This window comes from Cryptotermes secundus, unplaced genomic scaffold (genome assembly GCF_002891405.2).
Source record: "Cryptotermes secundus unplaced genomic scaffold, Csec_1.0 scaffold2, whole genome shotgun sequence".
NCBI lineage: Eukaryota > Metazoa > Arthropoda > Insecta > Blattodea > Kalotermitidae > Cryptotermes > Cryptotermes secundus.
In genome coordinates, this window is record NW_019728496.1 from 433181 (window position 1) to 505269 (window position 72089).

The following is a 72089-nucleotide window of genomic DNA, read 5'->3' on the forward strand; positions in this document are numbered from 1 at the left end:
GCCGAGGTGCGAAACTAACGGCTCATCTCTAACCAGTACCAAAATTACGAAAGCGGGACACCATACATTCACTCCCCCATACGTCTTCAAAGCGTGGTACTTAGCTAAGCACGCGGAGAGCTTTTGTTTTCCTTGGCACTACAGCCCCAGTGGGCCTAGGCCTACCTCCATGAACTTCTCCGTTCACTTCGGTTTTTCTAGATCTTACACATTCGGTAGGACTCCTTGGGCGGGTGATCAGCTCGCCGCAAGGCCTCTACCTGTACACAAACACAGAAAAACGCATACACACAAAGTAAACATCCATGCCCTGAGTGGGATTCGAAGCGAGCGAAGACAGTACATGCCTTAGACCGCTCGGCTACCTTGACCGGCTATGCGGAGAGCTTTACTTTAACAATTTTTTATATGATTCGTTCTTGAGAAAATCTTCAAATACTGATTAGAGCTTCGTGTAAAGTATATGTTATGTGGGTTAGATCTGCACAAAACTTAAATTCGCTGGACAACTCCGGCCTAATTTATACACCGAAACCCAAAGTTCTATGCGGTAGCGTAGTTGGTTGAGGCACTATGCTACAAGCCGGAAGGTCGATGGTTCAAGGCCCGATGAGGTCATCGGATATTTTTCAACTGACCTAATCCTTCCGGCCAACTATGGCCCTGGGGTCGACTCAGCCTCTAACAGAAATGAGTACCAGGAATTAATTACAATAATCTTCCTGGGGAGTAAAGCGCGGCTGGCGCGTAAGGCTGACAACCTTAACGCCATCTATGAGCCGATTGTCTAGATAATGTGGGACCCTCAACGTCTCAAAACCCTATGGGCCTCCACGGCCTGTTACAGGGATACCTTTACTTTTTACTTTACCCCAAAGTTCAGAGATACCTGCCAAGCAGTTTTGATGTCGAAACATACCTCATCATTATACGTTCATGTTACGTACCGTCTAAGGAACGCTTGTGAGAGCCCAAAAATCTGGTTCATAGAATGACAACGTAATGATGGTCAACAGATGTAACTAAAGGAAAAGTCTCCTCCCATAAACAAAGTGTTTAAAAATAGATAGTATTTCCTTATACGCTTACTGTTACAGAGTGGTATTCCAGAGAGCAGGTAACCTTTTTAAGCAGATTTCGCACAAAACTACCTAACCAACTAAAAAGATTCATCGGATCCGCCATTTTATCTTGTTCCTTACGAATACATGGGAATGAGCGGATTTACGTGAATTCCATAAAAATTCTTTACGTACGTTAATGTTTCCATTTTTTTTTTCCTTGGCACTACAGCCCCAGTGGGCCTAGGCCTACCTCCATGAACTCCGTTCACTTCGGTTTTTCTAGATCTTACACATACGGTAGGACTCCTTGGCCGAGTGATCAGATCGTCGCAAGGCCTCTACCTGTAGACGAACACAGAAAAACGCACACAAACATCTATGCCCTGAGTGGGATTCGAACCCACGATCCCGGCTTCCTAGCGAGCGAAGACAGTGCATGCCTTAGACCGCTCCGCTACCGTGACCGGCAGGATTTCCGTTATAGTATTGATTTACTGGACAGGAAAAAGAAGCAGTTAAAATGTTGGGTTTCTGGTTTATGACACCGTGTAGTCTTGTAGATAGATTATGGATGAACCTGGCGACACCTTCTTCAGAGTAAAACTTCTACCGTGACGCTGTAAGCACCACATTCCTCCAAACTGCTCGTAACGACCTACTAGAACATACGGTATCACAACCCAGACGAAGACAATCTTAAGTTTCATTGTCACAAAGAGCTTACACCTTCAAAGTGAGTTCTTAAACCGTGTATATGTATACACGACGTACTGCTTTTGGCCGTCTAATACGAAAACTATGGGAAAAATCCGTTTTCTGATGTAAAACTCTATTTAGTGTACACTCTTAGCACATCTTCATTCTTACGGGCATATGTATTGGCCTACAAAAGGTAAAGTTGTCTCTGTGCTTACTACGTCATTAAGGCGTATGGGGGCGTGGATGTATAGATCCACGTTTTCTTGATTTCTGAACTATATGGATGTCTGTGATCAGCTTCACACCCCTGCCGCTTTACTCCCGGTACCCACTGGATAGGAGGCTGGGTGGGCGCCGGGCTGGACGACGTGGAGAAGAGAAAAATCCCGCCCCTACCGGGATTCGAACTCCGACCCCTCTGTCGTCCAGCCCGTAGCCAGTCGCTATACCGACTGCGATATCCCGGCTCAGTATGAAGGGGCCCTTAGTAATAAAAATTAATTGTACAATAGGCCAGAAGTGGCCGCAGTATAAGGGACTTAGTCCCACCCCACTAGCGTTAAAAGAAATTAATAAGAAGATATCTGATGGGGTTTACTCCGCCTGTGCTACACTTCGGCCCTGAAGTATGTTCCTCTGAACAGCTGGTAAACTTCTATCATACGGCACGGCGTCATATCCCGTAAGAGAGTGCGGGAAACTGCTAATACCGGGCAGTACCGACAACACCGCCGCGCGTTTACATCAGTGAGAATCAGTAATCTGACGCAATGGTTTTAAACGCCGATACTTCCTGAACATGCAAAAAAAACAAAAACAAAAGTCGTTACTTGGGCACACCGAACTGGAATTCGCTGACTTACAGCATACTTGTAGCCCATACTGCTTTCCTTAGACGGTGTTAACACTGTATGGCAGAGGCGTTTCTATCAAAACAGGTAAAGTTGTCCCTGTGCTTAATTAATTAAGCACTACGCCACGAAGGCGTATGGGGAAGTGGATGTATAGATACATATTTTCTTGACCTCGGCATTATTTGCAGTTGAGTGGTTAGCTTCACGCCCCGGCCGCTTTACCCCCAAGGAAAAAGCCCCCGTTATGCATTGGCTAGGAGGCTGGGTAGGCCCCAGAACTGGTCTGGAAGACGTCGAGAGGAGAAAATTCTTGACTCTACCGGGACTCAAACTCCGACCCTTCAGTCGTCCAGCCCGCAGTCGCTATGCCGACTACGCTATTGCGGCTCCCAAATGCGTTTCTATACGTGCAGTTACTGGAGCCGGGATAGCGGAATCGGTATAGCGAGTTCGAGTCCTGGTGGGGGCAAGGATTTTCTCTTCTCCAGACTGGCTCTGGGGTCCACCCAACCTCCTACACAATGGGTACCGGGTCTCTTCCCCCGGGGGTAGAGCGGTAGGGGTGTGAAGCTGGCCACTCACCTCCAACTAGCGCCGAGGTCAAGAAAATGTGGACCTATACATCCATACCCTCATACGTCTTCATGGCGTAGTGCTTCATTAGTTAAGCACAGGGACAGCTTTGCCCTTCACATGCAGTTATTACTATGGAGTTTCAGTTCTGAAGATTCTCAGGTTTTCAAGTTGAATGTTAATTTCAAAAATTACAAAATAACTGCAAACAAGCGTCGCTGCCAGGTGCTGACATATATTCGTCATGCTGTACGATTCGTTGGTAATATGTCTTTGCATGTTACGCCGTTTTCCATCATATCAGGGACAGAAAGAAATTATTTTGAGAATGACGCTAAAGCTGTATCTGGGTGAAATTTAGAGGAAGGGAGGGCAGTGTACAAGGTCTCGAAGGAGCATAAAGGCCCGTCCACATTACTCGTGCTCGTGCGTTAGAAGCTTACTGTTGCCAGAAAATCAGGATCTGGAGCTGACGAAGGGGACGCCCAAATTGGTTTGCATACAAAGCCTTCGCATTTCTTCACAACAGATATCAGGTCCAGATCCTGATTTTCCGGCAGCAATAAGTTTCTGACGCACGAGCACGAGTAATGTGGACGGGCCTTAATATTCCACCCCGAACATTCTTTAAGGGGATGCCATTTTGACTTGATCCCAGATGAGGAAATACTAAAAAAGTTAATTCACTTTAATGTGAGACATCTGAAGGTAACATTAAAACTGTTAGATATGTGACTAAGATGCAGTGCATTGGTTTAGGACCGAGCACAACCGGCGGTGGGGCGACTTGCACTTCCCCTTGCAAACAAAATTATGAGAGAAAAATCCCTTCATAATGTATCTCATTTTGTGGGTTTTAGCTGTGACGCAGAATTCGAACGCACAGTTCAGGAGGTTCCAAACAATTAACTTGAAAGATCTGCCAACTGTGACAAAAAAAAAAAGTCACTTAAATATACGTATTCTGGCATAAGTCAACTTATCGCGGAACTGCCCTAATAGCAGTACAGAACTGTCATTACTTTTTCGGAACCAACTTTAATACACAATAAATGCTATTCCCCATGCACACTGTATCTTGTTTCTTTGATACAGTAAGTAAAGTAAAGTAAAGGTATCCCTGTAACAGGCCGTGGAGGCCCATAGGGTTGTGAGATGTTGAGGCTCCCACATTTTCTAGACAATCGGCCCTTTACTCCCAAGAAGATTCCTGGTACTCATTTCTGTTAGAGGCTGAGTCGACCCCAGGGCCATAGTGCGGCTGGAAGTATTAGGTAAATTGAAAAAATCCACCTCGTCGGGATTCGACCACGCGACCTTCCAGTTTGTAGCATAGTGCCTCAACCAACTACGTACAGTACTAATATTAATAAAGCTCCACCGTTTGAAGCTGAGCTCATTTATCCTTATCACTGCAGAATTATCTGGGTCTCCCTTATTCTTCATAACGAAAGGATACACTTCGAGCACTCGCCATGTTATGTAATTCTTTTCATGTAAGGCCTATTACCTGAACAAATTCTGCGCATCTTTTAAGGCATAATGTATGTGCTACTTCTCTTCTTGTCTTAGAAGTCTGCATCATCGTCATTTTTACACTTCTTGAGAGTATGGGATGAGGTAGACTTGGCCTCCGATGGCACAGCCATAATACCAAAAAAAAAAAAATAATAGTAGGAAACATGAACCCCACGTATGCCCCAACAGCCTGATTTCTCTATCGGAAACCGCAATAAAAATTTCGGTATGAAGTCCTATTGAAGCACATTCGGCTAAAGGAACAGAAGGAAACCATGGTAACCGTCCTCTTGAAGCAGACTCTAACGCGGACCTCGCAAGTCCGAAGCAAGAATGATAATCACGACGTTCCAGAACAATCCAGACGGAGACGTACATTTTCTCTTAATAATTCAGAGTTAGCCCAGTTTATCCGTGTTTTCTAAAACTGCTTTCCATGATTCGAGACCGTGTAGTCTGACGTTCTCGTGCAACGTGCTGGCTCCATCTTCGCGGTCACTGTTCTACGACGAAGATGGGAGCAGCAGGTTCCTCCGACATGTCACTAACTACCCCAGTACACGGCGTCAGATCATGGAAGACAGTAATCTTCACAGCCATCGCCGTCAGAACCTTAAATCTAGCAAGTTCTTACTTACCAGCCGCTGCATCTAACTAAACAACGGAAGGATTACCTCGGAATAACGGCACTTTGTAGGGCAAGGGGCCGGTCGGTCGGCTCGGCGACTTCTCAAGAGCTACCAGCGCTGCTGCGTTGTTTCATGGCTTGTGCATTAACGAAGCCTATGCAGCAGAACCCTTCGTGATACGGTACAAGCCGAAGTACTACCTTCTCGGTGTGAAGTCGTGTAGCCTGATACACGTACCAACGTTTGAGGTGTCTATCTTACCATGAAAACGGAGGATAAACGTTCTCCGAAACGTCGGCACCTATCTGCCAAACTAAACAACGATAAATACTAGAAGATCGTGTTATTCACTGCTGTGAGAACTCCCTATCTCCCAGAGTTCAAGCCCTCTCGCTCTATTTCCTTAAGATCAATTTTAATATTACCACCAAAACTAGGTCAACCACGTAGTGTCTACTCTTCAGGTGTTCCGAACTTATTTATGCATTCCTCATAGCTCCAGTGCGTGCTACCTGCCCTACCCAATAGATCTAATTATTAATACTGTTCTTTTGCACACATTGGATAAAATGAACATATAATGGGGATGGCGTGACCGTCCATTCATCCGTATATTACAGCCTTCGAAACTACTGAATGCATATTGTCTTAGCCCCAGTCCTGTCCTCTAGTCCCTAAGTCTTGGCCGTTTTGATGTACGGATCAGCATGGTCCAAGGTAAATATTCGGAGTCCGAGCCATGCAGATGGTTCATCAACCCTGAAGATGGCAGCAGGAGGCGTCTTTTAAACGTTAATGAACATTTACAAAACTACAAGTCGTCATATACCAGAAACCAGACACCTCTGACACTCGATTCGATGATAACTAATGAACCACTGGAGCCAGGCATGTCAAATTTGGGGTGAAGATATACAAATATCTATCAATTCCATATTAAACATTGTTTTTAAGTCAAATATTTAAAGGATGGCAACGTTGCGAAACTCTGTGGTTATATCTGACAAACTGTAATCCAAAGCTTCACTACTACAAATTACGTGCAAAAAATGATTACCTAAATTGTACAATAAGTTTACACATTTCACTAGCCTCAATATATAAGAATGAAAGATTTGAAGTAAAATGTTACAGGAGGTGCACGCTGTAGCGTAGCTGGTTGAGGCACTATGCTACAAGCTGGAAGTTCGCGGGTTCGAGTCCCGATTAGATGGATGTTTTCATTTTACCTAATCCTTCCAGCCGCACTATGGCCCTGGAGTCAACTCAGCCTCTAACAGAAATGAGTACCAGGAATATTCTTGGGAGTAAACAGCGGCCGGCGCTTAAGGCTGACAACCTTACCGGCATCTCTGTGCCGATTTTCTACAGAAAATGTGGAAGCCTCGACGTCTCACAACCCTATGGGCCTTCACGGCTTATTATACGGATAGCTTCACCTTTACTTCTTGTTATACGATGTTACGTTGCATTACCTACAAATTACTCTTTTGCCCTCACATCAGAAAACAGCATAAAGGAAGGCCACACTGACGGTTGTTTGCTCAGATAAAATATGACCATATCTAACGCCTGCCAAGGCACACATTATACAACATACACAACAGACATAATTACAGACTTTACTCAATACCAGTAACTTTCAAATCGTCTGGATTGATCGAATGCTTCCCCTGGACTCCGCAGATACCTGCTTCTAATCTTGGCTAGGCGACCGTCTATTCTCAGAGGTACTACTTTTTATAAGCTTCGCCTTACCTTCTAGTGTACGCTGAAATATCTGTCGACCGCGTACACTGACATTCCTCCAAGTTCACTATTAGGCATAGGACCAGTCTCCCGTTTTTCGTCCCACACTATAGAAGAAAATTCTGTATGAGGGAGGGTATGTAAACTAAGAATTTGATGAGGCGATTCATTACAGTAATCCACTACAAAACAAACTCATTGCTCGAAACATAAAACTTACAAAAGGAATAACTCCGATATTCTGCGCTAAAAGCATATATAACAAATTAAACGACATAAAAACACTGAAACAACCGACAGAAAAGATACAATGGACGTATTCTACGAAAGAAACCAACAACAAGAGCAATGATGTACCTAAGGGCACAGAAGACAAAGTGTACAGTGCAGTGGCCTCCCCAATAACAAAAAACGTTGCCTGATGATGGTCCACGTGTGGCCGAAACGAGTTGCAACAAGGAATGAATGTATACGTTTAATGACATCTTAAAGCATTTAACAGGCATTTTTAGTGTGTTATATATATTTTAGTGTCTTTTATATAATGTTATTGTTGCATTATAGACGGTATATTAAAAATAGTCAAAAGTGAGTTCTTTGTCGTAACGATGTTATTCAATGAACGCCTAACGGATAAAGGCGGAATAATAATAATATGTTAATTCAAACGAACAGGAAAAATGAATCTCTACGGCTAGACACTAAATAGCCATCTGGTTTCTCATCGCAAGGGCCCGGGTTCGATCCCAGGTGACTTCATGTGGACGAAGTGGCACTGAAGCAGGTTTTCCATCCGGGTTATTCGGGTTTTCCGTGCTAATCATCACTCCACTACCGCTAAACACTCACCTATCACCGTCCCTTGAGTTGTGTGAAAGATGAGACATGGCAGCAAATAATCACATCCTCGGACTTTGTCTCCAGCTCAGTCTCTTCTTACCTTGCATTTATCTGGTTAAAGAGTAAGGAAGTTTATTCAGTTACGATCCTCTTTATTCAAATCGAAAGTGTTACTGCGTAAAGAAGCTGTTTGGGCCGCATGGTCATTCTGAACATTTTTTTTTTGACATCCCATGTTCTATTGTGCAATCTGTAAAGATACATTTAGCAGAATGGCTTGAAAAGTATCTACGATGTCATGGGGAGACACACAGTAGTGCCTCTCCGTGGAGTATGGATAGTCCTGTTGGGGCTGTAGGGAGTGTACCTAAAGCTAACTCATTTACTACACTACAAGCTACTTTAATCTGAGAATCTGGAGGGCAGGTCACTGGGCAGATTCTTCTTCAGTCTACGAGAGGTAGGTAGCTTCATGAGTTGTGTTGCTAAGCGGTTGGGATGGGTACTGAGTCCTTCTCTGTACCGGGAATTCTGAACATGGAACTGAAAAGAAAACCCCCTTAAATCCTATCGTGAACCGTTCTGCCCATAACCTGTCACCATATCGACTGCAAACGCACATTGTTTGCGATGCAGGAAGCTGAATAAGTAACGCATTGATGAGAACACAAACTCTGGGACAAGCACTTTCTGTGAAACTATCTATTCGCGTGTCTCTTGCATACGGTGCGAAGCCGTTCCTGAGGTTAAGAATCGCTCGGTTACTCAAGAACCACAGGAGCCGGGATAGCGTAGTCGGTATAGCGACTGGCTACGGAGGGAGGGTGTCACTTGTCCCGGTAGGGTGCTTAACTTGGAGTATTAAAGAAATGTTTGTATGGACTCCGTGGCCTTTAGTCCGCAAGCGAACTGTACCGACCGTGCGACCGCCGTTTGTCGGCGAAGTTAGTGCCAATTTTAGCGGATAGAGGGTGTCACTTGATCAGCGCAACGGATCCCCACGGCCGTTAATCTCGGTTTTATAGACCGGACATTTGTCTGGAAGAAATAATCATGGTCAGAACAGCGAGTCTCCGAGCCGAGATCACACACTCTAGAACACAAATTATGACGTTCCTCCCCATGCAGTTTTCTGCACCATCGTAGCACTTCAACCCTCTCTCACACACAATGCATAAAAAAAAAATAGAGTGGAAGGCAGTGCCTACCTGTACAACGAGCAGTTTTTGAGAAAAGCGTGTTAAGTTCGATGTGCACAGTAGACGTTATATTTGACTGATATGGATCACAATTTAACTGACTCCTCAGCTTCAAGAGTACACCTCTTCACCCCAGTCATCACGCAACACCAAATGTAATCGAAATCAGTGGAGCAGTTTCGGAGACGAGAGACAAAACCCGTCCACATTACTTGCAAAGAACCCATGAAAATAATTCTGACTTGTGCATATATACTTCCACTACATTAAGACATGGCGCATAACCTATGGGGCAGCGTTTGTCAACTGCTGGTACGCAGACCGCTGCCGGTCCCAACACACTAATTGGTGTTACAGCATACTATAGTAGTCTCAAACTCCTGTTTTACAACTAATGAATTTTCTTCCTATCCTTCCTACGGAGTTTAATGACATGGCTGACACAGTGATGAAGAAGTGAACACGGAGCTGGGGACCGTACAAGAATGGCGTGTTACGAACATTGGAAGACGGATATATTTGACAAATAATTTCATGTTCCCTCGTGTCTGACTTTTAATTCTGGACCTTTAAGACGGTTGATTATGGCGTCTCTTCGACTTCCGATCCCATTACACGAAGGCAAAGGTAAAAGTGCCCCTGTCATTAATTATGCATAACGCCAAGAAAGCATACGAAGGGTAGGCCGCGCCATAGCTCAAGCGGTTAGTAGCTGGCTTCCCACCGCGGAGGCCCGGGTTCGATCCCGGGTTTGGTCAAGTGGGATTAGTGGTGGACAAAGTACTTCGGTTTCCCCTGCCAATCTTAATTCCACCAAATTCCCCATCATCATATTCACCCGGGGTGGGTACAATAGGCCAATCAGTGGCCGCCGTGTCGAGTGGACCAAGTTGGAAGCGAAAAGAAGCATACGAAGGAGTGAAAGTACAGCTCCACGCATTCTTAACTTCGGCACTAAATGGAGGCAAGCAGTCACCTTAATGCCCTGGCCGCTTTACCACGGTGGAAGAGGTCCGAGGTACCTTCACAACACGATGTATCAACATCCTACTTGACCTAGCGTCTGGTAGTGGGACACTTTACACCAATGACGTGGCGACGGACCAAACCCTATGTGGGCGTCTGCCCTCATAAAAGTTGCGTTAAGGATTCATCTAACGGTCTCGTATCTTCGAAACTTTGTACGTATTACGAAACAGATTTTCAAGATATTCACAAAATCCGACAGGTCAAATCAAGGGCATGTTGGGCGCACAAAAGGGATACGAAGTGAATAAGATTTTTCGTAATTAAACGTGAAGGGAAAAGATCCCGTGGAAGACTTAGGCCTAGATCTGACGTTAATGTTAAATCTGATCTCTTAAAACTATGGGGTGGAGGGTGTAGACCATTCATCTGGCTCTGGTTAAGGGTCAATGGCGGCTGCTGTGAACATGATAATGAACCTTCAGGTTCCATAGAAGGTGATAACATTTCTTGGCTAGCTGATCGACTATTAGCTTTTAAAGCAGGAATCTTCTCGACAGAGTTGGTGATTTAGTTGCTGGATGCAAATGCGAAACTTAGTCCCTCGTTTTAAAGGAAGAACAAACTGTGCACGTTTGATAGCAAGGCTCTGAGAAGAATATCTGAACCTCAAAAGGATAGGAAGCAAATGGATGATGAAGAAAATGATATAAAGACAAACTTCATAGTTTCTACTCTTCACCAAATATTATTTGGATGCTAGAACACAATATCATCAAGGAGACTGGATGGGTAGAGTATGTAGCATGCATGAAGAATAGACATGGATTGAGATCTTTAGTTAAACATCCAAATGGAAGAGACCAATCAGGTAACCTTGGCTTATATCAGATGATAACATTTTTAACACATCTTAAAAACACTGTGTGATCTGGTCTTAATGGCCTGAGCATAATCTTGAAATTAAGCTTTCCATCACTGCATTCTACTTCAGAATGAAAACACTGAAACCTTCAAATGCAACAAATTAAAATGAATATATTAAATAAGTCATGGTTAACTTAAAACAGAGCTAGATGGGTGAGTTTTAACTGTTATAAAAAGTAACTGTTATGTTTTCTGTTTCTTTCTTTTCCTTTTAATTCGCTTAGTGGGGGGTGGAGTCCAACTTGGTCCACTCAGCATGGCGGCCACTGATTGGCCTATTGTAGCCTGACCCGGGTGATTATGATGATGGAGAATTTAGTGGAATGAAGATTGGCAGGGGAAACCAAAGTACTTGGAGAAAAGCCGCCCTAGTGCCACTTTGTCCACCACCAATCCCACTTAACCAGACCTGGGCCACCACGGTGGGAAGCCAGCAACTAACCACTTGAACTATGACGCGGCCTTTCTGTGTCTTACTTCGTGCCTAACATAGAACAGTCTAAGATATCACGAAAGTTAATTCTCACTCTTGCCAGTATATATATATATTCATTGGTTATGGTAATGTAGGGGGTTAAAGTGTTTGCTGCCCAAATAATTAACTATCATGCCTCTAGTGGGAGAGTCTAAAGTTTCAATGTTGTTAAACCAAAATTTGACATGATCTTGAACCAGTTCCACCAGCTCACAACCTACTGCCAGAATATCCATCTTAATTACATTCTTCCATCTTTTATTTTTCAGTCTTCCAAGTGGCTGCTCCCTAAGCAGTTTCTTCACCAAAATTCTGTCTCCCATTTCAACTACATGACCGGACAATAATAACCTTGCAGATTTCACTACCTTGACATACTACACAATCAGTAACTTGCTGATTATGTAAACTTCCATACTGTCCGTTTACTTCATGAGCTGGGGAATCTGCTAGCAAAGATGGGATAGATGAACAGGGTCTGATTCCCCACAGATGCAAAGATTTTTCTTTTTACCACCATGTCCATGCCCACTCTGGGCTCTCTACCCAAGGGCAAAACTTTAAACTGACCATCCACCTTTATCTAGTGCTCAGACTTGTAACACATGGAAATTTATATCCATCCCCAATATATTTTCATGGCAGTGTTGTTACTAATGAAGATATCACTTTGTGTAAGGACAAACAGGTAATTTTATATCTCTTCCCACCTACTTCATCCTTTTTAAGTATAAACATTTTCTTGAACTCCTATGTTTTGGGATTTGGTGGGCTCTTGTGAATGTGGTAATGAACCTTTTGGGTCCATAAAAGACAAGAACTCAGTATAAAACGTGTTAAAAATGAAGTTGTGTTCAGGATGACAAAGATCTTATTTGTGTATTCACACTGCAGACATCAATATACACTACATAAGTGGGCTCTAAGATGGAAGCCCACTTTCATTTCGTGATTCAGAACATATATAGAAAACTGTGCATCAAGGCTCACAAAATGAAAAGGCCATATTAAAACGAATGAAGAACATAATAAAATATATTCCTCCTTTAACAATGTGGTACGACAGGCTTTACCAACACATACAACCCTTCGTCGCCATGTGTGATACTAGCATCCTGGGAATTCCTTGCAAAAATAGTCCCACTATATCCCATCAATTTGCACAATTTCGGAATATCTATCGTAAAAAATAAAACAGATCCTCATGACCGCATCTCTCATAGAAATACAATGCTCTCTGAAACTTGCCCAGTGGAAAAATGAAATCAGAATAACTCCTACTGTTGTATTTACGTGGTGACCCACTGAAGAGATGCAATTGCGGAACATATTCTGGAAATGTGGCAGCTCTACAGTCCAGCATTCAGCACGGAAAGCAATTGGGGGAAAAACAACATTACAAGAACCTCGTCATTATTACAGTAACTATTAGGTATAGAATATTCCCGACGAAATACAAATTGAATACTTACTTAAAACCGTGGCCAAATTTCTTCTCTCTCTACCAATATACACAAAAGCATTTTTAGCTGCAACCTCAAGTGAATGAAAACAAAGTTAATATGATCGCCTTCGTTACTACAGTGTTCATAATTTCCTCTTTTCCTTAACTGGCTTGATGAAAAACGAAAAAAGTCCCAAATTTACGCCAAAATGCTTAATACGCTCGGACGCAAACTGGGCCTATATAAACACTTCACAATGGTATGAGAATACAGTCATTGCAACTCCACGCCATCTAGTATGAGACGTTGAAGAACGTCATGATGGTTGTACTTCGCACCGTTTCGTACTCTTTTGCTGTTCAGAAACGCAGTACACTGAACATTGAACACAGAATGTACCAGATACGATTTAATTTTATTCGCAATATTCATGGCTTCATTTATACGACACATGTCGCCTGGTTTCTCAGCATAAGTAATAAACTACCTTGTTCACTAGCACAAAGCGGTGACATTCTTTATATGTTGCCTACCCTGATTTCAGTACATTGATGGTTGCAGACCTCGTAGGCTTGTACACTTTTGTGTGAGGGAAATTGACAGCACATCAATGTGCCTGAGGAGGAAAGGAAGAAGTTTATTGTTGTAACAGAACACCAGGAGAACCTCTTAAATATCCTTCCTCATTGCACTTGTTATTTTTGGAACGTATGTCCATGGCGACACGGTCAAGATAACTGTAAGTAGAATTAGGTTAATCATAGGGAGATATTCTTGTGGCGGCAATTAAATGAAAGTGTTAATGGTTAATACAACTTTGAAGGTGAAAGGAGACCGCACCCTCGGCTTACGTACGTTGAAGAAATCTTTAACATCATGTTAGCACGATTTACATCGTTGATGATATTCGAAAATAATACCAACATTGGAGTAAACTTTTTTTACAAGGAATATAATTTTCAATACAGAGTGCAGACTGAGACTTAGTAACAGACTGTATTAAAGTTACGTTTGCATGAAAATACGTGTTTATAGACCACATCAATAGTATTTAAATATCGAAGTGGACTCATGATAGGGGTTATGATCTTTGCTCTCTTGATTTGGTTGTATGAACTTAGGTCAGAATTTAAATCCTAATTGACATTTTGCCTTTTTTTTTTGGTATAATTTGGCCTTCTGGCATACACCTGAGATGTTTGGTAATACATATTTATATATTAGACTGACATTAATTGAAACAAATTTTCTTAAATACCAGACAGATTGAATACAGAATTGCTTTGTATTTATGCAATGCATGACTTATTACATCAAATGATCACCGGTGCAAATAATTCCATATACTTGTTCTTATTATGATGTAAATGTGGAATATAAGTAATTTCCCAGTGTATCATAAACAGGAGCGTGATTATGACATCTTCCACCCAGTGCATTTGACCCATGTGCTATTTTCCCACATAGTTTTGTTACTGAGTGATTTGGCTGAAGTGGTAAAAGTTCTGACTCATATTTTGAATATGCCCAGCTTGAGTCTTGGACAGGTCACTGATTAACCTGACTTAGATTTTAGGCCCTCTGTGCAAAAGCTGGAATTGTATGTTATGTTAAGTCATGACCATCACCAGTCTTCTTCCGTCATCAAATCATTTGATACTCTATAGCCTTGGATATTCAAATCATCATTAAATGAATTGCAGAAATAAATATGTTGTGTTATGTTTGATGACTGTAAGTGAATAAATCTAGTGAAAGACAAGGCAGAGTGGGTTATGTTAGATAAGATATTTTCTTTTGAAATATTTATGATACTGCTACAATTGAAATGGTTTTTATAGGTTCATGAAACTCCTGTATTAAACATTTTGACAAGTTACTGTGCTGTATCTTCCAACATGTCAAGTAGTAATATATAATTATCTGGATGATTATTACAAAAATTATGGAATTGACATTTCTTCATCACACCCTTGCAAGTGGGCTTCACAACATCTGTTCATATATTACAGATACAAAGCTGCAGGCAGAATTAGTGAAGTCTTACATTGCATACATTCTTCTTGCATCTACAGTCCCCTAAGAACCTTGGCCTAATTTATGACTGATGTCCATTGTTCTCTATTATTTGCTGTTTGTTGCCATATTTTCAGTTTTATCTCTCATAAATCATTCTCTGCATCTTCCAACCGTATCAATCTGGACGTTCCCCCCTTTTTTCAAGCCTCAATTCTTCGTTCATGTAGCACATAGTCTAGCTACTGTATAGACTGAGCTGTCATAGCTCCCTTACAATGTGTGGGTTACCACCTAACCTTGCTGATCATATTCATCTTAGCATGTTGACTCTACCCATTCAGAAATGTACCCACAAGCTCCATAAGTTAAAAATGAAGTGACTTATTACAGCAGTGTTATGATTGATTTTAGTGGTACCATGCTGTGAGGTGGCAAGCCTGCCAGCATCAGGCAGGCAGTCAGAAGAAGAATGAGCGGGTCGCGGCTGGTCCGCGGGACCAGAAGTCGACTGTTCCTATATGTAGCTGTTGTGGTTGTGGTAGGCGTGGCAGTGTATGTTTTTCATGGTGCACAGTTGCAGCTAGATGATGCCCGCAAGGTGGCAGACAAGTGCCAACAGCAGCAAGAATCCTTATCTGCTCAACTTCAGGGTAAGAACACTATTTCTTCTATCCTGCACACAAATTACAGTCGGTGAGCAATTATTTGTGGATTAAAAAGACAACTGTCTCCTGGAATATGATGATATGTAATCTGATAGATGGGTATCAGTGGATCAGAGGAACCCACTGCCTCCATCTTCATGGTAGAACATTCATAGTCACTTCCATGAGAAACTTAGATTTCTCATATTTGTGGATTATCCATGTGAAGTAAAAAAGAATTCAAAATTATGTAATTAACACACATATGCTTGCAAAAAACAGCAAAAATGTGAAGATCTGGCAATAAATATTGTAATTATGTCAGAATATACCAGAGAGACATGAGTAGTCAGTCACCGTATTGTGCAGTGGAGTTAAAAACTATCTCCATGGGACAGGGTCCCATATTCACCCATCTGTAGTGTGCCTAAAACATTGTTTAGGGTTGTTTTACCTATGGTAGGGAATCACAGAAGAAGAATCCTTGGTGCTCAACAGTCTCTAGAGTATGGCGATTCTGTTTCCCATAGTGTGATGAAAACAGGTCCTGGTAACTTCCTAATAATGGCATAACAGTTTCCTGGCACAGTGTGATGATGTTGAGGAGGAAGATGATGACGATGAAATGAGAAACATCATTGAAGAAATTTCTTGCCTTATGTGGAATGCAGTTGTCCATTTACCATGTTCACAAGATGTTGCCATTGCATGCATTCTTTAACAACATGCAACATGTTGCCACTCTTACACTATAAATCGTTAAGGCCCATCATAATGTTATTCTCCCATTAACATTAGATTTTCCAAGAGGTGTCTTATATAAGGATATCTCAACAAAATTTTGCATGCATTCTTATCTCCTACATTTGTGAAAAATGTAAAGATATACTCCTTTATTTTGTATGCATGTGTTTGTTCATTTAGATAATGTCAGTGTTACATCAACCGCTGGGGTTATTTAGTGTTGAAAGTAACATGAGGGAAAGGTTTGTAAAGATGAATCTGGAATGATGCAACACTTGCTTGGAGAGGAAAAGGGAAGCAGTGGAAAATATTTAGTAAATGTTGCCAATTTTTCCTTGAGTTCAAAGCAGATGCTACTTGAGAAGCCATTTAATTGTTTGCACACGGGTGTGTGTGTGTGTGCAATGCTATGGGCCTATATGGACACTTAAGTTAAGAATAATGTCGTCTTGAATTTCATCTTCATTTTTCTTGTGGTTCTAGTTATATTTGAGTATAAGCTGAGGTTAGAAAAGTCACTGCAGCAAGAGAAAGCAGATCATCGAAAAACACGTGAAGAATTAGAAAAGCGAGCTGACAGCGAGAAAGAAGCAAACAACAAGCACAGTGCACTACAGCAACAGTATAAGTTACTTGAGGTAACTGCTTCTAATGTAAGAAGGTGACATTTACACATAAGCAGATCACTTCTACCTGTGGGTGATGGCACGTTAACATGTTGATCAAGGGTTTAGGTTGTAAGAATTGATTTATTTTTAAAATGTTACTGTTCCCAGTTTTTTTTGTATCATTATATTAGTATATGTTCACATGAAAGTTATGTTTATTTCAATGTTCACAAAAACACAATGTTTTGAAATAAAATTACAAAATATATGGAAATAACTGTGACAGGAGGTTGGAGAAAACTGCAAAATGAGGAGCTTCTTAACTTGTACGCTTCTCCAAGTATAATTAGAATGATCAAGTCAAGGAGGATGAGGTGGGCAGGGCATGTAGCACGAATGGATTGAACTCAGAACTGTCACAATAGTCTAGCAGTCAGTGTACTAGCCTAGTGCTCAAAATGTCAAGGGTTTCATGCCAGCCATCGGCACCAATATAAAATATAAAAAATAATAATAAATTCTGTTAGAATAATAGCAACAAAGATGAGTAGAGCCAGCTCCTGGAACATGGTGTATATCAGACATACCTCAGAGAATGGGCACTGTCCAACAAATCAGTCATGTAATTGAAGACTGAAGAATGATTATGCCTACTATACTTCGTGTACTTAATTAAGCAATGCTATTTTATATGTGTGTGATCTTCTATTGACAGAGTCAGCATGAGGATCTTACAGAAGGCTGCCAAAAGGCACAGCTCACACAAGCAGAGGAACGGAGCAAACTGGAGTCTCAAGCACAAAGTCTAAAGGCTGAACTGGCACAGGCTCAGGCAGGACACAAGAAATCCCTTAATTCCCTGAAGGTAATTGTTACTTTCTACGATAGTGATTGGATGTAGGTAAAGTAAAAAGAAAAGTAAAGCTATCCCTGTACCAGGCCGCGTAGGACCCATAGGGTTGTGAGACGTTGAGGGTCCCACATTATCTATACAATCAGCAATCGGCTCAAAGGTGGTGGTAAGGTTGTCAGCCTTACACACCGTCCGCGCTTTTCTCCCCAGGAAATGTGAATAATGAATTGGGAAGGCTTTGGAAGCAAGTGATCATATCTTAATCTAAGGTACTGATCCACCATTTCCCTGGAGGGACTGAAGAAAACTACAGAGACCTCAAGATAGTTGGTGTCATAGCTGAGATTTGAACTGGGAAAATTTCAAATGCAAGTTAGAAGCATTACTGCTTGAGCCAACTTGCTAGTTTCAAGATGTGTTACCTTGCCAAGTGTCGAAACTTGATATTCACTCTGTTCGTCAAGAAATTACTTGCTGCTATAAGGAAATATCACCTTTTACAAAAGCCCCACCCCTCCCACGTTAGAATGTATCCTTCTGTTTAAGTTCCATTTTGATGATATTATCTCTTCTAGGCTTGGCCCTTGAGTTTTTATAATCCAAATTTTATATGCATTTTTTATTTCCCTCAATAATGCTGCACAACCTGACCATTTCATCCTACCAATAGACTGAAGAGTACAAATTATGAAGTGCCCATTATGTAATCAGCCCTCTTCGCCTGTTATTTCCTCTTTCTTGTGGTTCAAATATTCTAGTCCGCACTCAAACATCCTCAAACTATGTTCTTCCCATTCAGTAAGAAGTCAGGTTCATGCCAGTATGAAATAAAATTATTCTTTTGCTTATTTTACCTTTGATTATTAAAGAGGACAGGAAGACAGAAGATTCTGAACAGATTTGTAGCATGCACAGATGAGAGGGTGGTCTAAGTATGCATGGAAAGGTATTGTTTAAAAGTGGATAATTTCTTGATATAATCTGCTCTTTAATTCATAATGAATATCATTTTGATTTGTTACTGAGAGATCATAAAATCCCCCCCCCACACACACACACACACACACACACACACATACACACCTGGTCCGCATAATCTGAAGAGTCTGCAATAAATGTATATGTTCAATAAGTGCTGGTTGGCGAATGAGTTACGCCCAATGCTGTAACACATATACTTTTTTTTTGTTAGTTAAGTATCATTTTAATTCTTGTATTGGTGCTATACTCAGATCTTTCTGGTAGAGTTAGAACAGTATCTTTTCAGTCTTTGTGTAGTTTCATTATTGTCTAGTAGGTTCACTGCTAGTGCATTAATGTGGTTTTCTAATTATAAAATTCTTAATCATAATAAATCATTAATTGGCTGAAGCTTTGACAATGACACTCTGTAGAGTGGATGGCTAAGGTTTCTTCCCAGTAAAAATGTTGACGGCTTTGCTGTGCATCAAGACACCAAGACTGGATTTGGGAACCTCTTTCCAAGTTGGTATTAGGGCTTCCCTCCCCTGGGATAAAGGAGGTTCAAATTAAAACTAACCCCTCTTCCACATGAAGTACTTAGGTACATGAAGCTGTAATTACTTTTATGATAAAACCACAGGGATCAGTTTTTATTTTATTTGACTTCAGGAAACATTGCATGAGGTGTGAGGTTCTTAAGAAGGTGGTGAATATGGGAGTGACCATGTTCTGGGATGAGAAGCTATGTATGCTGTTAGATAGTTAACAAGTGTAGTGTACATGTGTTGGAAGGACCTGTTGCCTCCTGCCTACCTACCACTCGGCGCTACAGCCATGGGTGAGCTTTGGCCTCCTTTACAACCAATCCCCACTGCTCTCTATTACTCATCTTCTCTACCCATCCTTTCACCTTCATCTGCAGGTTGTTCTCAACATCGTCTAGCCATCTCATCCTGGGTCTTCCTTTTCTTCTTTTGCAATATAGCCTTCATTTTAACATTCTCTTTGGCATTGCATTATTTTCCATTCTTTTGACATCTCTCAACTATCTTATTCTCTGTGACTTGATAAATCTTGCTGTATCTTCTCCTTTCACTAATGTGCTTATCTCTTCATTGTATCTTATCCTCCATGTATTATTTTCCATCACTGGTCCGTATATTTTGCGTATTATTTTTCTCTCTAACATTCTCAGTGCCTTCTCTTCCATTACTATTAAGGTCCATGTTTCTGCCCCGTATGTAGCAACAGGTCCTATTAATGTTTTGTATACTTGTAGCTTAGCTGCTGTTGATAATATATTACTTTTTAAGTGTACTCAGATTTGCAAAGTAGGCCCTGCTTCCAGCTTGTATCCTTACCTTAATACAATTATCATTTCTATTCCCATTATTGATTATGTTTCCTAAATATTTAAAACTACTCACTCCTGTATATAATTTCCCTTCTACCTTTAAATCTTATGGTTTCCTTCTACTTTCTGATGTTGACATAATCGTATATTTTGTTTTTCTTTCATTTACTTCTAAACCTATCTTCCCTGCTTTTTCTTCCATTTTCTTATATATCTCGATTATCTTTTCTCTGGCTCTAGTTATAATGACAATGTCATCTGCATATGCACATATTTGGCTTGATTTTTTTATAAATTGTTCCTCTCTGATCAATACTCTTTATTATACTTTGTAATGCTACTATGAATAGTACCGCTGATAAACCATCCCCTTGCTTGACTCCAGCATTAAATTCTAATTTTGCCCTTAGTTTATTATTTATTTTAACTTTTGCTTGTGTAATATTCATTGTCATTCGAGTTAGCCTAATTGATGTATCTAGTGTTTTCGTCTGTTTCATCGCTTCATAAAGTCTTTCTCTGTTAACACAGTCCAGTCCTTGTCTAAAATGTACAAATAGCATATGCCAGTCCATGCTATATTCATAATACTTCTCCATCATTTGTCTTGTTACAGAGTTGGTCAGTTGACCTGTTGTCTCCATCTTTAATAAAATGTTTTTGTCTGTATGGTATTTTGTTGGGGATAGATAAAATATTGTGACATGTCTGCTGAAAGCTGGGATAGCAGAACCAGAGTTGCTGTCATGGGCTAGTTGTGTGAGGGTTGCCAAGCCAGTGAGAACAGTAGTTGTTGAGCAGTAGAAGAAGAGGATAGTATTGGAAACCATTACCAGGCAGTACATAGGCCAAATGTAAAAGATATAGTGTGTGCCATAGTGAACTGTAAAGAGTGCAAATTAGGGATAGTGCTGTAATTGTAGTTACAGTTTGTAAGGGTCCAATAAATCCAATTAGCAGGGTTTTGCTGTACCTCGCTGTTTCTCGTGTTGCAGTCGGAGTACACTAAACTGGAAGTAGAGAATACAAATCTTGAGAAGCAACTTGATGAGCTACTCAAGCAGACATCAAAGACCTCTAGCAAGATAAACTTCCTGGAGAAAGAAAACATACAGCTGAAAAGGGAACTGGACAAAGTAACGGTATATTATGAAGATTCTTTCGGTTGATTCAGCAGTGTTTAATTTTTATGAATTTTAATTTATACATAGGCTCGTCCTTGTTTATTGGCTCAAAGAGTTTAAATGGACCAATACAGTACAATGCAACACTCAGACCTGAATGAATACAAATGTGCCACAATATTGTACAAAGATTTGTAAACTCTGCTTGCATGGTAAAAGAAAGTTCAGAAATGCACACTTGGAAACATGAAAATTCTTCAGAGGTAGACTCAAACTGTGCGAGACTCTACTTATAATATACAAAGATCATAATTCATATTAAAAAGAACATATATTTGCCTGTGATTCAGTTACACTATGAATATGTACTGAAGTTGGTTTGCAGTGGCTGCATTTGGGATCATTTAACCCATTTTGCTTCCTGCTTCCCAAGAAGTACTGAAGTTTTCATGGGGAATTTTACCATCTAAAATTGTAAACAAATATTTCATGAATGTATGTGTAATCAGAAAGGCAAGGAGCAAACTGCTTTCTTTCATCACTGTAAAATTTTTCCAGCGGAATTGTGCATAAGTTGTCAGATGAATGGAAGAGGAGGTGAAATGACAGCTTGCTTCCATTTCTGTCATAAAGACAAACTTGTGTTGTAAGCATATCAACATAACAATAAAAAAAGTGCTTAGTTTGTTGTTTATCTCAAGTTTGAGTTTGTGATAAAAGTGATTATATGAAGAAGTGCAGTGAGCCACTTATTACATGCACAATCAGATCAGTTCCTTTGTAATTTTCAGTGTATTATTGTAATAACAGGAAATTACTTCATCTTACTGCATAAATAACACACTCTTTTCCAAAAATTTTATGATCAAAACACAGGTGTATGATTTCCATAAGAATTACAAACTGCAGCCTTATTTCTGGAAAGCTTCTGTATGCTTCATACTATAACAGGTGATGGTTCATTTTCCCTATTTTGAAACTTATGTCATGCCTGCCATGTTTGTTTGGTTTGGTCCAGCATTTTGTCTGTAACATTCATATGGCTGCTACACCAAACTGCAGATCATGTGACATGTGGGAATGACAGAATGATTCTCACTCTAAATACAATGTGACCCCACTTGGTTTGGATTTTATTGCTCCCCCTGTTCCACCAGACTTTGGTGCAATATTTTTACAGAGCGATTCATATGTAAGATTTCATGATGAAAAGGGAGGTTTGTGAATTAACATCAGAAATGCAGTGTTCCATAATTTCATTGGAACTATTCTATGTTTTAGATTTTAGTATTAATTTCTGTTTTAAATCTAACATTTTATAATGTTTTGAATATAATAATTTGCAGAGAGACCTGGAATCATACAAGAGAAATCTACCTATTGAGAGGCCTTCAGAAGGGAAACAGGATATAGATAATAATCATAAGGCACCTGTGAAGGGCTCTGATGCAGTTCCATTACCTTCACCTGCCTCATCTGTTTCCTCGCCAGCTGCTGCTGCTCGAGACAGTGACATGAACCCAGACATCCAAATGAATGTCCTGCAGCAGCCTTTGGTGAACCAGGACCCAGCTGATAACAAGGTACGCAGCTCACCAAGTAGTACAAATGCCCCTCCTGTAGCAGACAAGTTGCCCATGAAGAGTAGTTCCAGGGCCATGGCTAGTCCTGAGCAAATGTTAGGTAACATTCCGTTTGCTGTGCCATTTGTTGGGAGCTCAAGTTCACAGCTAGCACCTGCCATGCTGGTGCAAGACTTGGCAGTTGCAGGACAACCACCTCAGGCTAGCAATGACATGAATATTGAACAGTTGCAAAACAGAATTGATCAAATGCTCGACAATGATGTAGCTCCCAAGGCCTCAAGAGAAGTTTAGCTTGGACCCGATGTCCCATGTACAGGAAAATATGAAGGGCTTCCACGTGTGAGGACTGAGTTAATTCCCTTCTTTATGTGCATGTTCCAAGTTTCTTCACAGTCTAGGATGTGGTAAGTGCATGATATCAGCGCATACTCTATGTGCTGTCTTTCAAGACAGCTTTATCTGTCTTCCAGCAGTATTTGAAAAAATATACAGTTCAGTGCCTTTGCTCAGAAAATTGCAATCTGTCTGTTCCAGCATCTCTTTGTATGCAATGAATTAGCAGTGTTGCTCTAAGCTTACCTTTTCAAAAGTATTTGTCTTTATTCCTCTGGTGGGAATATAACGAAACCACTTTGAAAGTAATTGAAGCAAAATATTTTTAATATATTTGCGTAGACTTTTTTAATGACATAGTTATATGTTTATGAACTCTTGAGTGCAAAGCACTCTACTCAGCTTGCTGCATATGTTGAACATATAGTATTTGTGATTAATTTGCTTGTTTGAATTGATTGTACTTTGTTATAAGAAGGAGTGTTAGAAAAAAACATGACTTGTAATGTATTGTGATTTTTAAGGGCTGTTTCACAATGCTGATGAAAATTTTATTGAAATCAGTAAATGTGGTAAGAATATCCTTATCATTTAAATTCTTTATATGAAAGGAAGGGGGTCTCAGTGAGAGTGTCTTCTTTGTATATGTGTATATTCTGCTTTGAATTTGGTTATTTTGGGGTGTCTATTATAGGAATGAAGTTTTGGTCATATGTGGGGGCAGTTTTTGTCTGGGTGGAATGTCTTGAGATTGGCTAAAAGTGATCAAGGTTTTCAGCAGGATTCTTCAATCCTGTATGCAAATAATGCTGTTATCATATTCATACACTTTGTAGCAAAAGAACAGGGCATAGTAACAAGATTCTGATCTGGCAGGATGACATTAGAGGTATGTGTGAAATACCAGTTGTTGAACTAGATAATTCTCTGGAGAATGTGGTCTTTGGGATTTTAACGTGAGTGGTTCTGAGGGAGCCTGACAATTTTAGAGGGAGCTGGGTGCCTGCTGAGGTTGATTTCATGCTTGGGTTGACCCTGAAAATGGAGGTTACATGTTCCTCCAAAATGTCAGGCTGGCTGCAAACTGTATGGTGTTACAACCCATAAGACCCTGCTCTTCTTAGTCACCATTGTCAGAACCTCAGATCCAGCACAGCCGCTCCTTTGTTTTCTTTTTAAAGGTATTTGGGGATATGTTGATGCGCGTGTTGTGACATGCATGTAAAACCAGACATTTTATAGAAGATTACTGCTGTCTAAAGTTTTGGATGTGATCTCTTGGTCTGTTCTTTATATTTTGTTTTGAACTAGAAACTAAATCGTGTTATGGTAGATATTGCTGTTTGCAGTGACATGCTTTGTAGGGTATGTATATATGTTTATATGTGTGTAAGGGGCAGTTCGACCTTCAATGATCTATTGTGCTTCCCCCTTTGGAATAACCCTTTATTATTCCTAATGAAATGTAGGACTTTATTTATGGGGGCATCATAAAAGTCACTTGGTTCCATGAAGAACTGACCCACGTGATGAAATCTTAATTAAGCTATGGCCTCACAATCACATACGATATGTGTGACTAATTTGTCTTCTTGTAGGCGCCTTTCACAGGTTGGGTCATCTGTCAGTCCCAGTTTGAAAAGGTGTCCTTTAAGGTGGCAGTGTCCAAATGCTTTTTCGGGTAGCCCATAAGTGCATTTTTTTCACTTGTGTAAGTTGCGTTTTCATTTGCAACACATGTAGCTTACCTCACATCATAGGGGCTCGATAATATTTTCATGTTTCTTTTTAAAAATAAAATGTGTGCATAACTGTGCAATTTACACACCAATTCATTTTAATTTTATTATGTATTTCACTTGTCTAATGATTAAGACTAGCTCTTTCTGATGGACTCTTCAGATTAGTGGAAGTGGTTTCCAAAACAGCATTTTAAGAATAAACCCAGATAAGGTCCAGGGTTTTAAACTATTGGTTCATCTTTCATAAAAACATTAAGAAATTGAATTCTAATATACTTTTAACTGTTTACTGTTGATAACAGTTCAGAAAGTTTAGAGATTTTTGTGGAACTTATAAAACAAGGCTCTGCTCTCTGCCCTGGAATTAGTACCCTAAGACAGATTTCTTTTGGATACATCTTGATGTACTGGAACGGTCCAGCCGTCATCCAGAATTGTGTGTTGCAATAGTTTCTGTACAGGGGCATGCGGTAGCATAGTTGGTTGAGGCTCTATGCTACAAGCTGGAAGGTCGTGGGTTCAAGTCCCAGTGAGGTCATTGGATTTTTTTCAGTTGACCTAATCCTTCCAGTCACACTATGGCCCTCGGATCGACTCAGCCCCTAACAGAAATGAGTACCAGGAATTAATTAAATAATTTTCCTGGTGAGTAAAGCGTGGCCGGCGCATAAGGCTGACAACCTTACCGCCATCTTTGAGCCGATTGTCTATATAATGTGGGACCCTCAACGTCTCTAACCCTATGGGCCTTTACTTCTTGTTACAAGGATAGCTTTACTTTTTTTACTTAACAGTTTATGTGCACATCAGAAAAACATACACATAAAATTTTGTTCTCTGTCCTTGTTATGTTTGAAGTAGAACAGAAATGAGGGTGAAAATATTTGTTCCTTAGGCTGGAAATAATGAGAAAGATTTCTTTTAGTGTGTAAGTTCATGGTGCGAGGTAAAATTGAGCATAAAATAAGCAGCACAGCTGATGGGTGCAGAATTAATCTCACTGTAATAAACTCGTGAAAATCCATGTGCTGTGTCACATAAGCTAAAAAGGAAAGATCTGTGGTTCTTATGGCTTTGACTGTGAAGATTTGTGTCTTCTGGATTGTGATATCATGCAATCTTGTAGATAATTTTTACATATTTTGCCATAAAGTTGAAGGCAGCAGTTTCCTTCAGAATGTTGGTAACTGTCAGACTACCCACTGTCACCACCCCAGACGGCAGACACATGAATGGAGGAGAAATATGATGAGCTATTGAGCAGGGCTGAAACGGAAGTATATTATAATACTGGTATAAAAACACAGTCAGCTGTCATAGCACATTTTAGGATTATCAAAAATTAATGTAAATTTGAAATTCAAACATCTGGTAAATGTCACCATACATATCTTACAGGTCCAGTTACAATGATGCATCAGTCACTGTTCTTTTGTCAGACTGGCTTGTGTTGGCCTTGTTAGGATTTTATACTTTCTGGAAACTAATACATGTTATACATTTCTTAAAAGAAAGGAACCAAGTAACACTTCTGAAGAGACTGCTGGATTGAAGATGGACAGACACATGTAACTCATTAATAGAGTCCTTTGGAATCTTAAAAATGAAGAAAAATTAAATTCAAAATCCATTTCATACAAAATGAGAGATGAATGAGTGTTATCCTTGTTTGTGCACTCTTTGTGTTTGCTGTGTTTTTTCCTCTGAACATTTCACTTGTGGAGTAACAGTTATGCTTTAGGGATGCCTACACCCTTCATGTAGCATGCATGTTGCTCATTGTAACAGTTTGTTGACACTGCAGTCTGGTCTGCATGAAGAGCTATATGTTTTGGGGATGCAAGTGGTTGTTAATATTCACAGCAAATTATGTGTATGTCTAGATATAGCATTACTGACACACAACAGGGTACTGCACATTACAGTGCTCTGGCTTCTGATAATAAGAATTCTGTGATGCTTGTGAGTTCACAGTGACATGTATTGTAAGATGCTTAATGTGCATAGAGAACACTAACTTATGTCTAGGGATAAGAAGACAAATTAAACAACTCCAGCTCATCAATGACCTAGGAATTGTTATTCATTATTCAGAACAAATATGAAGTCTTTTGACATCCGTAAGAATAATATCATGAACTGTTTACTGACTCAGCTTGCCAGAAATAATGCTCTTTCTATAAAGAAAAGTGCTTGGGTTAAGGGGGCTTAGTTTTAATTTTAATTTAATTTTAAAGTCTTCTTCTCTTTTACAGAATTAACCACAAATCTTAAATTAGGCTGTACAGTGACGTTATTCATTTTTCCAATATATCTTTATCACACACAGTGAATAACTGTAAATGATTACATTTATTCACCATATATGTTATTTAACACTGCTTGCTTTTATGTGGCTAGTTGGACAAATAATTTCATTGTATAATTAAAGCCACATGCTATGGAAGAACTTAAGGCCATGAAATTGTAACTTTATTTCACTGTCTTCCAGTATTCCCTCATTATGAACAACATTTTTATGTTTGTGTTGTATGAGAAAATCATAGTGTTTTATACTGACAGAAAGGAGCCCTTGTCAGAAGTATGACCTTTGATACAAAATGGCAAGTTTTGAATAGGGAGTTATCTTTCAGAACATTTTACAAAATATATCTTTGTATTTGTTATTTACACTTCTTATCTGACAGGCCAGAATCTTTCTTACCAGTATTTTTTGCTCTTAAAAGCTAACATACAGATGCCTTCAGCATTCTTTCAAGGTAACATATATATGGCTCACAAAAACGGTAAAACAGTTCATTCCAAATACAATATAAGAGTTGTCCATGAACTCAACACCATCTCCACTCTGTACAATATAGTACATTCATTTCATGGTAATATGTCAGGAGCAGGCAACTCAGACAAGCCTGATTTTATGTTTTTTCTCAGTGTCTTCAAACATCATGGTCATACATTATTCACTATAATTCAGTCGTTTTATGCTGTATATATATAACCTTGAGTTACTGACAGTGGACATAAGTAAAATGCAAATAAATGAAAATAATATGCAGAATCAATCTGTTTGATCATCTAATGGATAAAATGTATCTACATTCTGTGCAGACATCACGTCGTATTGATATGAGGAATTAAGACCTATAATAAATCAAAATTGTGCATTTTACAGGGTGTGGTTATAATGTGCATTGTGATGCCCATACATTACATGTGTTGTGACTGAGATGTAACACAGTGACCTGTAGTGTGTATGTCTTGTACTTTATTATAGCACGGTGTTCTGTTGTGTGGTTATTATGGATTGTCTTGATATATTCATTAAATAAATGCTTTATTTTGTTGCAAAATGTTGTTTGTCTGTGTAAGTAGGTCTAACCTGGGATACAATCCAATTGGTACCAAATAGAGGACAGCTGTTAGCATAAATGCTAATTAATTTTCCTTGCATCCTGTTTGTGACTTCTGAACACAGTAATAAACACAAACTGAAACCATAAACTAAAATGTAACAATATTCCTGTCACTCATCAGCAGACAAAAAGCATCAACTTCCTTACTCTGTAATCAACCAACTGTGTGGTCAGGGCTACTGAAAATCTCAGGGGGCAGTAACAGATGATATGCAGCAATGGCAGAACAATGATTAGATAGATGATATGAAGCAATAGTGGAATGATGATTAATGGGAGGAAAGCAAAGAGAATGTGAGAAAAACATGTAACCTGTAACAGTGCCCCTTCACTATAAATCTTACGTGAAGTCACCTAGGATTGAATCCAAGGCTCCACACTGAGAAACCAGCTCCTGTCAGAGCTTTGTTACGTGTATTGAAGTTGCAGTTAAGTGGGTGGAGGGAAACTAGGAACAGTAAATTTGTTTTTTTATGTATTCAGTTTACCTTGGTAAAAGGTTAAAGTCTCTGTGCTTAACTAAGTAAGCACTATGTGATGTAGGCGTATGGGGGATGGACGTATAGATCCATGTATTCTTGACCCCCAACACTAGTTGGAGGTGAGTGGTCAGCTTCATGTCTCTGGCTGCTTTACTCCCGGGGATGGAGCCACAGGTACCCATTGGATATGGGACTTGGTTGGCCCCAGAACTGGTCTAGACAATGTGGAAAGGGGAAAGGAGAAAAACTTACACCCACTGGGACTTGAACTCTGATCCCTTGACTGTCCAGCCTGTAGCCAGTTACTATACCAACTGTGGTATCCTAGCTCGCACAGATTGTCGTAGTGTAGATATATTATTTAACTTCCCAGTGAAACAGCAGAAAACAATTATGTTTGGATAGCATGCATATTGTGCATATAACTTGTAAGCAACACAGCATCCCATTACCAACTGATTATAAACTACATAAACTATATTATTAGAGGCTCTATTTCCAGCAGTGCAACAGTGGTTATGATTTTCATACCAACTTATATTTACTCCTATTGGTTTAACTCGCGTCGTATATTGTAACAATAATACACCTGGAATTACTGGGTTTTTGGACTTTTTCCATCATCCGGAATTCTAGGTATCATCCAGTGATTGAGATTAGCTCTTTTTATGGGGCCCAACTGAGTACGTGTCTTCCTTTCTCACCTGAAGACAGAAACAGATCCAGTTTCTGAAACGTCATGTCCTCTATTACCTAGAATTCCGAACGATGGAAAAAGTCCAAAAACCTATTAATTCTGTGTGTCATCCACCATTGTCAGAACCCTTTAGAACCTAATAATACACCTGCTTACAGCTTATTTTGAATTCCTAGTTCTTAATTATTGCCACTGTTAATGAATTTAAATGTAAAAAAAAACCTGAAAATGATGACCTGTTTTACAATTTAATAGTGACTATGCTAAACTGTGTGTTTACCTATAAGCAGAAAAGATGTTCATAGTACCAACATAGTCCCTTTTCAAAGATGACTGTCTTCTAGGATGTGAGGCAGTGTACTCTGGTAATTACTAGCATTCTGAAGGAAACTATTGCCTTCATTTCCCACCCTGAAATGGTAACAGTCTTATCAGACTACATGGTACCACATCACATAAGACAGTAATGTACAAAGTCACTGCCATAAGAACCTCAGTGCTCATAAATTTCCCTTTATTTCACGTTGTACACTTTCATTGTACAGTTTTATAATTAAATAATACACAGAAGTGTAAACGTATCATCGGAAGGATCATCCTGAAGAGTAGTCCATGCTCACATATTTTTGTCTGTGATTTGAATGCTCTGCTTCTGAAGACTTTTCAGGGCATTCTCAAATGTTAAATGTGACAAGGCAGGATTAAAATTTAACAAGTTACATAATGTATACATAGCATAACAATTCTGGCACATTAGCTTCATATTTAAGCTTTTGTGTAAAGTGCCACATCCCGTGCTCCCATCTGTGAAATTTGAGGTGGCTTACCAAATTTGGGCAAAGACTTCCGCTATAAAATTATAGCAACATGAGTCCAGTGGTTATAGACTCATGAGATGATACTGCATAAAAATGTGTTTTTTTTAATAATCTCAAAAACCACAGCACTTACAGGAAAAGGATAAAAAAAGTAAAGTTTTCTCTGTGCTTAACTAATTAAGAACTACACTGTGAAGACATATTGGGGAGTAGATATATAGATCCACATTTTTTGACCTTGGAACTAGCTAGAGGTGAGTGGTCAGCTTCATACCCCAGTGGTCCCCAGAGCTGGTCTAGATGACATAGAGAAGTGAAAATTCCTGACCCTACAAGGACTCAAACTCTGACCCCTTGGTCATCCAGCCTGTAGCCAGTCACTGTCCCGGCTCTTTATGGGGAAAGGATAGTGAACATAAAATATGTTCTATTATTCTGTACACATGTTCAGAATATTTATTTTCTGTTTATATTTAGTGAGTCATATGCAAGTTACACTTGAGGCATCCAGAGAAATACATGTAGGTCATCATGAATGTCTGTCATTATTATTCAATTTTAACAAAATTTGCAGTAGTCCACAAGTTGTAGCAGAATTGCCCAGTATGAAATTTCATGAAAAATTGTTTGCAGTTCTCAGGTTGTTACATGTCAGATGGACAAGGCAAGTCAATTAGACACATTTACGCAATTTTTTAATTTGAGTGCACAAAAAATAGAATTAAAGTCCTACTCTTAATTTATGGTCCCAGTAGCTTCTTTTGTACAGTTATTAAACTGAATGTGAGATGGACAGATGAAGATTACAACCTTTTAGTTGGAAAACCTCAAAATATGAACTTTCAGGTCCCATAAAAATGTGATATTCGCTTTGCAGAACACCTCATACTTTCATGATCTTATTGACACCGATATCCAGAGCATATCAGAATTCCTTTGATTTAACATCTCATCCACCATCAGTTCCGTGTGTCATAATGCTGTGTGTTGCTAGTAAATGTGTTGCACAGATGAAACAAATAGTGCTGCATCATGGTTGAACAGACTACATGAACATCACCAGTCATAAAGCAACCTGGAAGCTGCATACATAATTGAGGATTCAGTAAGTTGTATGGGTGGGGGCTATTATTTCAGTTTTTACACAGAAAAACGAACTGAACATTCACAGTAGTCTGCTGGGTAATGAAGGAAGTCAAGGTGATAAAAAGTGCCAACTCTTCAGAAGAACATGCTGTGGACTCTTCAAAAACATTGACCGTTTTTATCTTAGCTGTGGCTAATATTGTAATGTCATCACCTGTCATGTTTGATGAATTTTTTTTTTTTTTTTGAAATACTAAACTTACTGTTATTCCCATAAATATTTTGGGTGTAAAGTATCATTAGGATTACATGCTAGGCATAATCAAGAACACAAAATATGTTTATATTGTAGTTTTATTGGTTATGACACCACGTAGTGTGGTTACCAGGCTCAAATAAACCCATTGCTTCCTTAAACATGGTGACTGAAAACTTCCCTGAAACTTTGGTAACCGCCTAACAGAATTATGTACAAGTATCATATCACAACCCAGAAGACCAGTCAGAATTTTCACTTCTCTGAAAGCCTGGTCTCACAGAATAAGTCACCAATAACTTTTTCTTTATACAGTTATCTGTCATCAGAACATACATTTTTTTATTATTTTTTTACAGAAAGTGTTAAAGTGAATACATAATAGAGAGGTCATGCTGATTTCTATTTGTAATGGTTGGTAAATTATTTAATGGTGTTAAATCACTACAGAGGTTGCATATCTTGAAATAGGATGGCAAGATGATTATACAGAGTATACCAGAAGTAAGTGCATATGCTCCATCAGCTTATGCAAACATTCAGACCAAGTTGGAAAGTTGATTGAATATGGATCCATAAAGACTCCATAACTGAGATACAGACTACTGAAGTTTAGTTTACAATAAGACAGGCTATCATGACTTTCAGACAATAAAACATGAGTGCAAAATGGCAGCGTATACAAGTTCAAGACACTTATGTTTAAAGAGAAAGTAGATAACTGGGTTTGAGAAGTCTGCAAGACCAGTGCTGGCACAAGTATACTACCTCTGTTGCACACATGACTAATTTCCTTGTAGTAGAACTCAGAGGGTGAACATCTAATACCAAAACACATCATTGGACACATTCCAAAGCAAATTTCATCCTCCTCTTATCCTCAGACAATTCCCTACATCTGTCTTAATGTCATCCTCCCATCACCATCCCAATCATCAAGTTATTGATTTCCAGTAAATTTCCCATTTACACTTTAGTATGCATATATTTCTTGTCTGTGCCATCTGAGATACACATCTGGCCCTCATATTTTGTTGCATCCTTTTGTGTAAATCACTACAAATTATATAATAAAAGGAAAAAATATCTATGTCTATGTCCTCCTAGATTTCACTTCTTAACAATACTAGGAAATCCATATAAATTATAGTTCTTAAGTGCATAATATCCTGAATTGCCTGCTTCATTTGCCTGAGATTCAGATATTTTCCTAAGCATTTTGTTTTCACATTGTTCTCTCAATATAAGAGACCAACAACATTTTGTCACCATAAAAGCATCTGTTAAGGGTTATTGTAGTGACAGACTATGGGCTTGATGGCCTGGGTTCGATTCTGGGCAGTTCAAGATTTATCTCTGCTCCATAGCATCTAGTCGCGCTATGGAGACCACCCAGCCTTCTATCCATTGAGTACTAGGGGGTGGGGTGGGGGTAAATTGGAAGGGGTGTGATGCTGACCGCTTGCCTCCACCTGTTGCTGAGAACAAGAAAGGTGGAGCTATGCCTCCACCCCTATATATGTCTTCATAGCATAGTGCTTAACTAATTGAGCACAGGGAAAAATTTACGTTTTTTAAAAGCAATTGGTATGTATGAGTATGTATGTATTAATTTTGACAGAAACTAAAATTTTATGCTGAATTTCACAGAAGTTGTTGACTGGAAAGTACTACTTGCTTGCACCATCCGGCTTTATTACAAAAAATGTCATGGCCTATCAGGTCCAGAGTGAGCATTGCAAGTTTTTAACATTTTCACATCTGCAGACAATTCTTTAAGGTGTGAGTATTTGTTTATAGGAAGTCAGGATTGTTTGCAGAAAATAATGCATCAATTTCTTTCTACAAAAGAATAGTGTATTTTTATGAAAGGGGTATTAATAAACAGTAAGAAAGAGATGGACACTTATGGCTTATTCTGCACAAAATGAATGCAAGGCCAACTGCCAACAAAAGGCCTTTTGTTTGCAGTTGGCTTCATTGTCTGTCTACTCTTATAGGCTGACATCTACTAAAACACTAATAATTTATAGTTAATTTAATACAAAATACAGTGGTTGAACTGCCCAGTTTACTATAATTATACCCAGATTTCTATAAGTTTTGTTAATAAACTTAGTTTCTTCTGAAATTACTTTTGTCTGCTGTGTTAAACAAAAGTTTGGAGAATGTTGGATATTTCATGGTGTCAAAATGGCAGAATTTATTGAAATTTTGGAGGAACTTACAGTCAACCTTTTGGGTTAAGTGATGGAGAGTAAGTTTGTACAGGAATATGACAACCTGTTGCAGATTGTGACTGATCTAGAATTGTACATAAGAAAGTAGAAATCCATCAAGTGCAACTAATTTAATAACTGAATAAGTAACATCCTTTTGCCTTACATGTTTTGGCCACTAGTGGCCACCAACAGGAGACAAACCAACATTATAAAGGCAGTGCTTTATGTACATTGTTATTGTGCATAAGTTGTTATTATGAGATCAGTGAAGAGACTTGTGATACTTGCAAGTATTGAGACTGAGTAGTTAAAGCTTCTTAAAATAAGTTAAAAGGTAATGTTTAGTTGACTGAAGGAGAAAGTAGTGATGGCCTTCATAATGATTTCTAGTGGTGAATGTGTGCAATTTTATTGATTATTATAACATAGGCCATATATCCATCTGTATATTGATGTTGTATATAGTTTGATGGAGTACATGACAGTGTTTGGGTTTCTAGTGACTGACCCTTATGCAGGTAATACTAAATTCAAAAGGTTGTGGAAGGAAGAAGTTGTAGTCTAGTGTAAGATACTGTTCTGGCATTTGCCTGGAGGGACTGAGGAACACCACAGATACACTGTCATGATAGTCAGAGTCCTGGCTGAAATTGAAACCAAGCACCTCCTGCATACAAGTCCAAAGCATTATTGCTTCAGACAACTTGCTTGGTAAGAAGATGGGCTGAAGAAAATTACAGTGATGAGGTCCATGGTATTCTTTTCTTAACAGTATTAGGGTGTTGCTACTGAGAGACCAATGACTAATATTGAACTGGTTAATAGAATGTGGAAATCTAGAGTGACTCAAAATTGGGTTCAGTGGTGGGCTTTGTGATGAGAGTAACTGATTTTATGGTCCTTGGAAGTCCAGTTTCTTGAACAACTGAACAACTGTTGTTTCATCATATGAGACTGTACTAAGTAATACACAATAATACATTCTAAAGAAAACCATTTTAGTGTGTTTGGAACAAATGAAATATATGACAAAAACCATCAGATGTTTGTATAAAATTGGCAAACTGAGAATAAAATGCTTTATTTGTTTCCTGTTTCACCTTTAGATGTCTGGCCAACGGTCAACAACACCTCAAATAAACCCTGAAGCACTTCTGAGCCAGGAGAGGGCACAGCAATCAAATAATGTGGCTCCAGTACCACCACCACGACAGGAGAAACATGAGGATGCCAAGGAAAAAGTACAGCCTGAAATACCAAATCTTCCAAGACCTGCTGTGGAAGACCCCATAAACAACTGGAAGCACCATGCCTATGTCCCAGCAGGAGTAGTACCAGCTCCCCAGGGATATGCTTACCACCACAATGCACAGGTAAGAGGTGCAAGGGTATGAACTCAGTTTATCTGGTTCAGGAAAGGTCCAATGGAAACTTTGTGAATGAAGTAATAAAATATTTCTGTTGTGTTAAATGTGAAGAATCTCTTGGATTGCTTTGTGATTACCAGCTCCTCAAGAAGAAACAACTCATAATTGAAATGATTAAACATGAAGGTTGAAACATTGTAATGTTGCATTAATTGAATGTCTTATCAAATAATTACCGGAGTATTAAGTGTTTCTCTCGGTATGTGCAGTAGGTATGGGAAGAATGTGAACGTGTTTTGCTTTATTGTTCTCTGTTTGCTAGAATCTTTACAGGAGTAAGTTATTGTGACCCAATCCTCAAAGTTCTGAGTATAATCATCCTCTAAAGCCATCAAAATTTTTAGCTGCATTCTAAAAATTCTGAAAATTTGTAGTTCCAATTATGATCTAAATACTCTGCAGTGATAATGTTGGATAACAGGCTAGAGTCAAGGAACAAAAGGTTTAACACATTGCAGGGCATGGCACCCCACAAGAATGAAGAAAACAATGCAGGTGGTCATTGGGCTTTTGCACAGTTCCAGCATATCCCTCAGCCCATTAAGGTTGCCCATATGCACGAGAACAATCCAGTGGATGATAATGGACCAGAAGAGGAGGAGGATGAGGATCCAGCACACCCTCATCGCAGGTAACACATCACATCAAGACAAGGCTATACCCTCACCTGTTTCATGCAGTAGCTCCACTGTGCTTACTGTGCACGGTGGTGCAGCTCTTGCAAAATTTGAGGTTCTCATTCAAGTGACTGTGATAGTTGCTTTCTTCTGGGATAGCACAGCATAGCATAGCAGTAAATTGCTGCTGGTCCTTGCCAGCACAGTCATTCTTGGTTTTGGGTCTCATTGGGACCCATGACAAAATTTTTGTTTGTTCTAAGACCATTAAGGTGTTTGGAAATGGGGCCTTCCCTTTGATGAGAGGATGTTCTTTATGAGTTGGTGCCATATTTGTTATGCTACAATTAAGCACAGGTGTGCATACGGTCACACAGTGTCCAGGTAAGGGATAAAGTAGATAAATAGCCACATCTCAGAGGAACCTGTTGTATCTGTCTTCATGATAGGAAAGTATAACCTGAAAATGAGAAAAAATTGTGCAGATATAGGTAGAGGGAGGATGAGACCAGGACCCTGAGTGAACCAGGTAGAGTAAGGGGAAGAGTGTAAAGCCCTTTAAATGATTGGTTTCCAAGGGAAGAGTGATTTTGAGAAATAATGGCTCTGAGTAAAATAGTAGGAGGTGGAAGGAATAATCAGATTGAGGGAACATTGACCCTTTAAAGGTCCGCTTCAGTGCACAGTGAATGGGAGAAAAAGCAAGACATGAACAGAGGCTGATCAAGAGGGCAGAATAAGGAGGGTGAAAATGAAGAAATGGAGGAATGATTAAACTGAATAAATCAGGGCATAGGGGGAGAGAATATTGACCACTATTTGTTCCAGTCCCTCTGCCCTTGAAACAAAACTTTTTACTTGGAATTTTACATTAATTTTTATTTTTATGCATGCTACATATTTTGTTGATCTTTTAACAACATCGGATGCAGGACTACAAAGTAAGAAGTTCCTCACCATGTAATTTTCTCTACTCTTCCCACGTTTTTTTGGCAGATGGCACTTTCTTCTCTTCCTTGCCATGAGAGACCAAATTTCACATTCGTATACGGAGGGAAAAATCGTGCATGTAAGAGTTGAGTTGAGAATTACCACTGTGGGATGGAACATACCAAAACTTTATCATGGTATATCAGGCTAGATGGAGGGGATATATTCAACTGTAGAAACATAAATTGAGTACTCTCTGTTGATAAATAGTCCAGGAATTAATACAACATGGGTAGTTGACTGTTGTGTTTGTGGGCACAGTGCACATGGGGAGCAACAGGAGATCCCACGGCAGCTGCACAACCCATACCAGTACAACGGGGCTGACTATGACAAGGAGGGACCCCGGGGTGACATACAGCTGGACGAGGGGGAGGAGGAAGGTAAATTCTCACTTTTGCTGCAGATCACAATGATCCATGAAGCAGTAATGTGTGAGTTATGTTTGGGAAGTGAAGTTTTTTGTAATTTTTTCTGCCTATATATTAGGTGCCAGAATAGGACAGTAAAACAGGCCAATTCAGTTTTTAATTATCCTCACATTCCATCATTCTCAGTTAAGAATAAACTGGGACAGCTCAGTCAATGAAGTAACTCGATACAGGATGGAGAACCTGGCTTCAGTTTTGGCAAGGGTATTTTTTTTCTTCACCATCATTTCCAGACTTAACTCCCACCCAACCTGGTGCTCTTTCCCTTGGGTAAAAACAGCTAAAGCATGAAGCAAACTGCTAATTTTCATCTAGAGCAAAATTTAACCTCTCAGAAAAAAAACAGATCTCAATCACAAAGACTAACTGGGTAACACTGTACAGGGAAATAATCAGTGTTTACTGTGAGAATAACAGAATCATACAAAACACATTAATGGGCTCTATGGGCAAAATGCAGAGTTCTTAACGTTAAAACAGGCGGTTTGTATACTTACCATATGCATTAAATGGTTAAGGCTTTGTGAAGATTTGCTTTTATTTCCATTATTTATATCCATTATTGGTGTTTATACAAGGGTAAATCAATGAGTAAGTTACAAATGGATATAGAACTTAAACAAATAAGAGTACGGATTTGAAAAATGCTTTTATTTCTCAACATAATCTCCATGTACATTTAGGCACTTGTCCCATTGTTTCACAAGCCCCTGAAAACCAGCAGCCTAAAATTCTTTGGGCTGCTGTCAGAACCAGGCATATTCACATGGCATGGCCTACCCCATAATGCATGACAAGTTAGATTTTCACAAAGTCTGTGCACGATGGGTGCCGTGCATGCTGACCCCACAACACAAAATGCAAAGAATGGGTCTGACATTACAGCATCTCAATCGCTACCACGATGAAGGACACGATATGCTAGCCCAAATTGTCACAGACAAAGCATGCATCAATGCAGTGGAAATATCCTGCGTTGCCTGCCAAAAAAAAGTTTAATGTGACACCATCCTCCATGAAAGTGATGCTCACAGTCTTCTGAGATCACAAAGGCATACTGCTCACTGCATTCCAGCCTCAAGGAGAAACCGTAAATGCCGATTCCTACTGTAACATCCTCAGGAAACTTCGTAAGGCCATTCAACGGGAGCGACCAGGACTCCTCACCAAAGGCGTGTTGCTCCTGCATGACAACACACGTCCCCATACTGCCAACGAGACAAATGAGACGCTGCAGAATTTCAAGTTGGAAGTCCTCGAGCATCCTCCGTATAGTTTAAACCTTGCTCCAAGCGACTTCCATTTGTTTGGCTCTCTTAAACATCGTCTTTCGGCTGAACATTTTCCCAACGATGAAGCTGTAGTAAAGGAAGTCACCATCTGGGAGATTATGTTGAGAAATAAAATCATTTTTCAAATCAGTACTCTTATCTGTTTAAGTTCTATATCCATTTGTAACTTACTTATTGACTTACCTACATACATAGAGACAACTTGTCAATGAAAAAATGGGGCCACTTGATTATATGTTCAGGCTTCACTTGTTCTGTAATATCTTCAAAGCCTTCCTCATTCATTCATCTTTCTACTATGAAAACTGAAAGCTGTGATTACCTATTGACAGATTACTAATCTATTGATGACAGTCTTGTGATGAAACTTGTATCTTTAAACCTCTGGAAACACTTTTGCGTGCCATAATCTTGTCAGATATTTCCCATGCTTCCTTTTACAGCCATATTTTTAGTGTGAGAACTGGGAGATGTGAATTTCTTTTGGTGAATTAATGACCTGTTGATTATATTCTGTTGATAAAACTTTTATCTTCAAGCCTCCAGACACATTTTTACATGCCATTTCCTTCAGCCCAGATGAAGTGGTAACTGTACTGCCATGACTTTTGTTACAAAATTTGGGTCATGAAAGTCAGGTTGTCATAAAGTTAGAAGAAGCTTGCTCCTTACATCACCATATTTAATATGATTATATTTATTTATGGTTTATTTACTGACCTAGTCACCAGCTCAGATTATGTAGCATCATTGGCAGGATGATCAGTGAATTATGAACCAGAATGGATGCCATAGTCATTGTAGTCTAATTTAAGGTACTACTGTGGAATTTGTATGGTGGGATTGAGGGAAACCATATAAAATGTCAAGCAAGATAGCCAGTCTCCAAGCTGAAATATAAGCCTGCAACATCCAGAATGTAAAGCAGGAGTGCTACCCATTCAGCTGTAAATAACCTGTGCAGTTGATACAGAATTAAACAGCTTACAGTAGTCTATATACTTACCATAATTATTTCTCTGACTATGGCTACTCCACTGTTATACAAACTTTCTATAATCTTGACTGTCTTGTCTTCTGACATTTGACACTGTGTAATCTTGTGGAGCATTACCAGTATTGGGTTAGATCTGTCAGAATACAAAGCCTCACATTCCAGAAAACAGTAATCTTCACAGTCACTGCTGTGAGAACCTCAAGTCTTATATTCCTGTAATCACAGGCAACAAATACACAGTAACCTGGAGGAAGGAACACGTTATAATAAGCTTTGTTGTTTGATTCTAGAGGATGATGATGCAGATCAGCTTGAATATGGAGATGAAGCAGGTGGTGAGGGAGCAAGACGCAACAAGGTGGCAGGGGGTGTGGTAAACAGACAGCCTCCAGTCAACAAGAAGCAGCATGATGGTATTATGTTGATTCCCAAATGATGTGTTCTAAGTGTTGGCAGAGATGAAGACTTTCATTTTTATAATCTTGTCCCATTTTATACATTATAAGTTAATTGTTTATGGTGTTACTATCATGCTTAAAGCAATCTAAAACTCATTAGCAGAAACTAGGCGTCAAATTATGCTGGTCCGCTTACCATAGGCAAGTTAATGAAGAGATGTGGGAATTCTTTACAGAAATATTCATATGCTTGATCCGCATGCAGTAAGCAAGTGTAAAAATACTTATATCAAGAATACGTCGAGATCAAGTGAATGGATTTTATTAAGGGTCTGACAGATTTAATTTGTGTCTTTGGAGCACTGACAGAAACAGCTGAAGTTGTTGAAGTGCAAGGATCCAGAAATATTCTTGCCTGCTTGCCATAGGCAAGTATAAAATTGTCTACATGAATACTTCTTGTCTGAATGAGTGGATTTTGATAAGTGGCTAGCAGATATAAGTTGAGTGCATGGTAAAGGCCACTGGAGTCATTGAAACACCGATTTCAATATGTTATGCTGCATTATTTTGCTTGCAGATAAAATAGAATGATAATGAATCCTAGAGTGCTAGGAATGAGGAGATTGTAATTTAGGTACTATCACATTTGTTAAGTAAAAAGTGACATACTTAATTTAAATGGAAGATGTGTGCTAAGCCGAACTATGTTGACGTGAAGGTATGAACAACCATTTAAAAAGTTCTCTTCATGAGAGATGTGTAGCTGACTGAAGAAATCTGTGAAGTGTTTTGCTGCAGAGTTGTGTCTGTTTGATATTTCTACTGTTTAATTTTGAAAGTGATAACAAGACTAATTGGAACAACAGTTAGAAACAATTAGAGTTGTTGTTTGTGTCTTTTTCAAGCTACCATACAAGATGGAAACCAAAGGTCATCATCATATTAGTTCAAATGTAGACATCTCTGTGGAAGCAAATGAAATTTTGTTTCATTTCAACCTTTGAGAAATAATATTTTATATATAAAACCAGGACTGTACCTCTGTACTGAGAGGCCATTTCTGTGTCCAGCATGTTATTCTTGTATGCGTATGATATGAAGATAACAGCATAAGAATCTTTTGCATGGGAAGAGGGAGTAATAAATAATGATGATGATGATGATGACAATGATGACGACGATGATGATGATGCCCTTTTCAGGACTACAGATATACCCATCTGTTCATGCATGAACCCATAGATTTAAGTCTTCAAGCATGAATGTCAGTGCTGAGAAATCTGAGGGTGAGATTAGCCACGATAAAAATGGTGCCCAGTGTGCTGTTGTCAAGTGTAAGTAATGTGACACTGTTAGCAAATGAAAATTCATGCCTCCGAAAAGGGTATAAGAAAGTTCATCCATAGAGGTTTAAAAAAAGAACAAGCAATTGAGAGATATATTATTGTTAAAGAACAATGAAGTACTGTACTTAGGGTGTCTTTCATAGAATCATGTCAGACACAAGAGATCAAAAAAAAAAATGGTTCTGTTTTGCTGATCAAGATATATTTATACAAAGCATCATTTGTCTATTTGCAATAATTTCTTAGCAAAGTGACTGACTGAATACCGTCTGTAATGTCTCTCTATTTTGCCTTTTCTTTTAATTTGAATTAGGTTTTATAATTTGTAGTACTTGCTGTGAATACTGTGAACAATAACAGTGTATATCCTTTCTCACATTCAGTATCTGTATGTATATTACCTCATTATTCTAATTTTATAGTAACATCTAATTCAAGCAAACTGACAGAGGAAAATGAATTTATGCCAATAAATAGAAAAAAAAAATGTTATAATAGTTTTGTCTTGAGTAATAAAGTCTGTGAAACATGATAATTATATGAGGTATTCAGTACTAAAGGCTGTGAATGTTAAGATTGTGGTCTTCTGGGATGTGATATATCCCAAAAGCTGTGATCTTAATAAAAAAGTAAGTTTATGGTAGTCCTGGCAAACTTGAAACAGATATGGAGCAAGTATTAAAATAGTAACATTGAGATGTCACATCATTAACCTGCATCATCCAAGAACTGGCGAATTTAAATCCCTCAGTATCATGGGTCTGATGGCCAGATTTTAATTATGAGGTAGCAGTAAATTAAAGTAAAGTAAAGTGAAGTTGTCCCTGTGTTTAACTAACTACACACTACACCATGAAGACGTATGGGGCATTATGGATATATAGATCCACATTTTCTTGACCTTGGCACTAGTTGGAGGTCAGTGGTCAGCTTCACGCCCTGGCCACTTTACCCCCAGGGAAAGACTCCCCTGTACCCATTGGATAGGAGGTTGAGTGGACCCCAGAGCTGGTCTGGATGACATGGAGAAGAGCAAATTCTTGACCATACTAGGACTAGAACTCCAACCCCTTCATTGTCAAGCCCATAGCTGGTCACTATACTGCCTATGCTATCCTGGCTCCCATTAGGAGGCAACAGTATTAGTGTTAAATAATGCCACCCTTGGGTGGCTGGATTGTACACTGTTACTATAGTGCAACACAGCCAGTAGAAGTTAATATAAATTCAGTCAGTTCCCTAGTAATTGTCTACAGATTGTATGGTTTTGCATCTCATCTGTATGTGATTTTTTTGCTGTATGTAGTCACACACTTCTACAGACAAACATGATGAACTGATGTGAGGGTTATTGACGAAGAGGAGAGATAATCTGACAGTAAAAGTAGAAATGAGGTAAGGAGGTGCTTCTTGTATAACTGTTTCCAGATGTCTATGCAGTTATATGTGTTAACCCTGTGAAGAATGTGTGTTTGTTCTTTATGCATTTCCACACCACTGAACCTATTTCAGACAAATTTGACATGGTGGTAGAGGACCTCCTGGGGGGAGGGGGGGTTTGATGCTTAAAAACATGCATGAGTTTCAGTCAAAGCTAATTTACTTTACTTCCTCTGAAAGAAATGGGATCATGAGAACAGCTGGATTGTCCATCTGCCTGGCCCTGCATGCATTCTAGAAGAGGTAAAGAAAAAAAGATGTTCATCTTGAATAGACAATTCCAGAAAAATCGTTAATTTTGCTGCTACTTTCATGTAGTGCAAGACCAGAAAAACTCATTTATCATTACTTCTTCTATCAGACAAGCATGAGGCCATAACAACAATGGAGCTCACCTTCTCCATGATGGGATGTCATGGTAAGAATTGGTGTAGACAAGACAGCTTCCCCAGCCGGAGGAAGTGTTAATTTTGCTGATGCACGCATAGATTTGAGTCCAGTCACCTCATTACTTCCTCTGTAAGAAAGGTATTAGGACAGTGACAAGGTCATTGCTAGGATTTGTGTGGTACTGATTAAATTTCAAAGTGCTCAATTGTCATAATGTTGTATAGGAGTGCGTGCTAACAGATTATTTAGTGTAGTTCCAATGACACAACACAGAAGAGTTTATTTGCCTTGCAGTCACAGAAGCATTGCGGAGACAGTCATTACTAGGCAATGGCCAACTTTACACTGGTTTTTTTCTTGGCTTATTCTTCAACCACGAAGATGAAGGCAACATGTTCCTCCAAAACACTGGCTGACTTTTAATGGACTACACAGCATTACATCCTAGAAGACAGAGCTCTTCATAACCACCACTGTAAGAACCTGATCCTAAAAAGCATCTGTTTGTTTGAGCCTCCTGACTGTAAGCCTAGAACTCAGTTATGTAGTATGGGAGTTCTTCAGAGATGGACTCAGAATCTGACATTTTCATGGCAGTGGGTATTTATATTGTGACAGTCTGAGTTGTGATATCATGTAGTCTTGTAGGTCTTCTCATCTTCAAAGTTGAAGATGATGCAGCATGTTCTTCCAGAAAGTTGATATCCATTTACAAGATTTTATGGTGTCATAAACCAAAAGACCACAATCTGAAGATTGAAAATCCCATTGAAAGTTGCAATAGAGACCACTCTTTTACATGTCATGCTTTACATTGTACCAATGAATCCAATGTCAGTGAACTTTATAAGCATTACTATGGGTGGTGACAATGCATGTCGAGAAATACTTGTTTTTGTACAATGACCAATATTGTATAATGTATTTAGTGAAAAGTGTTTGTCACTGTAACACAGAATCAGAACTCTGAAGTATAAAAGGAAAGATTTTTATCAACTGCTGTTTCCTTTTAAATATCCTTAACAGTCCTTCATTGCTACTGCTCCAAGTATAATATTTTAGCACTTTCAAGTTAAAACTATGATCCAAGAACATATATAACAAATGCATATCACCCACAGCACAAAAATCATTGTGCACACCCTTACCAACTACACTATTGCATAATACTTCCAGAACTCATAATTGGGGAATAGAATACTATAAGTTCCATGGTACTAGAGGGCTGGCAGTTTATTTTCAAGGTAATAATATTAGTATCGTGCAACTTGACCAGTCAGACTGCACATATGCGTTGTTGCAACAGTGTTACAACATTAAGGTCAATTTTCCTTATTGGATTTTGGTTCTAAAGTGTCATATTCAGGTGGACAAAGATGGGTGACTGTTGGCATTATTAAGTAAGTACATTTAACCACATGTGGCCACTGTTTGGCCTACTGTACCAGCCCCAGATGATAGACGATGATTGGGGAGCAATCGATGGAATGTGGATTGACATGAGAAGCCAAAATACTTGGAGAAAACCTGCCCCAGTGCCATTTTGTCCACAAATCCCATGTGACCTGACCCAGGCTTGAACCTGGGCCACTGCAGTGGGAGGCCGGCATCTAACTGATTGAGCCACAAACGTATATTAAGTCATGGTTACTATACACAGCAGAAACTTTGTGAATGAAAGAAAAAGGATGGAACAAGTTGAAGGCCAGAGAGAGAAAATTGATAGTAGAGGCTCAAGTTTTCAGGTGTTTCACCTCAGTGAGCATTCAGGCTGTGGTCTTCTGGACATACTACATACTACCTCCATCTTTGGGGTTAAATGACCCTGAAGATAGATGGTTTCCACCTATCATGCTACAAGGGGGCATAACCCTGAAGACCAAAATCTGAGAAGTGTAATAAAAATAAAGCAAAATCAATTTGAAAGAGGCTGTTAATTGAATCATAAAGAGACCAAACAGTGTAGACATACAACATGAAAGATACATCTTTAAAGAAAACAGTGGAACTGCAGCTGTTAAGGACAAAATACAGATACAAATATTGCCATCAGTAACTGCAAAGGTGAAGGAAATGCTGAAAGAGGGTAAAGAACTGGAGAAAGGTTTGGTCGATATGCAGTTGGATAAGGAAGAATGTATACCACATCCTAATTATCCAAAATGATTAGGAAACCATCAGTAAAAAGTAGATACTTATGTAAGGGAACTGCACAATCTACAAGATTAAACACATTAGTTTTTTTAGATAACAGAAATCTATATTTTAATCCAATTTTCTGGAAGAAGATGGATCCAATTAAAAATGATACATCCTTTTCATGCATGAATGGGGGAGATGAGGAATGTGTATAGGGTATTGGTGGGAAAGACAGAAGGAAAGAGACCACTGGGAGGACCAAGGACAATATTAAAATGGATCGTAGAGATATAGGGTGGGACGGTATGTATTGGATTGATCTGGCTCAGGATAGGGACAAGTGGAGGGCTCTTGCGAACACGGTAATGAACCTTTGGGTTCCATAAAATGCTGGGAAATTCTTGAGTAGCTGCACAACTGGCAGCTCCTCTAGAAGGGCTCAGCTGCATGAGTAAGTAAGTACATCCTTTTCATACTTGTCTGTTCATTATTTATAACTTTATTTAACATGAATTTCATAAAAATATACATTGTAAAGGATTCAATAAAGACCACATAACACAAAATGAAATAGGGTCCAGCTTGCGATAGAAATGCTCTACCAAGAGCTTTCATCATATTTCATATTTACCCATGCATTACCAGCACTTAAAAAGGACCCCATACTGTCAATAATAATGAGGTATATAATATAGAGAAAAATGACGTTTGGATAAAAAAAGATGGTCACTCTTTAAGTAAATAAAATTATTAATTAGTTACTAAATATGTGTGGGAAGTGTGCAGAAACACAAACAAATTCTGAAAAATATCAGTCGTCATAATTTGTACCAAAGCAGGCCAGCCACTCAAAATAACAGTTTTCACAAGTTCAATTTACTATATCTTACAAATTATATAGTAATTTTGGGATAGGCTCCAGGATAACTGAAAATTTTATGAAATACTGTTTAAAAACATTTCAGTCTGGAGAAAATAACATCTAAACCTTTGCCAAAACTGACATACAGTCAAACCTCCATTTAAGATTTCTTTTTGGGGAGAAGAAATTTAAACTGACACAAATCTTACAACCCAGAATATTTAAAATTGATATTACTGGTCTGGATTCATTGAAACTAAACATTCAACAAGAATTCTGAACTCGGAAACACTAAACAGGCATTCTACTGCATATATTTTATGTCATGAAGGTAGCACGAATGGGGGAGAAGAGGAATGCATATAGAATATTGGTGGGAAAGCCAGAAGGAAAGAGACCACTGCAAAGACCAAGGCGTAGGTGGGTGGACAATATTAAAATGGATGTTAGAGAGATAGGATGGGATGGTATGGATTGGATTGATCTGGCGCAGGATAGGGACCAGTGGAAAGCTCTTGTGAACACAGTAATGAACCTTTGGGTTCCATAAAATGCCGGGAAATTCTTGAGTAGCTGCATAATTGGTGGCTTCTCAAGAAGGGCTCAGCTCTGTAAGTAAGTAAGAAGGGAAAACAAAAAATTATGTGATCATGGGCAATGCATGAGTAAATATGGAAAAGTCAATTATAAAACTCTTACCACTAATGCTTACAAAATGAGTCACCTATACTACATATATTATGCCTACGAACTAAGGACAAAAGTACCTTCTTTTGCAACGTTCTCTGTCAAGTCACAAGGTAGTAAATTCTTGTTTAGAAACACAGTCCTGTGCATTTCTATCACTCATTTTCTCTTTAAAAAATACAGCCTCATCACTTGCATACATAAAACAAATTCATCTTCATATTTCTCACAATGTACATATATTCAAGCACGGAAAATATAAAGTTCCACTGTATGTCAACATTAAATCATTTAGTATTTGTTTCGAAACTGCGACAATTATAACAGCATACTTCAAAACGTGTCCAAAATCAAAACAAATATTCATACGGTTTTATTTACACAATCTGCCACCTTATAAATACTCGAACACTCTTCTGATTTTCAGAAGTCCTCCCAATTAATATATCAGTTCAGTCTATCTCTGTCGCCGCAACCTTGTGGCACGAGCCCGTGGAGCAGTAGACCCAGAGCCGATGCTGAACATGCCCTGTCCTGTGGTCTGACTTCCAAACACTGGAGTTGACCCTGCACCTAGAACATGCGAATAACACCTCAGATCAAAATTAAGACTAAATACAATATAACATGGTGACATATTAATCATCTTAGGTATAGGAAAAATTTGTACCTGACAGATGAGGTGAAAAATAGCAGACACTACATAAAAAGGAGAAAAATGTGGCAAATAAATATATTTAACTCTCAGAGAAGTATGAATATTATAATCTTATGGGATGTGATGTACTTCAATAGACAGATACCTAACCATCAAACTACATGGTGTCCCGCCTCAGAAGACCCTAATTTTCATATTCACTGCCATAAGAACCTGAAATCTATCACAAATTACAGAAGTAATTGTTTTCCAGAGTTTTAAGAGTGATAACACTTTACAGTGTCATAACTGAAGGAGAAGTGGCACATGGTAGCATAGTTGGTTGATGCACTATGTTACAAGCTAGAAGGTCATGGGTTTGATCCCCAATGAGATCACTGGATTTTTCAATTGACCTAATCCTTCCAGGCGCACTATGGCCTTGGGGTCACCTCAGCTTCTAATGGAAATGAGTACCAGGAATCTTCCTGGGGGTAAAGGGCTGTCAGCATGTAAAGCTGACAACCTTACCACCATCTGTCAGCCAATTGTCTAGAAAATGTGGGAGCCTTGACCTCTCACAACCCTATGGACCTCCATGACCTGTTACAGGGATAGCTTTTCCTTTCTAACTGAAGAAGAACAGCATTCTTCCACCTTACAGTAGTTGCAAATGATACTGTGCTTGCAAAAATAAAAGAGAGAAGTGGAAAGTACAATGAGACAAACAACATTTTTCAGGCAAGGGAGATCTACAACAAATTTAATCTTCGCAGCACAAAATAATGTAGAAATGGAAAACGGGGGATGACATTTTCTTGATATCAAAATGATTTCATATTATCCATATACAGAATTCTTGATAAAGTTCAGAAAAAATGTGCATCTATGACATATACAGAAAAATAGGAAACAGATTCAAGCTCACACAGTACACATGGATAAAAGCTATCCCTGTAACACGTCATGGAGACCCATATGGTTGTGAGACATTGAATGTCCCACATTATTTAGCCAATAAGCTCACAGAAGGTGGTAAGGTTGTCAGCCTTGCAGCCCTTTACCCCCAGGAAGATTCCTGGTACTCATTTCTGTTAGAGGCTAAGTTGACCCCAGGGCCCTAGTGCGGCTGGAAGGATTAGGTCAAATGAAAATACCAATCTCATTAGGACTCGAACCTGTTACCTTCCAGCTTGTAGCATGGTGCCTCAACCAGCTACGCTACTGCCTAGACCTTGGTAATTGCCCCAACTTCTCCTTATTGGAGGATAATACTCTGGACAAAGCATTACAAGTGATCAAACATGGATACAGAAGCTGAATTAACATACGGGGGGGGGGGCTTAAACAGAGACAAGAAAGTAATTTCATTAGATAATTAGGTAAATCATATACCCTTTAATACAGTCAATATTCTTACCGAATTGGAATGGAGTATTTCCGGATGTCCCAGCAGTGAAGTTAATTGCTGGTGCTGATGGATTGACACCTGAACTTCCAAAGCTGAAGCCTCCTGTAACACAAATTACAATAGAGTCAAAACAATATATGGTATTAGGCAATGGTCCTGAATACAATGGCAGCCATGTGTGCCTGTGTGTATAATACGCAGTGCCCTATAGATGTTTGGACAAGATACAGTTTCCTGGTCCCTGGTGGCATTCCAGCCTAGAGGCCACAGTCTTTACTGGGCTGCAAAGACAAAGGCAATACAGACAGTAACCTCTATAAGCAGATTAGCACATCCTGTCACCTGGTCACACACCCAATCTACAAAGGACTGACTCCTGAGATAAGCATCCTCAATGGATATGTTAGACTGACTGAGGACAAAGGGACCCACAAAAAGCTTGTACCTAATGTGTTTACATAATGGCCCCTTTTGATTCCACTACCTTTAACATTCAAATGGGGGAAGATGGTTAGAATGCAGATTATTTTCTATTTTTTATAACAGGTTTTTGTATCTAAAAACAAAACTATCACACTTCTCTCTTATATACATAATGTGACGTATTTGTGCTATGCAGGACACCCCCCTCCCCTGCGGTGACGTAACAGCACTTCCCAAAGTGACGTAACAGGGGACACCGCGGTTATTACGTGGCAACAGGCGACTCTGTGCAGAGACTGTTGCTTGGCAATCGGTAAACATGACGTCACACAACAGTGATAGCTATCATGTAACTGTTTTCTGTGTTGTCAGTGCAGAAGCTACATAACGAGGAGTATTCATCAGTGTAACCAGAGTTACTAGTATCCAGTGGATGAGTTGAGTTGTATCGTGTGAATGACAGTGACTCCAGCAGGAGAAGTAAGTGTGATACTGCCGATGGCAGTAACTGTGAAACTGTGAATTGTGTAAATGTAAGAGTGAGTGGAATAAATTCACTACATACAATATGGCGTGAAGTTATTTGTCGCGTGACATATACCCAACATGTGACATTAATCTTTATATCTTTCTGCAACTGTTAACACATATATGGAAGTCATTATTTAATGATTCTTTCAGTATCTCACATCATGTAGCATCAAGTGGTAGGATGGTTGGTAAATAATGAATTGGAAAGGGTGTGGAGAGCAGGTGTAGCCTAATTAAGATAGTTTCCCAACATCTGCCTAGTACGACCATAAAATGCAGAGAATGATAAAATTAGGACAGTACGTGCACCACCCCCAAACAAACACACACACGTTACATACATCAAATCATAACTGAATCAATATGGACACACATAAATTCAGTATAGGAACTCTTTGCTTCCTCTACTGCCACTCTGAAGTGGCAACCATGAGGAATATAAAAAGTAAGCTGGTGCAAAGGCTGCGCCATAGTTCAAGAGGTTAGTGGCTGGCTTCCCACCACAGCAGCCCAGGTTCAGTCATGTGGGATTTGTGGTGGACAAAGAGGAGCGGGGGTAGGTTTTCTCCGAGTACTTCAGTTTCCCCTGCCAATCTTCATTCCACCAAATTCTCCATTATCATAATCACACGGGGCAAGTACAATATGCCAATCAGTGGCAGATGTGCCAAGTGGACCCAGCTGGAATCCACCCCCACTATGCGAATTAAAAAAAAAACTGGTGCAAGGAATAAGAATGGAAATGACGGTTTGATTCCGTGTTGAGTGCTGTCATAGTGAAAGAGCAAGTTACTGCAACTAAGCACAAAACACTCTACATTCCACTACACATCATATCCATCGTCTCCTCAGAGAGAAGGCTGTGTGTAAAAAGAATGTTGATGTCTTACTGTATGTCACAGTCTGGTCAAGAGCCTAAACAGGGCTTGCTTTCAAGACATGGGTTGGCTTAGGGAACCACCCATACTGCAATGGATGAGCAGTCATCAAGGTGCAACGGAGGTAGCAAGACCACAATTTTGTTCCAAAATCACTGCCTTAACAAGAGAATACACTGGAATTTACTTTGTAAAACAGCTTCAAAGCGTGTTACTGAAATAACACAAAAAGGAGGACCATCTTTCGTAAAATCTGTAACAGGAAACAGAGAAGTGTGGAATTCTACCAATACGACACTGCTGAGAGCTGGTTCTGGGAAAGCAGAAGGCACAATAAGGAGTAAGACAGTAACAGAGCACTGGAACACAAGAAAACATTGTAGAAATTCTCAGAGGTTTGAGTTATGACAATTATAAAATGCCAAGACCAGTTTGAAGACAGGGAACTGAAGTCAAAAAGTTACTGAAAAGCCAGTACTTGCTCAGCTAGTCAAGAAATTTCCTGAAGGTTCATAACAGCATTCAGAAGAGCTGAAAATGGTCCCTATCCTGAGCCTGATGAATACAGTCCCATCAAATTTCTTTGAAATCCATTTCAATATTATTCTTGCACCTCTTCCTAGCTTTTCCATGTTGTCTCCTTGTTTCAAGTGTCCATATCTGTGTCTATGAGGATGTCCTTTTGAGAGATGAAAAAAAAGGTGAACTGACATACAAAGAAAGCTAAAGGGAAAAGGGGGAACAGACTGAAGACAACTACATTTCGTAAAGAAATAGAGAGGAGAATATAAATAGATTTGTTAAATGACAGCATGTGCACAAATGAAGTTATTTGGTTGACAGTTTGGTGTCATTTGAGGATAAAGGACATACTACAGAGCTGTAACAGATTACTACTATTACACTGAAATAAAACTTACCAGTTGGTTGGGAAGCTGAAACAGCAGTGTTATTATTTGGTGCTCCAAACTGAAAAGGTGTAGTAGTACCAAATGTCCCTGTGCTGGTAGTAGTTGCTGGCTGCTGCGCTGGTGTGATGGGTGTTGTTGATCCAAATGTAAACATATTCTGGGTACTGCTACCAGCTGGTTGGGTACTCAGGCTGCTGGCACTTCCAAATATTCCCCCATTAGGCTGTAACTGGGTCCCAAATATTCCACCAGATGGCTGAGACATCTGTGATGATGGACTCCCAACACTTCCAAAAAGTCCTGTTCCTGGCTGTGGTGCCGGAACTGACTGGTTCCCTAAGCTACCAAGTATTCCACTAGTAGCCTGAGTTGTCACGCTTCCACTAGCACCAAATGTTCCACTAGAGGACTGCGTTGATGGGGTGGAGACATTTCCACTACTTCCAAATAATCCACTAGAGGGCTGGGTTATCTGACTGCCAGTACTTCCAAACACTCCAGAGGAGGGCAACAGTGACTGAGCAGACTGGTTCATGCCGGTCCCAAAAATCCCTCCTGTTGATTGTACCTGTCCTGAACTACTGCCATTACTTCCAAATATCCCGCCTGACTGGGCTACTGAACTCCCAAATAATCCTCCAGTTGGTTGTGAAGAGTGTGTGCTTCCAAACACTCCACCAGTTGATTTTGGTGTGCCAAATACTGCACCTGTCTTGTTCTCGCTACTTCCAAATACTGGTTGTGATGCTTGTTCTGGCAGATTCCCATTATTTGACTGTGTTGTCTGGATTGGTACATTCCCACCACTTCCACCAAAGGCAATATTCCCAGTCTTAACACCACTGGATGGTGATGAACTTGCACCAAATGTGAAGGTGCCAGTCAAGCTCTGATTCTGAGAAAATGAAGATGCACCAAATGTAAATGGGCTTTGTTGTGATGGTTGTGTCACTCCATTAGTAGTCTCAGGCTGGGACTTTCCAAATATGCCTCCAGGAAAACCTTGGGAACTCTGTGTAGGTCCATTTGCAGTACTTGTATTACTGAAGGCATACACTGGTGTAGTTCCAAATTTGAATGGCAATACTGATTGGCTTGTGGAAGCAGGTGCTGAGATGGTAACAGAAGAGGTAGACGATAGAGGAGTGATGGCAGAAATTGTAGAAATGGGTGCTGTATTGGAGGTTGTGAGATTTATTTTTGGCTGAAGATCTCCTGCTGTTGGAGCTGCATTCTCTTTCATTCCATTTGTGGAAAGAAACTTGAAACCCCCAGGTGAAGTGGCAGTACTACTACTAGTAGCAGTACTAAATTGAAAGGGACTGTTGGTAGATGTGGCTGGTTTTATTCCAAAATTTAATGTTCCGCTGGAGAGTGATGTAGATGGTCCCCCATTGCTCTTAGCAGAATCAAAGAGACTGACTGCTGCAGGACTGGAAATACCTGAAGGAGCTGACACTGCTGGAGAACATAACAGACCTGCATTTACTTTGGAACTCTTCACCTCAAATACAGACCCAGTAACTGAATTTGATGTTACATTTGCTGATGCATTCACTGAAGAAGTCAATGCTGTACTTCCAAAGCTGAATAAGCTCTTTGTAGCTTCTGTGGCCACTGGCTTCGGGACATTAATAACAGTGCTTGTCGATGAATAACTGAAGCCACCGCTGCTATTGCTATCTGACAATGACCCGTGGCTTGTCAGTTCTTTGGAGGGAGGAGGAATGATAGATCCATTACATGGTGAACTTGATGGAGACTGAGATTTGCCAGAAATAAGAGAAGTACCAGATGAAGAGGTTAGAGTTGATGATTGTATCTTCTGTTCCGAAGAAACTGGAGCACTAGATGGAGAAGATACTGCTAAAGTAAAACTTGGAGCCGTTTTGTTTAACAAAGATATCAATGGAGGAGATGTTACTGACCCCAGGAGTCCAAAATTTACATTTGCAGCACTGGTACTTGGCACTGCAGGAGAAACATTAGGTACTGTCAAGGAGACACTGTATGGTAAACATGGGCTCCTTGCACCTGAAGCCGGTGTCAAGGTGTCTGTAACAAGAGACTGTATTTGTGAACTGGTTGCCACACTTGTTTCCACATTATCTGTCATTTCACTTGCTCCAGTTGCTGCTGCTGCCACCGGGGGGAGCATGCTCGGTAAAGATGTGGTGACAGCAGCAGTTGAGGCAATAGTCTCACTGTCAGATGACGGTTCCTTTAGGAAATCATCTGTAGGAAGACCAAGAACAATAAAATTAATAAACACAAATTATATTACAAGCCACACCCTCATCAGCTTTCTCATATCATTCTATTATACAGAATGTCCATAAGAGATCTTTACAATTTTAATCTTTTGTTACTCATAGAAGGTTTATGGTACTGCTAAGAAATATAGATCACTTGAAAGACAAACTTCAAGGGTGTTATGAAATCTAATAAGTTGAATGTGAATACCATGTGTAGCTTGAGCAATATCAAACTGATATTCAGATTTCTGCTATATCTTCTGGAGGATAATATGATCAATTTTTGCACAGGCTTGTGATTAGTATCTTCAGCTCTTCTAGTGCTGTTAGCAATGAAGGGACATAGATATTGTGACATGTATGCTCAAAGCCAGAATTGTGGAGCCGGAAGAGATGGCTATTGATAGGGAATGGCTCAGTAAACACACTTCCGCAGTAACAAATACACACACAACAGAAGAACTCCTGGATGCAGTTTTTTCATGAGGTCAATGTCAAGGCTACATATTGGGGACCGAACCTAATAAAGACAAATTGGACGGGCATGATCTGCTTCGCAAGACCTAGACTGATGGACGACTTGTGTATTTTGTAAAAAGAAGAATTTTCAAACAGCTGAAAGTGTGATAAGCACACTTCACAAAGCCAAGCATATTCATAAGAGACAAACCTATTCTCTTATCAGAGAGAATCTTACATAAGGACTATGATCACAATGGTTCCTGGTGGGGGTGGACTGGTTTTGAGACACAAGAGGCTTGATATCAAGACAAAATGACTGGTAGTAAACTGCTAGCAGCAAAGTAACTCTTGACTAGTTAACCAGTCCAAGTCTGAGGTTGCTGTGTAACAGCTGCCCCCTGGCGCAGGTGTGGGCGTAGAAGAATCCCCAATGTTGGAAGCTGTTTTGTAGAACACCCTGTTAAGACAGTAGCGAAGCAACGTCTAGTGAACCAGTGAATAACTGAGGACAGTAGTGTGCACATGAGAAATTTGTAAAATGTAGTCATGAGTTGTTGAAAGTCTAATAAATCCAATTACCAATCAAAACCCCATGTCTAGTCACTAAATATGTGAAATTACTGCCCTTCACAAAGCCCAAGAAGAAAAATCCATGAGTGTGAGACCTGGTGATTTAACACCAAAATTTTTTCTTGTATGGTCACATCTCATTTCATGAAAAAGTAACACACAAAATTACTTTCTTGAACCAGAAGCCATTTTGTAATACTAATGAAAGCACCTCTACCTAGCAACCAGAATGCACAGCAGGCAGTAGCTGAAATGCCAAGCCAATATTTTCTAAATTTATCTTCCAGCTGATACATATTTGAACTCTATCTTAAATGTGATCCAAGTAATAAAAGATTAAAATCATAAAGATAATTTACAGACACTTCAAATTCTCAAAACTCGTGTAACATATAATATTAATGGGTTACATTCACAAACCTTGCTTTAATTTGGGCTGAAGCACTAAATATCAACATCATACGCAATGTGCAAGCACACATGCAATAATCTAGAAATAACACCCCAATGTTATTGCGGAACACCCAGTTCAAAGAGTAAGACAAAAGAAAATGTCACATACCTTCTCCAGCTATAACAGCAAGCATAGACCTCAGACGAGTCTGTCTGTCATGGGCTCGCTTTGCCTCTAATGCTGCCACACTGTTCAACACGGGACCTGTTCTCTTGTCCAGAACAGCAGCAAATTTGGGCAGAAACTCACTTGGCTTAACACTCTCAGACCTGTCATTTGATTTGTCCTCTGCCTCATGAGAGGAAAGTGTTGTGGTGGTGGCACTCACGACAGGGGTATGACTGGACGATGTAGTTGCCACAGTTTCACTTGTCTTCAAAATGTGAGTGGCATCCCCAAGGCTTTCACGAGATTTTTTAGGTGGTTTACCCAAGACAGGAGTACCACTACGTGACCAATCTGATTGTAAGAAATGTGTAATGTCAATCATTTGAATATAAAACAATAAAAAACATAGCTTAATTCTTATAACAACCTAATGAATATTAAAGGAAAAGAGGAAAGTGTCCCAGTACTAAATTAAAAACATACCATGAAGATGTAAAAGACATGGAAATATAGCTCCATGCAATTGTAACATTCATAACGGATGGAAGTTACATGTCAGTTTCATGCCCTGGCTGCTTTATCACCAGGAAAAGTCCCTAGAACCACTGGCCGGGAGATTGGATGGTTCCAAAACCACTCTGGACAACATGAAGAGGAGAAAAAATTTCTATCACCCACCAGAAAGTGAATCCTGGTTCCTTGTTCATTCAGCCAATAACCTGGTCATTATACTGACTGAGATATCCTGGCACAATGAAAATATACTGACTCCAGATAATTAACTTATTCCAATGTGAATTTGAAACAATGCTTGAGACTGTGGGATGGAAGATAAAAAAATCTCTTATATTCACGTTTGTAAATTTACAAAGCCATCAAAATACTTTTTCTTTCTCACCATTTGTGGAGGATTTCCTCTTTGTGCTTTTCTTCATATGTTTCAAGAGCTTTCTGCTAGAACTGAGTGAACATGAGATCTCATTGTTGTGAGTTTGTCTTTTCTGCCGCTGAGGGGGCTGACAGCTTGCCTCACTTTGGACAGGAGACTCCTCTCTTTTTCGCCTTCCTCTGCAACACAATCATTAGCAAAAAATATCAGGTATGAGGTTCTTATTGCAGTGAAATTGATGATCATGGCCTTCTGGCAAGTCACACCATATACTTTGGATTTTTAACTAGGCTGTCTGTAATTCAAGGCTATAGCATCAAATGACTGTATAATAGTGCATGATGAATTGAAGAGGATGTGGATGGAAGCTCTCATAACCTAATTTAAGGTATAGAGTGAATCGTATAGAACTTGCCCAATGAATTTGCTAATAATTCTGCAGGTGATGCATATAACCGCTCACAATTACGACATAATAATCCGTGGGCCGTGCTAAGTCGAATAGTGTGCGCATGACCTGGCAAGTGGCAGCCCTTATGCTGCAAGGTCAAGGACAATGCCGAAACGTGTCTGCAATGGGCAGGCGACAGTCATGGAGTACACTGTTGAACAGCGAGTGTTTCTAATGCCTACTTGAAAACGGCGGACACTTTCAAACACCTGCTCTGATCACAGCACACAATCCAAGATATGTGTAAGTTACTTTAATATCTGTATGGTATATTTTATATTACACCTCATTTTGTCGGGTTGGTTCTATATGAATCACCCTGTACTATCCCTGCATTGGTCTGCAAAGACTTAAGAAACCATGGAAAACCTCGGTGGGTGCCTTGGCTGAGACCCATATTAGGCACGTCTAGAATACGAGTCAGAAGTGTTACCATTTGAGCCAATGCTCATTGCTGTGTGTAGTTTGGTAAATAAACTACATGACACCACATCCCACCAAACCATGATTTCAAAACAAGTAACAGTTTGCAAAAATTTTGGAAAGTTTTACACACAGGCAATACAGGTACTGCTGTCATAGAATCAGATATGATGACATGTCTGTATGATAAATTCTGATATAATTAAATATATTAATGGAAATTTTCTACTATTCGGAATATCATAATCAGCAATGACACATAATACATACACAGCATTGATGTCACCCTGAACTTGTGGGACGTCTGAACCATTGTCCAAGGTGATTTGTCCTTCTCCCTTGCGCTGTCTCTTTACTATATCATCATCTTCATTTTCATTCACCTGGAAAAGATAGAAAATTGCTTCATGATCAATGACACACAAAAAGAAAAGACAAAACACAGTTCTTGCTCATTTCTTGCATTACTGCTGTACTGTACAACTTATGAAAATCCCCACAGTGCCACATTCTCCATCCTCCTGTTATTTCTTCTCTTTTGTAATATAGCTACCATGCCTATGCTGAAAAATCTGCACTTAATTTGCAGAACAATTTTTGTTGTCCATGGTTAGTCACATTTGACTTCCGCAGGTTCGGTTGCTATATAACATATGACAGTTTCTCACTGCCATGACAGTCCAAATGCCTTTTTTTAATCAAGGAAAGAGTCAGGAAAGAAACTGACGTAAGACTTGAGCCCATACAAACAGCAGCAAAATTAATAACTTTCCTGTGGTTCTCTCTCCAAGAGGAACACTCTTTAAGTATTTTTTTCCCCCCCTAAGATGCACCATTTGGCAGAAATGGGATGGGTTGGATGGCAGTTTGGCTATTATATACTGCCATTGAAGGAAACTCTGCAGTACAATTTAGGAATAATATTTGCTATTCATGGTAGTTATTTAATGTCTCCGGGTTCTTATGACCTTCAGAATATGTCTTGTTACTACTATTATATACTCCTTGTCATCACAGCCCCAGTATTTCTTAAGGGGGAAATAATGGGAAAGATATAGGCTTGGATTTGAGCTATGAATGTGTAAGAACTAACAACTGTAATGAAGACTGCTGTTATAAGTGCACTTTTTGTATTTTCCAAATTTCTGCAACACATTGTTTGGGAGAACTAGGATAAATCAAAATGTTCGGATATTATACAGGGTGTTTCACGACTTTGGGGCATAACTTCAGGAGGTGATTTAATAGGACTTTGTGATCAAAAAAGTTCACATAAACATGTGTCTGATTTTGGACGGTTACGGAGTTATGACCGTTTTAAACTCAGAATAGAAGGTAACAATTACTGACAATAAACGGAACAAAATAATAAACCAGCATAATACATGATACATTTAAAGTATGAAAGTAAAGTTAACTTCGTGAAATTACCTTTAATTTGAATTGATTGGTACTTAGAGCTGATTTTTGAAAATTTCACTGCCGGCTGCAACACAGGCTGCCGCTTGGTTGTAGACAGCTCTCAAGTGTCGAGATAATGAGAAAGCTCTGTCTGTAGCTGCCTAAAAATAGCGACCTGCCTGCTGAGAGACGCGGTTCATACGAGGGCGTGTACGAGAATGAAAAAACAGTCATAACTCCGTAACCGTCCAAAATCGGGCACATGTTTATATGAACTTTTTTGATCACAAAGACCTAGGAAATCACCTCCTGCAGTTATGCCCTAAAGTCGTGAAACACCCTGCATACTTGGAGAGCACATAACACAAATGCCTACATTGCACATGCAGACTGCCCATGACTGAATCCAAATCAATAGTTATATCAAATATATCATCCTACATTTTTTTGCCAAATGACAATATAAAAGCTCCTAACTTTGCCATTGGCCGAAGCCATAACCTATATGTGTACATGACCTCTAACCTGCAAATTTTAACATTTTTTAAACATGATCCAGAAAATATCAGACATCGCAACAAGAATGTTACTCATGGTGACCTAGTAGTCAGAACATTTAGATACTTAGCAACGTTCCCATAAAATTATTAGCCTCATAAAAATAATCAAGGCTCTGGAAAAAATGTAACACTGATTTGATGCACAATTACATCATTTTATTCTTTATGAGAACACAAATTCTCAATCTGATAATGCTCACTTGCTACATATTTCAACAAGGCTTTGTCATTCCAGTATTAAAACCAGCTGCACTAGGTACTATATATGTTTGAAATTACTGGCTAAGCCCATATCAATGTAAGTTACTATAGTGCAGCTGCATCTTATGCAGGGGTTCTGCTCTAAAGACGGCACATAAAGCCAAAATTGCTTAGTCAGGATTACCCTCGAAAATTCCTTAAATCGACCATAAAGTACACACTTTTATTTCCTCCCTGTAATATGTATGTATATAATGTATACAATAAGGACTATATATACAAGAGGTAGAGTAATTTTCGCTTATAATAAAACTTGAGAGATGGAAGAATGAAAGAATAAAAAGGGAAAACAGTAAAGACAGGGGTAGTTAGGGCTTGATGTGGAACCAGGAAACACAATTACAGACTTGGGTCATGAAGAGCAAGCCTTACATGAATCACTCCCAATGTTTTTTTTTTTGTGAGTGCATATGGTTGAATTATAAAGATAAAGTCCCTGTGCTCAATGAACTATGCCATGAAGGTGTATGGGGGGGTGAATGTATAGATCCACATTTTCTTGACCTTGGCACTAGCTGGACGTGAGTAGTCAGCTTCACACCCCGGCCACTTTATCCCCAGGGAAAGAGCCCCCGGTACCCATTAGGTAGGAGGCTGGGTGGACCCTGGAGCCGGTCAGGAAGTGGAAAAGAGAAAATTCTTGCCCCCACTGGGACTCCGACCCCTAGGTCGTCTAGCTTGTAGCCAGTCACTATACGAACTAACTACCCCGGCTCTCTAGTGTTTTTAATTAAATCTACAGTCTTATGTGCAACAGAATACTACAATATAATATTTTGGTTGAATACATTTAAGTTAAATGCATGCATGATGCAACTGCACTGTGTATTTTCAATGTTAAGAAGTCTGCCTACCACATGTGTGTGTAAAGTACAGATGTATTACAAGAAGTGCCTGGTTACCTGAGCATGAATGCGCTTACGAGACATCTCCCTTAGCACGTCCAAGAAAGACTTTGAAGAATGTTGCTCATCAAAAGAAGCGTCACTCATGATCTGCGACTTTCTCATAAACCTGAAAACAATATAAACGATGGAAAGATAAGTTTGGATACAGTAACGAACACCATGCAAATCTGGTCTGCAGTTGAAAAGTTTCTGAATTGAATCCCATTGACTAGCTATCATGACCTGATGTTTCTTCTAATTTATTTTAGTTTCTCTATATAGCTCAACATCAACCAGACATCACAATCAAAAGGCTAGTACACCATTCCTTAGAGGTCCTACATTGAAATCTACTGACAGCATTATAATGTTTGCTTTCAATAAACAAATGTCGACAAATGTTAAGAACTTTGTAAACTTCCAATTGCACATACCAAAATAACCTAATTCCAAACTTGTAGGCACTCAGCAAAAGACTACATACTCATGATTTATTTAATCCGTCTTGCAGTGCATACATTCATTTATCTCCCTCTTTCCCTCGCACTACATGTTTCGGCATAATAATGCCATCTTCAGGTGCTTACTTGTCCACGTCAAACCAGTTCATTGCATGCCATGTTTACACATTAAAATAACTAAAATATGTATCTATCATATACATTGTCAAACTACATACTCTAAAAGGCAGAAGGTATCAAGTGCAGTTTAGCCAAGAGCCTATTAACAACAGTTTCTTTACATGCCCATCGATCTCTAAACCAGAAAAATATCCCTTAAAATAATCTGCAAACCTACCCATGCAAAGGGGCGACACCACAGCTCAAGCTGTTAGTTGCTGGCTTTCCAGGTTCGATCCTGGGTCTGCTCAAGTGGGATTTGTGGCAGACAAAGTTACACTGGGGCAGGTTTTTTCCAAGTACTTTGGTTTCCCCTGCCAATCTTCATTCCACCAAGTTCTCTATCATCATAATCACTAGGGGCAGGCTACAATAGGCCAGTCAGTGGCCGCTGTGACAAGTGGTCCCAGCTGGACTCCACCCCCCACTAAGTGAATTACCATGTAAAGGCAACCTCTTATATTAAACCTGCTACACTTGACGGACTTTGCTACTCATCTTCTGATATATGCTGCTTACTAACGCTTCTTAGCTTACTTTTCTTATGCAAGTATGGTGAAACTTGTTCTTCAGTACAGAATTCTGTTCCTATTAGAAGGTAAGTACTACATGGTGATTAATCAAGAGAAGTTCATATTTGTACCAATGCTCATGTTTGTTTATGTAGTTGGTACTTACTTAAAAAGGGTAAAAAATGTATATACAATTTTCATGAGAAATTTTCTGTAGATCATATCATGTGGAAACATGATAGGCAAGCTACGGTGCAAGATCACAGTACTGCGAAATTAGTGCATGTGTTTTACCTTGTATCTGATGACATAGGAGGAGCAACCTTAACTGTAACACGGCTCTGGACACTCGTCTGACTTCTGCGAGAGGACAAAATTGGCATCCTCGATGCAGCATGATCCAACCGAACAAGAGGAAACTGTCCTGGGCCTGAATATTGTTTCTGATGTGTCAATGTTTTAGAATCCTCGCTTGCATAATGGGCCACACGGCTACTGAATCCTGGACTGCATACATCTCCAAACATCCTACAATATACCACTTCAATAATTAACATTTCTGTGAGTTACACATAATACAAAACAGAAATACAAACTCTGAATACAAATGTTATTTGTACTAATGTTCCATCGTCAAGAAATTTTAGATCTTATTTACAAACTCTGACTTAACACTAACCTTGCCTCCTTGTTGAAGTTGAACCTTGTTGAAGCAAGAAGGGGGCCTCCAACAGTCTGGATTGTTTTCACCCCTGAACCATGACTTCTTAATTTTGGACTCACACTATTGCCCCACGGTGAGCTTTTGGGGGAAAAGCTTAAATCTCCAGAACATCCGCTTAGGGCCTGGTGCAATGGTCGCTGGCTCCTGTTATGAGATCTCATACTGCTATGCGGCGAATCAGTTGATAAGTCATCAGTGAAGGAATTTCTTGGTTTATATTCAAGATTCTCTCCACAAAGTCCAGAGTAATACGTGCTTGTGTGATTTTCTTGCGAAGTTTTCATCAAGGTTAAGTGACTTCCTTCAGCATAAGGAGGCGCCGTATTTGTCCTACTTCTATGCGAGGTAGATCGTAACTTTTCACAGGTGTTCATGACTGAGATTGCTGAAGAGCCTATCCACACACGAAATGAACTCAGAATAGTTTCAAACGGAGTCGGACCGTTACGACCACGCTCATGAACCCTCACCCACTTGGCGTAACTTTTGTAAAATAAAAATAAAAAGAGTCCTACTACAAAGGCCACTATAATATACACTGGTAGATAATGAACCGCAAGCATTCCAAATAACATGCAACAAAAAAGTACGGTCAACGCGAACATTTTCAAGAAAAACCAACCATATTCTCTCACGCTACCGCCAAGACCATTTCGCAACCGCTCACTACTGGTATGGGAATGGCAGACTCTTGCGCAATTCACTGTGCCTATGACCACTGTTGCCATCTATTTTCCTTTGTAAAACTTATCGCTCAACTGCCCCAGTCACAATGGTCACAATACACTTGTGGGAACTGCCCGCATTCAAGCAAGTGAGACAACTAAGCAGTCCTAATATATAAAGCATTTCACTGATACTGCATACTGTGTGCATCTGCTTGTGTCTGTGAACGATGGTTGGAAAATAATGTAGCTACATACATATAAGTGGACCACCTATGATATTGCAGAGATCGACATTGTAATACCAATCAATATGTCGTTTGTATCATCTTTGAATTTACACTCGTTGAGTTACTGCAAGTCGCCCAATCAGAGAGCTGTATGTTGCGTCACTTCCAACGTACCAATCAGTGAATCTCCTCACTGTTCTTTTTATCCGAACGCAACGCGCCATGTTGAGAAGGAACTTAACAAAGCTGCAAGGAGGAAGGAGGAACATCGGTTCGGCGTGTTTTAACACCTTTCCACCACCCGGAACGTCATGGCTGACCCGGAGAAACAGCCTGAACAACCAAAGGCTGCACAACAAAAGCAAGTCATCGGTAAGTTTCAGAGAAACCCAGGAAGTTAGTCTTATACGGAGGAACGGAATCTTCGTCAGACTGATGAGTTTGCTTGCGCACGTCCATCTTTTTAGCGTCTGCTGCTGCACATGTGGCTGTCCGGGAAATGCTTAAAATACGTATATTCAGAATATAAAACTTGTGAGTTTTGATGGTTTACAGCATTGGGCCCATTCGTACTTTGGAAAGTAAGAGTCCTGCAAAAGTAATATTATAAAAGCCGCATAATGTTGCGGAAATTCGTGAGGCAGAGTTAAGGGATGCCGACAACGTTGGGTGCGGAAGACCAGATTTAACACATGAGATGATTTCCTTTGTATAATTTATGTTATTTGGTAATATCCAGTATCATAATTTAATGTTCATGTAAGTAATGCAGTCATAAAATAGATTCTTCCGTACTGGCTGGTCTGTGATCAAGATCATCTTCGTCGGTACTACTGTATGATTTGAGTTTCAGAAATTGTCTGCCATACCATAGGACGGCATAGTCACTGTATTGGCCCATAGCCATCTAAGAATTTTAATATTATTTTCTTGCCCTTGTTAGGTGTCAAAATATCAGAGTTAATCTTAGACCTACCATAATTGTGTGTTAAAAGATTTTGGCTTTTTTTTTTTGGTTGCGATACAGTGTTTTATACGAAACTCTAGGCTACATCTTCATGGAAGCATTAGGACGAAGGCAGAATGGCCTTATCTAAATAATTTTTAACAGGTCCTTATTGTGAAGAGACGATGTTATGGCTTATTGATAGAATTCTTGGCATTTTCCAATTGGCTGAGTAAACCCACAAAAGAACCTCAAGATTATTATGCTTTTCTTTAAAATTCAAATAGAGGCCCTGAATAGAGAGCAAAAGCATTAACACAGTGTGTATGTGTTTTGTATGATTCTCAGCAAAAATAGATTATTTTCCAAAACAGTGTTAACCAATTTTTCATTGTAATGGAGACTGTTTTCTGTGAGGTATGAACTGAGTTTTCAAATGTTATTAGATGAATCTCAGGCTTCACTGTTGCATGAGCAGTCCATTTAATCTGTCATCTCCCCATTCAGATGATGAGACAACCTATAAAAAATAACAGTATGGTTTTGGAGACATGATGCTTCTTTTGAGCTTCCTTCATGCAGCTCCTGTTCAGGTTTCAAAGCTGTACTGTTGGCTAATTTACCTTCATTATTCCCTTTGAATATTTTCTCAGGAACGGATTGGTTGCTCTAATTTTCGTGCAGTTCTACTTGTAGACACAGCCACTGTCCATCATTAACTTGGAGGCATGAAGCTGACCACTCACCTCTAACTGGTGCCATTCCCCCATATTCTTTCATGGTGTAGTGCTTAGTTAAGCACGGGGACAAATTTACATTTTACCTTTTATGTATATTCATTAGTAGATGCACTTACCATCCTTTAATTTAGATAATAACTTTTTTTCAGGTACCCAGTTCAATAATTTTAATGCCTAAACTGCTAGTCTTCAAGGTGTGGAGCTGAAACAAAATATGCAGCTTTAGAATTGTATGTAGGCTTCCTCATTTGAATGCACCCGTAATATGCATTTTCCCCATTCTTGTTCAAATATTAGGTTCATATAGGTAAAGTTGTCCCTGTGCTTAATTACTTAAGTGGAAGTATAGCTGCAGCGTTCTTTACCTCAGCACTGGTCAACTTTACAGCCCTGCAATGTTACCCTCATGGAAAGATCTGCTGGTACTCATTAGATGGGAGGCTGGGTGAGTTCTACAATCAGTCTGGATACTGTGGAGTACAGAAGAATCTCATGCTCAGCATTCGAACCGTGGCTGTCCAGTCTGTAGCCCGTTGCTGTACAGACTGAGTTATCCTGGCTCCTGTTAGGTTGTTCATATGCTCAATTAAACAGCAAGAATGAGAACTTGATTGGCTGAAGCAGAAGCCATAGTGTTATTCGTTCCAGTCTTTGTAGTTGCTTCTGTTTTATCTGTATAATGGCACTTCACATATGTAATGTACCAAGAGGTGTGCATTTTGAATTTGGTGATGCATTATTATTCCTTTGGGAGAGAAATCTTTTTAGCACTTTTAGTTTTAATTTTGTCTTTATTTTCATCAATAATGAATGGTAACACACAAAAGTGTGATTGAAAATGGACGCTTTTCAGAAGGGCCCTCATTGTGACCTATGCAGCATATTTTTCAAATTTCTTAGCTGGTCGTGCGTCACTTACATTGACCTTCCAGTTTTTATACAAATTGTACACAAAGTGAGGTTGGAAATAAAAAGAATGGGAAAAGTTTAAGATTCTTGCGTTTACATGTTCATATTTAGTGTGTGTTTTGGCACAGGAATGGCTTGGTCCTTATTTGATAACATGTTTGTAATGGTCAGCACAGTCTTTTTGCTGATTTCACCCAGTTTGTTAAGGGACCCAAGTTGAGTGAAGATGTAACATAGTCCATTAGCACTGACAACAAGAGAGTGCTCTGAATTGTATTGTACTGTGTAAAATTCTAGTGGCACAGACATTTCTAGAGTTTACTTCTTTGTAAACATTACAGCTCTCTCCAAAACTTGAAGTAATCAAAAATGTGCTCTTTCTGTGGTGATTTTATAAGAGTCTTATTTTTTTCCCCCATTGGTTGCATAGCTTGTGAATTTGAGCCTATTAATAGCTTGGTTGAGGTAGATTTTTGAGCAATGGGATCAGAAATTATTACTGGGGCTTAATACACCTGATTCAAGGTCGCCAATCTTTTTTGTTACTACCCAAGTATTACACGGGAAATGTGTTACAATCTGGAAGGTCACAGGTTTGATTTCTGATTATGTCGTTTGATTTTTCAATTGACCTAACTAATCCTTCCGGCTGTACTATGGCCCTGGGGTTGACTCGGCCTGTAACAGAAATGAGTACCAGGAATATTCCTGGAGGATGAAGGGCAGCTGGCGCATAAGGCTGACAACCTTACTGCCATCTGTGAGCCGATTTTCTAGAAAATGGGGAGCCTCGATATCTCTCAACCCTATTGGCCTCCATGGCCTGTTACAGGGATAGCTGTACCTTTTTTGACCCAAATATTACTGTCCATCACAGTGAGGACTTTCTAGTCTAGGGAAAAAATGCTAGTTTATGTATGAATGTTTTTGACTGACTCCAGTGTGGCTTTTTCTGCAGTCCTTATCCATCCCTCGATCCTGAAAGTGAAATCATTTTGAATGTGGAAATGTCCTCTACCAGTGACTATGACTCTGTATTGTAAATTTAAATCCTAAATGGAAATCTGTGGGCACTCCCAACACCCAGGAAGTGGATTCTTTCACTCCGTTGTGTGTCAGAATCTAAGTAGTTCAGTAAGTCCGCCTGCTAATGGAATTAAATAAAAAGTATCCATTTTGCATTACATTGTCACTTCTCTCCTAATTATTGACTTTTTTCATGGTGTGGATACTTTTACACAAGCTTTGTTACTTAGTCTGTGAGAGGCTGTAGTAGATAAAATTGTAGTCATCAGGACTGTGACACCATGTACTAAACATGTCTACCAAACTATTAAGCTACACATCCCAGAACACCCTAATCTTAATATTCATGGCCGTGAGAATGATCAAACCTGAAATAGATATGGCGTCTTTTTATTGCATTTTATTTTGCAGGTTGGTACTAGTGTGGAGACAACTCGCAGGAGCTGAAAATAATATATGTTGTCATGATCGGTATAAATAACTATTATTATAGTTAGTATTTTGGATACTCGTCTTAACTTTTTTATTTGTGAAGATCTTTTCTGATGTTTTAATTGCTTTCTTTTAGCAACCAAAGTTACCGGGACTGTGAAGTGGTTTAACGTGAAGAGCGGGTATGGATTCATAAACAGGTGAGCCTTTGCTTGTCACTGAGGATGTTCAAATTGTTGCAGTGCTATGGTAGTGGAGGGAAATGAATCAGGGATTTGCTTGTAACCTGCTGAGGAATGGCAACTGTATTTTATTTCTGTATTAATTTTGTGGTGTTGTCTGACACTAAGGAAACTATTTTATAAAGTAGGGATATTATGAAGATATGGTGGGGATGGGTGTAACTTTAGTATTTGCTATTTACCAGGGATGGAGTCATTTATGTGGTCATGTGTAAAATTTAGACCATTCATGACATCAGTAGTTTCTTCTTATAAATCTTGAAGATGCTTTTAGATCCATCAGTGGTTGAACTAAAATCAGAAGCGTTATCTCTTTTTGTAGTTTCATGCAGGATCTGGTAATTAATTCTGGTGGGGTGTGTGATCCGTTTTATACCCATGTATCTATTTACTTATGGAACTGACACCTTATTTAGGAGCCGCCAAATCTTCAGCTACTCAAGAATTTCCCAAATATTATTGAACTTGAAGGTTCATTACCATGTTCACAAGAGCCCTCCACTGGTCCCTGTCCTGAGCCAGATCAGTCCAATCCATACCATCCCACCCTATCTCTCTAAGATCCATTTTAATATTGTTTACCCACCTATGCCTTGGTCTTCCCAGTGGCTATTTCCTTCTGGCTTTCCCACCTCATCCTCCTTTACTTGATTGTTCTAATTATACTTGGAGAATAGTATCTTATCTATATGGGTTGTAATTATAGTGTAGTTAATCATGAGTGGTGCATTATCACATCCTGGGTCTTAATGTTTGGAGCTTCATCTCTGTGACCTGACTTGTAGATGGTCACTTAAAGAATGCATTGAGGTGCCTCACAGAATGTAAAAATTGTGGTATCAGCATAGTAAAGTAAGTAGAGCTATTCCTGTAACGGGCTGTGAAGGCCCATAGGGTTGTGAGACGTTGGAGGGTCTCACATTATCTAGACAATCAGCTCAAAGATGGCGGTAAGTTTGTCAGCCTTACACACGGGCCGCGCTTTACTCCCCAGGAAAATTATTTATTTAATTCCTGGTACTCTCTTAGAGGCTGAGTCAACCCCAGGGCCATGGTAAGGCTGGAACGCTTAGGTCAACTGAAAAAAATCCAGTGACCTCATCAGGACTTGAACCTATGCCCTTCCGGCTTGTAGCATAGCCCCTCAACCAACTACGCTACCATGTGCCCCCAGTATCAGTATAGGAGGAATAATATAGGTGTATGAAAATATCTGTAGCTTACTATGTAGTGCTTATGGATTATCATTTTCTTTTCGATCAATTGCTGCTTCAAATCCAGTTTCTCGGAATACATTTTCTGTATGATAGGAAAGTTGATTGGAGATTGAGTCCTTATCTTTAAAAGCCAGCAGTAAGTAAACAGGGAAACTGTTTTGAGGAGAGAGAAAAGTAATTTTATTTAACAGGGTCATCAGTTGATAATGCCGCAAACAAGCTTGGGAAGTAGTTTGCATGGTATGAAAACCCTGTGTTTCTGTGTGGCCGGAGAAAGTAAGATGCTTGTTCGTACCAGTATGTTTGTAATTGTAGTAAAAGCATAGAATGTTCCCTCTTCAGTGTTCAGATATTTGGAGCTGTTATCAGTAATACTGTGTGCTGTTATAAGCTTTCTGTCAGTCTTGATGCAGTAATACTTAACACTTTTATCCTCTTTTCATTGGGTTGGTGTATGAGCGAGGAAATTTAAGGCTGTTGTAAAGTGTAGTCTTCATAATGTGGAGTTCTGTAACTTGCACATTTGGTGTATACACCAAATGTTAAGCACCAACTGTAAACAACAGCACTCTTTGCCACATATATTTGGCATATGGACCTGTTGTTAAGCAGCAACTGTAAACAACAGTCACTATACAATAGGCAAATAAAACACCCATTTCTATGCAGTTGTTGAGATATTATTGGTCTATAACATTGGAAATTGTGCTTTCTGTGGTTCATGCTGAAATATTAATAAGCGGGGTCAGTCGAGTTACAGAGAAAGTTGTAAACAGCTCAGTTGAGTACAGTGAAGTGAAGTAGCTGATTGGTGAGAGAGTTCAGTTGTCAGTTGAGAGCCTGTGAAATGGCCGCCAGCCTGGGAGCCAGTTAGTTGAGTTGTCAGTTGACAAGAGTTCTGCATGGTGAACTGTGACAAGAGGACCTGAGTGCAGGAAGCTGAAGAATCTTCCATGATAGCCATCCTGTAATAGACTGAGTACACTAATCTGTGTGTGACAGTGATCTGTAAGGTGTAGTTCTGAGTGGTGTACACAGGTGGTCAGCAAATCCAGTATTCAGTCCATACCCTGTCTATAAGTCGCTCTTAAAACATGACAATATTTAGAATGATGAGGTCTGGGAAGATGAAATGAGTAGGGCATGTAGCATGCATGGGAGAGGGGAGGAATGTATGCAGGGTTTTGGTGGAAATGCCAGTAGGAAAGAGCACTAGGAACACCTAGACATAGGTGGGGGATAATATTAAAATGGGTCATAGAGAAGTGGGATGGGGTGGTATGGATTAGATTCGTCTGTCTTAGGTTAGGGACTATGGGCAGGCTCCTATGTATGTAGTAATGAACGTTCGAGTTCACACGCAAGAAAGAAGGAGTATAAGAAAGTAGGTAGTGTTGGCAGTTTTCCTGTGTTGTAGATTAACCATGTCTCATTCCCTGTAATACATGTTCATTATTTCTGTGAGTTCTGTGCCTATTTGCTTCCCCCATCCATGCTGCATACCCACCTTATCTACCTCCCTGGTGCAATTACGTCATTACGGAGTTTCCCTCGTGTTGACAAACAGAATTCATAACAAGTTAGAGCATTCAGAGTGTAAAAATTCCCATTCGTTCACGCTTTTGTTTAGTTGTCTAAAGCCTGTTCGACAAATATATTTTTTCTATGCAACTTTTATACCAATATGTTTTGCCATGATACCTATTTAACGAGTTACTCTGAAGATGCTCACCGAAATGCTTGTAGAACTTCGTGTAAAGTGAGATTTGAGGATCTGATGGTGGTGACCTTGAAGACTACTACGGTCTTCAGATATGTGTCACCGTGTAGTCTGGTAGCTGTGTCCACGTCTCAGTCTACCCTGAAGATGGTAGTAGCACGTCTTGCAAAACGTCGGTAAACATCTACCATACTATATGGCATCAACCTGAAGTACATCTTCGTTTGAAATGTCCATTATTGTCTGATGATAACTGGAATCTGTTGACAGTATCATCATCTGGGGGCCAAAGATCATTAGAATGTCGAATTTCATGAAAATGCTGCCCGCAGTTCTCTAGTTATTACACATGGACGGACATTTTGAGGCTGAGAGACCTGTTTTTGCAAATTTTCTCGTTTTGAACGCGCCACAAATGTTTCTCTGTGGGTTCTAACCGCAACCTCCCCCCACCCACCCACCCAATAATCAGCTTGAAGAATTGGACATATATTGCTGGGTATCGAATCACAGTCATTCGCGCCCTGTAGTCAGTCACTATGCCCTCTGAGCTACCCCAGTTCATAGGGCCGCGCCATGGATCAAGGGGTTAGTCGCTGGCATCCCACCGCGGCGGCCTGGGTTCGATCCCGGGTCTGGTCAGGTGGGATTTGTGGTGTACAAAGTAGCGCTGGAGGCAGGTTTTCTCGGAGTACTTCGGTTTCCCCTGCCAATCTTCATTCCACCAATTGCTCCACAATCACCCTCACCTATCATCTGGGGCTGGTGCAATAGGCCAGAAGTGGCCGCAGTGCAAGGGACTTAGTTCCACACCACTAGCAATAAAAAAATACCCCGGTTCGTTGTCTCTTGTAAGGCGTTATTCATTTCGCACCATTTAAAGCTTGCAAGGACAAGACTCCAGGAAATACAAACAAAACAAACTCCGTTGCTTGAGTCCTCAAGCGAACTATACCGACCGGGTGATCGCCGATAGTTGACGAAGTTAGTGCCAACGTTAGCGGATATTGTGTGTCGCGTGGTCAACGCAACGAATCCCCACGGCCGTTAATTTCGGTTTTCTAGACCGGAGCCGCTATTTCCTTGAAATAGCTCCTCAATTATCCTCACGAGGCTGAGCGGACCCCTTCCGACCCACTAGTTCTCAGAAAATCTGGTAGCGCCGGGAATCGAACCCGGACCTCTGGAACTCTGACCACTAGACCACAGAGGCAGTCAAGTAAAGGTATACCTGTAACAGGCCGTGGAGGCCTATAGGTTAGTGAGATGTTGAGGGTCCCACGTTTTCTAGACAGTCGGCCCACAGATGGCGGTGAGGTGTCAGCCTTACGCGCCGCCCGTCCTTTAGCCCCAGGAATATTCCTGGTACTCATTTCTGTTAGGCGACCCATACACCTACGAGTCTGGCTCGCAAGTCCGACTCTTCTCGAGTTCCAATGATCCAAACTCGTCCGTCTGTGGGTCTCCACGCTCATACATGTGTGGTGAGATTAATCCGAGCTGGACTTGCGAGGCAGACTCGTACGTGTATGGCCGCCTTAGAGGCTGAGTGGACCCCAGTGCCATAATGCGGCTGGATGGATTAGGTCAATTCGAAAAAAATGTACCTCATCGGGATTCGAACCCGCGACCCTCCGTCTTGTACCATAGTGCCTCAACTAACTACGCTACCGGGCCGCGCCACAGCTCAAGC

The 72089-nt window shown here is 39.7% G+C and overlaps 3 protein-coding genes across 8 annotated transcripts in view; 2 read left to right on the forward strand and 1 right to left on the reverse strand.

Moving 5' to 3' along the window:
* Positions 1–13486: 13486 nt before the first annotated feature.
* Positions 13487–42044, forward strand: LOC111865114 (Golgi integral membrane protein 4). Of its 2 annotated transcripts, XM_023852848.1 has the most exons (10): positions 13487–13677; positions 15369–15607; positions 16829–16983; positions 17669–17818; positions 21119–21265; positions 22594–22830; positions 34989–35255; positions 35768–35940; positions 37178–37299; positions 39927–42044. In XM_023852848.1, exons 2-10 carry the CDS (start codon positions 15427–15429, stop codon positions 40070–40072), a joined length of 1578 nt encoding a protein of 525 aa, XP_023708616.1. In that variant the 5' UTR covers positions 13487–13677; positions 15369–15426; the 3' UTR covers positions 40073–42044. The 2 variants fall into 2 exon arrangements, with proteins under 2 accessions (XP_023708616.1, XP_023708617.1); XM_023852849.1 differs by lacking the exon at positions 37178–37299 and having other exon boundaries at positions 39927–40009.
* Positions 42045–47000: 4956 nt separating this feature from the next.
* LOC111865125 (putative GPI-anchored protein pfl2) lies at positions 47001–63152 on the reverse strand. Its single transcript, XM_023852877.2, has 9 exons — positions 62225–63152; positions 61840–62073; positions 60429–60540; positions 57575–57687; positions 56440–56609; positions 55542–55892; positions 51702–53927; positions 48959–49051; positions 47001–47474 (listed from the first exon to the last, which is right to left on the reverse strand). The coding sequence occupies exons 1-9, from the start codon at positions 62995–62997 to the stop codon at positions 47359–47361; spliced, it is 4188 nt and encodes a 1395-aa protein (XP_023708645.2). The 5' UTR covers positions 62998–63152; the 3' UTR covers positions 47001–47358.
* A 229-nt stretch (positions 63153–63381) lies between these two features.
* The window catches only part of LOC111865119 (Y-box-binding protein 1), a 24157-nt gene continuing 15449 nt past the window's right edge, over positions 63382–72089 (forward strand). For all 5 annotated transcript variants that reach the window (XM_023852861.2, XM_023852863.2, XM_023852862.2 and 2 more), the window contains exons 1-2: positions 63382–63536; positions 67354–67417. In XM_023852861.2, coding sequence (XP_023708629.1) covers positions 63476–63536; positions 67354–67417 — 125 coding nt within the window. In that variant the 5' untranslated portion in view covers positions 63382–63475. The remainder of the gene's footprint in view (positions 63537–67353; positions 67418–72089) is intronic.

Bases quoted from the DNA above. Each gene is read 5' to 3' on its own strand.
- LOC111865114 (XM_023852848.1), top strand. From the start codon at position 15,427: ATGAGCGGGTCGCGGCTGGTCCGCGGGACCAGAAGTCGACTGTTCCTA. The intron at 15,608-16,828 runs GTAAGAACACTA...TTGTGGTTCTAG, and splicing joins CTTATCTGCTCAACTTCAGG to TTATATTTGAGTATAAGCTG. The intron at 17,819-21,118 runs GTAATTGTTACT...CTCGTGTTGCAG, and splicing joins AATCCCTTAATTCCCTGAAG to TCGGAGTACACTAAACTGGA.
- LOC111865125 (XM_023852877.2), bottom strand. From the start codon at position 62,997: ATGGCAACAGTGGTCATAGGCACAGTGAATTGCGCAAGAGTCTGCCAT. The intron at 62,074-62,224 runs GTTAGTGTTAAG...GGTATATTGTAG, and splicing joins AACTTCAACAAGGAGGCAAG to GATGTTTGGAGATGTATGCA. The intron at 47,475-48,958 runs GTAAGAATATTG...CGCATGTTCTAG, and splicing joins AAATACTCCATTCCAATTCG to GTGCAGGGTCAACTCCAGTG.